The following is a 57,169-nucleotide window of genomic DNA, read 5'->3' on the forward strand; positions in this document are numbered from 1 at the left end:
CCAGGGCCCGGGATTTTTTATTCCACCCCGTGGAAATATCCGCGGCCCGGAAATTTTAATAATTTTTTTTTTGGAGATTATGCTGTTCAGTTTATTTGGAATTTAGATTAGTTTGAATTGTTAAGTTGGAGTTTTGTATGAATTTTATTTGTATGAATTGTTAAGTCAGAGTGCTTCTTAATTCAATTTTGCACCTCTAGTTAATATAGCAAAATATTTTCAAAAATCATGAAAATTGACCGACATGCAGTCTTGACATCGTAGAACAAAACTGTGAAGTTTCATACAAAATCTCAAAACAGATCACGAGATATTATCTCTCAAAAATTGCCCGAACTGCTGAAGGAGTGCTTCTGAGCCCAACTTTGCACCTCTGGTTAACATACGAAAGCATCTTCCAAAATCATGAAAATTGACCGACATGCAATCTTGACATCGTAGAACATGACTGTGAAGTTTCACAAAAAATCTCAAAACAGATCGCGAGATATTATTTCTCAAAAATTGTCCGAACTGCTGAAAGAGTGCTTCTGAGCCCAACTTTGCACATCTGGCTTAACAATTCATACAAATAAAATTCATACAAAACTCCAACTTAATAATTCAAACTAATCTAAATTTCGAATAAACTAAACAGCATAATCTCCAAAAAAAAATTCTTAAAATTTCCGGGCCGCGGATATTTTCCACGGGGCGGAATAAAAAATCCCGGGCCGCGGATTTTTTCCGCGAGTTGGGTATTTTTAAAAATTTCGCCGAACCGTGGTTATTTTTAATAAAAAATATATTTTTTTGGGTAAATATAAAATCTCGGCTGTATTTTTAGAGAAAATTCAGTAACTAAATTCAATTTACCGGATCAAATAAGGAAAAGTGAAAAAAAAAATGGTTTTTTAAGATTTATTTCTAATTTTAGTTGGAAATTATTCACTGAATAAATATAAATTATAACAACAAGAGGAGGGATCCAATTACACTCTATATTTTCAAAGTCCAAACAATCGATATAAACCGTTCAACATGATGGATATGTTAAAATGTGTTTGCCGATCAAATTTTTACAATTTTTTTTTGAAATTTTTTTTTACTATTTATTAAGATGGTTACAAAAATTCAATGGTCTGAATATAGCAATTTTGTTAAATACTTAATAAATAGTAAAAAATTCCAAAACATGTAAAATTTGATCCGCCATCACATTTTAATATATCCATTATATTGAATGGTTTGAATCAACTATTTTAACTTTGAAAACTTTGAAAATCAAAAATGTAATTCAGTGTCACAAAAAAAGGTGTAATTCTCCTCAACAAACTATTTCTATATGATTATCATTCAAATTTATAAAATCTCAATATATAGTATAATTATTGGAACAAAAGGAATATGAACCATTCAATATAAATTTAATGTAATGAAGCAATTTTTTAAGTTAATTTAATGTAATCTTATTTTTACTGTTCTTCACGAGATAATTGTTGTCTGATTATTATCAACCCTTTTGATTAGTTCTTGCTAAAAAATTAATCAAGCAACGTTGACATGTTAGCTGCCACTAATAAGAAATTTCATGCATACATGTACCAGTTCATCATTCCCCAGGTGAGACATTTGCTTAATTAATCCTTTCACTCTAGCTTCCACTAACCACTAATATATAGAAACTTAATTTCATGGATGTACCAGTACCAGTTCATCGTTCCCCAGGTAAGACATTTGCCTAAAACTTTAATTGCACGTCTGATACAAAAAGGTTAGTAAAAAAATGTCAATTCAATCAAGGCTCTTGTCTTGTCCAGCTAATTCTAATTGTCACTATTGGCATGTCTGCATGCCCAAAAAGTAAAAGAAATTGAGAAAGGTTCAATAGATATCAAATTAAATTTGATCTAGGATTCAATCAAATTAGGCTGATTTGTATCGGATTTGCTCTGACAATTTGAAAGTTTGTGAGAATCTAAGTGCTATCAAAATAAGAAAGAATCGGTTTTTGATCTAATGGCAAAGAACACTTATATCTGTGTGAGAGGTGCTGAATTTTTTTTTTTAAATATCACAATAAAAAATAAATTAATTAAAACACCTTAGATTTAAGGGATTTTCATATTTATCCGGGCAGCACAGCCAATCTGCGGCTCATTTATAGGGAGAGGGGTGCACATTGGCTTAGAATTCCTCAAAACTTAAATATATTCAATATTACAGTGCATTTTTTGTGCTTTTGGGGGAACCTCTAATTCAATCTGCGCCTTCCATAAATGGACCGCAGATTGGCTGTATGGCCCGGGTAAATGTGAAAATATCTCAAATCTAAAGTGTTATGATTTATTTATTTTTTTTATGCTACAAATAAAATTTTTGGTGAGAGGTGAGTCTAAAATCCGACGGATCGAGTGTATTTTATAAACATTAAATAGAAGTCAAAAAATTGGATCATCTTTTTTATATAAAAAGGAAACAGATATGAATTTTAATACGGATCAAACATATCTGATCAAAATTGACCTGACGTGCATCTCACTGCCCGACTCTTAAAAAAAAAAAAAAAAAAAAAAAAAACTAATTATCATACCTAATACGATTCTACAAAAAGGCAATATAGTTAGACTTCGAATCCTTTGCCCCCTGGGTGCAGGAATTTCCTATCCCTACAGTCTCTGTGTGTGAGGCCGATCACTGTTAAAGGGGGTCGATCACTTTTAATTTTTGAACTGAGGATCCACGTCGGACCCACACACAGTGACTCTGGGGGCAGAAAATTCCTGCCGGGGTGCAGAGGATTCGGTTCCATATATTTACATTTAGGATTGGCAAAAAAACTTGTGGCTCGTGGCCCGCTTGGTATTCGCCCGTGACTTGATCGGTAACAGCTCGTTCGTTAGTGGATCGAGTTAAAATTATCTTGCTCGCTATAGACTTGAGCAAGAATTAATGAGTTTGAGTTTGGCCTGGCTCGGCACGAGCTAGCTCGGTCGTTAACGAGCTATTTAATATACATGGTTTAATAGTTTAATCGGATCCGTTCACTTCGAATTGGGAATATTATGGTCTATGGATGTTATAGCCAATGTTATGGTAATTACACTTTGGACTATGTTTAAGTTGATTGGTAATTTTGTATGGAATATATGTGAATTAATTATACTCAACTAAGTTAATTTGTATGAATTTGTTTGATTTGCTATGCATGAATTTATTCTGTGAATATGTTTGTATAAATTTAGAATTTTGATATATATTTGTATTGTGTATGTATGAGTTTAACTATAAACTTAATTTATAGTATTTTGTATATTGTATAAACTTAATTTGCTTAATTACAATTGAATTAAGAGTATTCCTCAGTAATTAGTCATATAAATGTTATTTTGTTTTAGCCATAATTGATAAGATGTGTTATGAAAATTTAAGATATAGCAGAAAATAAAATATACAAATTTTTAAATTTGTCAAGTTAGTAACAAGCTAGCTCGGCTCGCTCAAACAAGCCACGAATTAGTCTTGAACAGTAATTTCAACTCAGAACCTAAAATTTAAACTCACTCGCTCAGCTTGATTCATAAATAAGCTAATTACGAGTGAGATCTAACTCGCTCATTAGCAGCTCGTTGCCACCCCTAATTACATTCACTGTAGGCCAACGGACTGTTGTAACTTGTAAGAAAAAAAAAAAAAAACATTCACTCTAACATACGCACTCTTAAACGGTGCCCCTTTACTGTAACGAGTCGAAACTTCATGAAATGTGCTGTTATTTGAGTCCCAGTACACATTCGCCTGCATGGCTCTGCCACACCGCCTGCAGATCCCACGAATTGTAGCCCATGGCCCACTTCTTGGCTTCTTGCACTGTCACCATTGACCATTGTATTGACTATTGACTATTGAGTGTGGAGTGGGGAGTGCATAGATTATATTATTATTATATTGAGGAGGGTTCAAATGTCTCCATGTTTTTGTGTCTCCATCATGCCTCCATCTCTCCATAATTTTCAAAGTTCAAACAGTCAATCCGAACCGCTCAACCTAACCTCCATACTAAAATATGTTTGGAGACCAAATTTTATATTTTTAGGAATTTTTTTACTATTTTTTTAGATAGGTACAAAATCAGTAAATCTGAACCATCTAAAAACAGTATTTTTGTACCTATCTAAAAAAATAGTAAAAAAATTTCTAAAAATATTAAATTTGGTCTCCAAACATATTTTAGTATGGAGGTTAGGTTGAGCGGTTCGGATCGACTGTTTAAACTTTGAAAATAATGAAGAGAGATGGAGGCATGATGGAGGCACAAAAACATGGAGACATTTGAACCCTCTATTATATTAGTTACATCTTTACTTCTTTTCTTCTTTTCTGAAATCAAGAGCGCTTATGGGGAGGGAACAGAGAAGAGAGAACTATTAACTATTATTATTTTAGTAGGAAATAAGAGTTTAGTCTTTATTCATAATTTAAAATTATTGGCGAAGCTTATTTTACAGCTTTTGATTTAGAAAATTATATATATGACAAGAAATACAAAGTTTAGGAGGACTCAACAGTATTGAGTTTGTTGAAAGAATAAAATTAAGTACAAAAAATAATCTCAGTAATATGATATTTTTCTTTGTTAATAAATTTTTATTGTGGATATATTCTCTACCAATTCTCATGCATTTTTCCCTTCAAATTATGAATTGTGCAGAGAACTTTTATTTATACCTAGACAATTGTTAATCATATTTATAATTCAAAAAATATATATTTGTATCCTTTGGAAGACAATTTTGGTTCCAGATGCAACTAGGTATATAACTGCAATTAATTAGCAAAAGGAAAAAAAATATACATCATGTGATTAATTTAATCAATTGGATCATTATTTTTACCAGATTAGAATGATGCATAAGCTACTGTGTCGACTATTTTGCAAATCTTTATTAGTTTTATGTTAATTAAAAAAGCAATTATATGTTTCCCTGACTTTGAAGTCACATATATTATTTAATTTACTGGTGAGTCCAAGCTTTTAAAAATGTGATTAAACTTGTCTTTAAATTGCTTAAAATGGTATTTAATCTGACATTAATTCTTGTGTTATAATTTTCTAAATAAATCTTACCATCAATTTATAAAAATCAATTAGACGATCAAATAATCCAAACTCCAAACTAATGACATACTCTAATATTAAATTTAGGAAGCAACTAACAGTCCCCCAACTCCAGTCCCCCAAAAATCCCCGGAGATTTTCAACTAATTCTGTAAACATTAATACTAAATCCTGTAAACTAATTCAACAAATCCTGTAAACATAAAAACGCGTGAAAGCTGTTAAAAACGCGTGAAAGTTGTTGAAAACGCGTGACAACTGTTGAAAAAACGTGACAGCTGTTAGGGACCACCTTCTGTGAACATACACATAATATCCTGTAAACATACACATATTATCCTGTAAACATACACATGTTATCCTATAAACATACACATATAATTCTGTAAACATTACCTTTTATTTCTGTGAACATACACATAATATCCTGTAAACATACATATATTATCCTGTAAACATACACATATTATCATATAAACATACACATATAATTCTGTAAACATACATAGTGTACTTGAAATTATAGCAGTTGAAATTATGGCAGTTGTGGCAGTCAAAAACGCGTCAGAACTAAGCTAAAAAAGGAAGACTTTTATACACGGAGATTTTTGGGGGACTGTAGCCCGGGGGACATTACATTTTCTCTTAAATTTATAACCGACAAGGATCTTTCCTTTTCTTTCGTCTGGAGCACACCCTAAAGAAAATGAAAGAGAGTAAAGAAAAATGACATTGTGATTTAACGTGATAAAAAAATTTACTTGCATTAGAATCAAAAAAATTAAGTGGTGAGAAAAAGAGAAAGTGAAAAAGAGTGAAGGTGAAGGCTCTGTACAAACGTTTCTATGTTTCTCACTTTCAAATCAAAAGTAGACAAAATAAAATTTAACAAGTTTCTTAAATTAAAGAATGCACTTCTACTTATTTTTTTTCCTTCCCTTCTTTCTCTCTCTCTCTCTCTTTCTTGATACAGACAGCTCTGGAGGAGTCTTAGAAAAATTGATAAGTATTGACAACTAAACAGATTTTGTTTTGAAACCTTTAGACAAACTTGGACTAGAGTTTGAAAGCTAGACTCAGTAGGCTGGCACTAGACTAGACTAGATTAGATTCTTTGTCGTGATATATATCTGATATGGGATGTAATATGCATAATTTTTGGATTTATTTGGTAACTGTTGGAGTAAGACTATTCACGAAATAATGTGTTAACAGTTATTTTGGCTGAAGATATTTCTTAAACACAAATTAGAAAGTTCTAATTTTAGTAGGCAGAGGCAGATCCACCTTGAGCCGGGTGGCAACCGTCTTCTCTGAATTTTACAATTCAGTAGAAAAATATGAGTTTGGTACTACTTTTTTCTTTTCTGAAACTGGAAAGTCCGTCAAGTTACTTCAAAAACATTGTTAATGAATTTTTTTGTTATTTTTATAGAAATTTTAGAGAAATTTACAAGTTTGAACCAACTTTATTATTTTTTAATATGTAAAATAATATTATTTTGTTATTTTTATTATGTAAGAGTATATTATTTGTATTGTTTTTTATCTAGTACCTGATTTGTTAATGTATTTGAATCCGATTCTTGCTCCTCCCTCATAGAAATTCTACGTTCACCTCTGTCAGTAGGGATGGATCCGTGTAAGAATTCATATTAAATGACTAAATGAAGAGAAGGAGAGCCAAAGATGGGATTAATGCATGAGAAAAAAAATAGGTGAAGGGTGGATGATAATCGCTCCAAACGCGCATGGAGGATAAAATAAGGAGGAACTATAACTCTCTTTAATTAATTAACTGTTGCATCGTGCATGCATGTATATATTTTAAATCTCGATAATCCATCCAATGATGAAAAATCTAGTGTAAATGCATGCATCCATAATCCATCTATTTTTCTCCAAACATCTGACAGCATGCATGATCGATGCATTTAAAATATCATGTGCGCATGCATTCAATTCGTTATTCACATTATTTATTTCTCTACACGCATGCATCTAGATCACTATGTCTAGATGGAATTAACTTATAAATTGTGTATGTTCAAAAGAAAAACATGAAGTTTGTAAATATTTTAAAATGAACACTTTTAATATCAATTCATTTAAAAGGCTGGAATAGGAAAAAGAAAAAAAAAAAAAAGATTCCAACTTGGAGAAGACCTGACTGTGGACAAGCCAAATTGGGTCCATACTAATCATTTTGGTGTGTTCGCACGCACGCGTGACCCCTCTCTCACCAACCGTATGGGTCTTCACCAGCTGTTGCCTGGCCTTTAATTGTTCTATCATTTTCCTTTTGCATTTCTGGCTAATAATTTGAGATGGCAGGATGCAAACGAGGATATGATTGGGTACACTATGCAACATATATATATTAATGGGTTATGATTCAACTGCCCGGTTGTTGATACCAAAAGATAATCGAATCATTGTAGCTTTTAATAAGCATGCTTTATTGCTCAGAATCTTGTATACCAAACAAGATTCTAAAATAGTTAAAATTGTAGCGTAAATTATTGATAAATGTCATACAACTGTTTTACAAATAATTAAAATATGTAAGAGCCTACTTGGTCCTATACTGGGCCTTGTAGTATCTTAAAACCAGTACATAAATGTGAGGCCTCTTTTCCATGAATGGCAAGTATTCTTTGAATCCTTATTTTTTGGGGTTTGCATGATGGGTTTGGAACTTATCCGAAGCCATTTGGATTGAATTTTGTTCAAAGTCATTCTTTGTCATACGATTAAATTTTAGGAAGCGTCTAATTGTCCACAGCCTTTTGTCCACCATTTGTCCACAACTTTGACTTACGCGAATACCGTAAAATTACTTTTACATGCTGTATAATTATACAATATATCACATAAAATATATCAGTTAATCACAAAACATCAAACAACTATTTAAAGTGGTCCCATGATAGTTAGAAAAAGATTGCAACTTGCACAACAGGACAAAATAAATGTACTTTCTAACTGTACTTTCGGAAATTACAGTTATAGGAAGTTATTGGCAGTTAGAGTTAATTATTAGCGTTCGCACTGGGTTGAAACTTGTATACTGTAAAATTGAATATTGTATACTGTAAAATTGAATCTTGTATACAGTAAAATTTTCAATTGAATCTTGTATACTGTAAAATTGAATCTTCTACACAGTAAAATTTACAATTGAATCTTGTATATTGTAAAATTGAATCAGCAGAACTGTAAAATTGAATATTGTATACAGTAGAATTTTCAATTATATCTTGTATACTGTAAAATTGAATCTTGTATACTGTAAAATTTTCAAATAATACTGTAAATTTTCAATTGAATCTTGTATACTGTAAAATTTTCACATAATACTGTAAATTTTCAATTGAATCTTATATACTGTAAAATTTTCACATAATACTGTAAATTTTCAATTGAATCTTGTATACTGTAAAATTTCTAAAACTAAACCATAAAATAATACCATCTATACTGTAAGATAAAAATGTAACAAATGCTACATTTTAGTTTAAACTACAACCTACAAAGAATCATGTATATTGTAAAATTTCAAAATATAAACCATAAAATAATACCATGTATACTCTAAAATTGCTAAATCTATACATACATCCATCATCACAAAAAAAATCTGTTCATCACAAAACAACATATGTTCACCACAAACAACATCTGTTCAACACAAGATAAAAATATTCACCGCAACATTCAGAATAGCATAATAGCAACAAAAAAACTACGGACAAATAACTTTCATATTAGAAACCTCTTGTGTTCATTGTTCGGATGAGTAAGAAGTCTCTCTATCATCTCTTTCTTTCAGATTTTCACAAGATGAATACTGTAAAATCGTCACCAAGTGTAGGAGGGCTTACTACAGAACTGTCTGACAAATCAGATACTCCTGATACATTATCTACAAAATCAAGAACTTCATCTATTGGTGCATTCAAATCCAGTACACCAATCTCTGACTCTGCATTTAAATCGAATTCTACAAAATCAAGAACTTCATCTATTGCTGATTCCTGAATTCCTACATCTCCCACAACATCAGGTTCTGCATTTAAATCGAATTCTACAACCCTAATTTCTGCCAAATCTTCATTTAAATTAAAATCCATTAGGGCATAACTGTAAAAAAAAAAAATATAAAATGTTAGTCACAAACAAAAAAAAAATATAATAATGTACACCAAAATATATTCATAAACTGTATTATTATAACTTATATACTGCACATTACTTAATATAAAATGTAACATATACATCTCATAAAAAAAATACAAACTGCATATGATCATTACATATATACTGTAAAAGCTGTCACCTATACCGTAACCAAAACACATATATAATATAAAATGATATACATAACATTCTAAAAATAACAACATATATCAAGTAACACTGACTTGTGCCAATAATGTAAAATGTCTGATTTAAAACTGTAACTTATGTGAAAAAATCTCATAAAAAACTAACGACAATCTTCACAAACAAAGAAAAAGTTTCGTTTGACTTGCACCAATCCTGTAAAAGTCATCAATCAATGCTGTAACTCAAATAACAAATATTATAAAAAACGTCATAAAAAGTTTCAAATCCCAGAAATTTTCATAACAGATTGCAAAATGCACAAATTCGCAAAATTAACAGTGCAATATGAAAAAATTTCAATCTACACCAATGCTATATAATTCATCATTCAATGCTTTAACTTAATTAACAAATCTTATGAAAAACATACTTCCCAATTTCAAACATCCAAAATCAACGAAATCATAGCATTATTCGCTCAAAATGACAAATCAATGAAAATAACAATGAAAATAACAAATTCAAACAGAGAAACTTACTAGATCTGAAAATATCGTCTTCTAGCCGGTCGAAATACACTCTTCCGTCGCGATATCTAGCCAGTAAGCTAAAAAAAAGAAAATTCCTCATTGCGAACGAAAGACAGAAGCAAAATACAACAAAAAACGCATAAATTACAATTTCGTTTGAATAAAAGTCCGTACCGATCAAATCACGACCTGCTTGACTGAACTCGCGGAGAAATAGGGATGAGAATCACGCCTGAAATTAGTTTCGAACTAGGAATGAGAACTCGTCAATGGTTTGAATGAAATTCACGGTTGAATATTGCGTCGCAAAAAAAGAAGAAAGAAATCGCCAAATGCGGAGCTAATCTGATCGGTTTTGGAAATATTGAAATTCAAAAAAGGAAGGATACGCTCGCCCGCCGACCTTTTTAAATACGAAGACGAGAGACGGTTACGAAGTGGGACCGGAAGACAGTTAACGGGAGTTGGATAAGGGGCTGTGGACAAATGGTGGACAAATGTGAGTGGACAAGAACCTTTTCTCTAAATTTTATAATTTAATCAATACTAACATTGTTAATTCTTTCTATTAGACAAAATAAGAAACTGTCCCAATTCTCTCTCTATTCTATTATGAGAACAAATCAGAGAGAATACCAATAGAGAAAGTTTCTTCCTCTCGTTTTATCTTTGTCAATGTTATCTTTTTTTTGCTGACATTTTACCTTGTTTTATTTAACTATTTTAATTAAAAATCAAAATATTCTCCAATATTTTATAGAGTTTCATGCTACAAATAACTGTATATCATGAAAGTACTAAAAAACTAAATACGGTATAGGCATACAATTTCAAATTTTATACAAGTAAAAACTCATCATCGTACTTCGTAAAATATTTTGAGTTAAGCTTTTAATTTTTGTCAATGAATATTTCTTCTGCGCACACATTAAGCAATTGTGATTAACAAGGGAATAGCCATGGAGAATTGCACCAATGAAGTGCTTCAGGTTGCCATTACAGGGAACAAACTTGAGTAAAATTCCATGTAATTCTGAACGAGAAAGAAAGTTGTGAGAGATGGATCACCTCTATACTTTCCTTTTGCTCTACAATTTCATTCCAAAATAAGCTAAAGATAGAAGAACATGCATATTTTGTCTAACAGAGATATTAAAGGGTGCTATTAATCAATCTTGATAAATTTCATCACACGGATTATATAAGCTTTGGATAAATCTCTGTCCAAAGCCATTTGGACAAGTTTCGGACCCTTGCAGGATATGAAAAATGCTAAATTAAAAGACACTATGTTTCTGTAGTATAACCAATACCAGTTATTGTGCTTTTGTTTTGTTGTGTGGTTTGCACCTGCCAAAACCTAGTTGCTGTAAATATTTCAATGATTTCTAATTAAAATTGGTGTCAAAACAAAAGAAAAAATATCTCTGTAAATTTACAAGACCAGATAACACAGCTCAAAAGTGCCAACCATTAGACCGCCAAAAACTCCGAGAATTGGCCACGACACGCATGCTCTTTACCTTCAGAAATAATTTATACGCTGTCTCGACCTTATTCATCTCCAATAACTTGTTATTCAATTTGCTATAAACCACCTTATCGACGCAAAATCCCTTTCCAAGCGACTCTTGTACCACTGATACCGCAATATCAACCTTTCCTACATTACAAAGCCCGTTAACAATAAACCCGTAAACCTCTTTGTCAGAATCATAACCACTCTCCTGCATCTCCTCCCAAATCTTCAACACCATATTGCTTTTACCGAATCTAGAAAGCCTCCAAAGTAAAAGTTTGTATGCTTTAAAAGAGATTACACACCCTGCTTTCTTGCTCTTTTTGTAAACAAGCATAGCCGCATGAGGAGGTCCAAAATTGCACAGTGGCTCAAGAAAAGAAGTGATCATGCCAGTACTAGGCAAAATCCCTCTATCAAGCATTTCATCAAACACCTCTAGTGCTTCTGCTACCCTCCTAGCCTTTAAGAAGGAACTAATCAATTTATGATGTGTATCAATATCTGGCAAACAGTTACTTGTCAACATATCTTTGTAATACTCTATGCACTTCTCCAAATTACCAATTGAAATGAAGTTTGAAATCAAAGCATTATAAACCATGGTATTTCTCACGCACCCATTTGCCTCCAATTCTTCAAAAACTTTAACAGAATCATCTACCCGATCAGCTCTACCTAAGGCCTCAATTATATGATAATATGTAACATTGTCAGGTTTGAATCCATCATTTACCATCATCTGCATACAACTCTCCACCTTATCTACCATTCCATATTTAGCCCATCCACCTATAATCACATGATAAGTATCCTTATCGAATTCAATTTTACCTCTCATAGAATTGAAAGTCATATATGCGGGACGAACATGCGACCTATTGCACAAGCATTTTAGAAGTACATTAAGCGAACCAGTATCACACCTTGACCCAATTTCTTCTAACTTTTTAAACAAATCGACTGCTTTAGAAACCTTTCGATCAGCCACAAAACTATCAATTAATATCTCCACAGTTCTCAAATCGGGCCTCAATCCATCTATCCTCATCCTCTCCAAAATCTGATTAAAAAATGAGAAGAATTTCCTTCTACCGAGTGCTCTAAGAATGACATTATACAAATCAACATCAATTTTGATGTTAGGCTGTTTAATTGACCAATCATAGAAGGTCACCATCGACTCACCACTGAGGTTACCGTTATTGACCACATCAGAGAAGATCTCCACTGTAAGATCAACTCCGGTGGATGAAAGAGCCGATTCGACAGCTGATCTGCCTCGAAGCTTCTGGAGGAAGACTCCGCGCAATTGATCCTCAAGCGAGAGAAGGCGACTGGAAAATGGTTTCGTAGGGGGTGTGGTCTGAAGGGGCTTGCTTTGAGAAAAAGGAATGGGGCTAACCGGTTTACCAGTAGTTGGTAGGAGTTCCGACAGCTGTTGAAGGATGGATTGTTCGTCTAGTGAGGTGGAAAGAAGGCGGACAAAGAAGGGAGGGTAAATGCGTAAATTCATGCATCGGAGAATTCGAATCGCCATTGCACACTTGCTGAGAAGGGATTATGAGGATGACACTGATAGTCTGTCAGACTATGGGCCAGGCCACTGAAAGGGACGGTAAATTGGTAATTTCTTGCTCGTCGCGTATATTGGTCTTGAGGCCGAGATGTCGGCCTGGTATGTTCACTTTTGAGGAAATAAATCTTCTGTTATTCTAATTAAATAACATAAATCTGTTAGTCCGATCTCAACCGTTCAAATTTTTCTCAACCAAGATCAACGGTTTAGATTTGATAACAGGTTTCTGTTATATTATGAAATAACAGAAGATTTTTTTCCCACTTTTGAAGAGGATCACGCAAAGTGCGAAGGCCGATCATAAATTGATTATTTTTATTTCCACGTCAGCAAAGACACTGCCACATGGGTCCCCCTGGGTCTCTTTCCAGCATACTACCGAATCCCCAGAAAAATACTCTCTCCAGAGACCCCCTGGTTTCTTACAAAATTGCCTAGCGTAGACAAGAAGTTGAGCTTAAACACACCTCTTTCTTTTATTTTTTATGGGCAAAACCCTTGCTCTCACTTCAACAATCGAACGCTACGCCCGCCTCGCCACCGCCAAGATTCGCTCCTGGACCCGTTTCCTTAGACCCCGTAGAGACTCCGCCTCAAGTTCCGTATCTGTGCCGAGTAGCTCCAGAGAGGGAAGCGTGATGGAACGCGGAGGGGGGAACGAGCAGGAGGTTCGGGTCCCACTGTCAGAGGTCGTGGCGGATTGCGTGAGACGATGGTTCAACGAAGCGCTCAAGGAGGCGAGAGCTGGTGACACTGCTATGCAAGTTTTGGTCGGCCAGATGTATCACAGTGGCTATGGTGTGCCCAAAAATGACCAAAAGGTATAGTTATATGATTCCTCTTAATTGTTTATTGATAGATTTTGTGGATTCTATTCTGAATCTTGTGATTTTGTTAATGAATTACTGGATGGCAGAATTGGATTTAGTTTCAGGAGGTCGTTTGTGAAAATTTCCCATCTTGATGTATTTATCTATAACTGAAGTTGTAAATATTGATATTGTACCTGGTTTGTGCAATAATCTTGAAGTTCAATACTTATCATACACCTAACTGAAGTTTTGATGACTCACAGTTTTTCCATGTTTAAGGAGTAGCAAATTCTGATGTTTCCGGGCAAATGATAATTTCTGTTTTTGGTAAAGAACAGTTAATGAAGTATATGTTTGTATTTGGGTAAATTGATAACTAACTTAATAGCAGTGGCATCATATTTGAATAATATAATTTTAATCATATAGTTTAAGGTTTCTGTCTTGATAAAATATATGATTGTGTTAGGCAAGGGTGTGGATTGAAAAAGCATCGCGCTATAGATCGTCGGTTTGGAAGGTCAGCGACAAAAGGCCAGGTCTGTTTTCAGTGTAACCCCAAAATTTCTTGTGTATCACTTCATATTTTGTTAAATTAGTGAATTGGTGTAAACTAATTTAGCTTTTCTGTTTTGCATCTAATTCCTGTGTTGCCACTCATCTTTCAACCATCTGAGTGTTTCTTCTGGTTTCTCTAGCTTCTCCATCAATCTGTGTAGACATATGATTTATATAACTATTTTTATACATTCCTTTTTGAATGGTTGTACTGTCTGATATCTTCGCTGTACTTCTATCTATTTTTGGAAAATTATATGCATTTAGTTTCTTTCTACTTTTTGTGTTGATATTTTCTGAGCTTCAGACTAAATCCTTTTTCAGGATATAATGCAAGTGATTCTGATAGTGATGAGGAGCAAGCTAAAAAGTGACCAACTGACGGTAATGATTTGATTTTTTTTCTCTAATTTTTTTAACAAACATTTGCGTTAACAACTTATAAGTATCAATCCATCTTCTTTGTGCATCTCAAGCCAATATTTGTGTTTCCATGGTCTAACATTTAGCTACGTATGGCGGTGCATGTAATTTCTAGGGTAAATTCAGGTCTTGGTCCTTGAAAGAACAAACTGGTCCCAGGACTTTCAGTTGCACCAAATGGGCATTGAACTTTCAAAAAAAGGAGCTCAGGTATGGCTTCCAACAGTTAAAATTGACTGGCATTATTACTTTGGCTGATGTGGTTCTCTAGTTTGCGGCATTAGCTTGCTCCATGGACCTTCTCTCTTTGGTTCAGCTGAGAAGTAAAGATGATTTAGTGGGGAAACCGATGATTTTACTTTTTGTTAGCTTATAGAGGGACTCAGTTTGATGAGCATGCTGATGTGGCAAGCAAAAGAGGTCACATTAGCAAAAGTGTATGTGTTAGTAAATTAAGCTGAGAGGCCGACTGAATGAATTCTTTTTAGGGAACAATTTGATTTTTTTTGTGAAAGTTCAAGATAATGCTTGAATTTTCCTTAAATTCAGTGGAATTTGACAACTTCGCACATGAGCACATGAGTTGCTAAGCTCTTTCTTCACTAGTGCCAAATTGAATTAAAATCAAAGAAAATTTAATTCAATGGAGAAGAAACTTCGATATTGTAATGATTACATAGTTGTGTATTACTCATTAGATATAATATAGCCATTTTTGGCTTTTCTTATGGTACCTTATAATGACTCAAATGTTACTCACAAATAACACCCATGGTGGTCAGTGCCAGAAATGCAAACAGGTGAAAATAATGGGGCTCTATTTACACAGGTGTAGTACACATGGGATGTTCTTTGCAACAAAAATTCATTTTTTTTTTCTCCTAACCTATTATCCTATGCAACATTTTTGTTTTGCAGTGTCTTCCGGGACAAACAGCTAATTCATCTAGTAAAAAACATGGGGCAAATCCTTTTAAAACATGAAATCGTTGTATTTTTCTGATGTTTGTATGGATAATTCAAATATGTTGACATTTTCATGTTAGCTCGGCGTTCATGTTTTTGTCCAAGCGTTGTGCTGTTTGTTCACATAGGAAGTTTTGTCATCCAATTTGACAATTTTGTAGGTACCAATTTGCGGTATTATAATTTTTATTTAAGTTTTATGGGTGTTTTTTTTTTCCAGAAGCTTAACAGTTGTACTCATGCCCCCATGGATTTTAAGTTGGTCTAGAGATTTTTCATTTCAAATTTAAATGGGTGTGGCTATTTGAAACCAAATATCCTATATATACAATATATATAGCTCTTGAGGAATAACTACCATCCATCAAATAATCAAAATCAAATTCTATTCACTCCACAAAGTTTGGTATCTTCGCTCTTGTAGTTCAAATGATGTCGTCAACTCTTGTACCACGCCAACTGCACTTGTTGGCTTGTTGCTGATTCTCTTGTTTGACAATGCATTATAACACAATAAGATCTTAATTAAAAATCTTCTTTGTGATCTTTTGAGAATTTGTTTGTTTATATTTAGTTAGGTTCCTGCTATGTGGTATGACGCCTCCACCCACGGATCCATATATAGATTGGGGTAGGCAATTGCCTACCTCTGAATTTATAATTTTTATTTAGTAAAAATTGTTCAATGTGCCTACTCTTGGTTCAATATAATGTCTATCATTGGTTCGAGTTAGTCTAATTCTTGAACCGATTTCTTTTGAGTTTTGATTGATTCTGCATATTCTATTTTTTTTTCAGATTTGCGATACTCTATTTTGTAAATAAAATGAAAGAGAATAAGAAAACAAGAAATATCTGGCGGTGGATTTTATTATTACAATTTTAAGAAAATAGGTTGGTCGAACTTTTTTTGTCTTTTATTATTCAATACTTATATTCAGTTAAATTTTGTATCTAAGTTTTGACTCCAAATTGCTAATTGGCTAAGAACAGTCCCAATCTGAGTTGTGTCAAACAAATTTTTAATTAGCTTAATATTTTTATGCTATGTCAATCGATTTTATAATTATAACAATTTTTATAATAAACATAGTTATAGGGATTGAATTGCAATTGTGTACCTGATAAGTTAATGAATTTGAATCTAATTAGTTATTTGAACCCGATAAATTCCTATCCTGACTCAAATGTTAGGATATGGAACTAACTAAGAATGTTAGGTTATGATCGGAAACAAGAAGCACATGATTTCAGTTCAATTCAATTTGGGCTACTTCAATAAAAATGAATTAGAATTGAATTTTCCAGATTGGAAAGAATGCTTCCATTGATAAATTTATATTTAGTGACACTAAAAAATAGTCAGCTACTTATCTTAATTTACCACCAGCAATTAATTAGGGATTAAAATTGCAGCAGAAATAAAATTTACCTTTGTAAAGCTAGGCCATCAAACTTTTACAGAAATGCAATGTAAAATAAACTAAATAATATTTATTATATTACAAGGAGAAAAGTGGTAAAATTAAAGCATTCATTTAAAAGAAGCCAATGTACGGGTGCAAACGGGTAGAATATTATCCGACTGTATTCGGATCTTTATCTAAAAATTAAACACAAATATCCCTGCGAATATGAATACGGATATGGTTTTGAGTTTTAATTATATGTATCCGAATAATAGATATATATATAATATATCATATAATATAGTATATATCATGAGAAGGGTTCAAATGCCTCCATTTTTTAAAACTTTAATAATTCAAAATTTAAAACTTAAAAGTCAAAATAAAACCGTTGAATATGATCTACATCATTTTATCTATGCACGTGTAAAAAATTATGACATTTCAATTTTTTTTTTGTTGTCATCAAGAGCTTGTTAAAAACTTACTAATGTGGATCATTTATAGACGTTGATTTTTGAACTTATTGATTCACATAAAAATAAAATTAAAATGTCATAATTTTTTATGAGCACATAGAGAAAATAACATAGATCACATTTAACGGTTTTATTTTAACTTTTAAGTTTTAAATTTTGAGTTATTAATATTTTAAAAAATAGAGATATGGTGGAGGCACAAAAAATAGAGATATTTGAACCCTCCTCGTGTATCATATAGTTTAAGAGGGCTCTAATACCCCCCAATGATTATGCTCTAATTCTCTCCCAAAATCTGAACAACACATCTCATTTTAGATTAGAGGTTCAGATTATCTGTTCGTGACTTCTCATTTCCAAATAAGACGCGCGCTTCGAGGTATCTCTGGTTCTCTCTGTTGACCGTCAATCTCCAGTTCTTGCTACAAATGACTGATAGCGTCTCTTGACTCTCTTCGTCTCTTTTGACTGACACAGTCGCTATCTCTCTCCCTCTCTCCTCTCGCCAGCAAATATAAGCAATCTGTGTTTTTTCACTCAACACCAGCAATTTGTGCTTTTCCAGTTACTTAATAGTCTGCCTACGGGCTTTTCCTCAAAAAAAAAAAAAACAGGTACTTAATAGCCCCGACCTTAAAAAGATAATTTTCAGTTTGGTAAATTTTGAAACAAAACAATAGAAACAGAAATACAATCTGATGAACAAAAAGAAATAACTTGATTATGGATTGATTTCAATCATAAAAGGAAATAATTTCAGATATATGCCCCTCCAATTACGTATAAATTTGGTATACACGTGCGGCGTTAAGATTGGGGTCGGGGTCGGGGTATTTGAGCCCTCCTCATAGTTTAATAATTATTACGAAAATATTTAAGTACCAATGATATGAATGAAAAAATATATCAATGAAAAATAATAATTATTCAAAAATTAAGACACATGTTAATAGAAAATTTATATGATTATATATTTTTAATTAACTTTAGTCTTTAATCGTAATCTCTGATGACAATTTGATGATGTGATGATTCTTTATTTTTTTTAAGTACCAATGATATCAAATAATAGCTCTATTCGAATGTAATATCAAATATCTTACAACAATTCAATATTGACATATAATATGATATCAAAAAACATAAATAAAAAGTGTTATCGTGTATATGTATAGGATATATATACACAAACACATATTATAAGAGAAATATATATTCACACACACGTTCCAATTTATATTCTTCTTCTTCTTTGTTTTCAATTTAGAATACACACACACATTGATATATTCTATAGAATAATTATTTCAATCCCCACACTCCAGTACCCTCATTGTACCCAGGGGCGGATCCAGGATTTCTGTCAGAGGGGGGCAGAAATCGGATTCAAATAGCTTATCGGGTTCAAACCGTATACCGTAAACCTTAAATCCGAATTTTTTTGCTTGAAGCTTATTTTGTTATAAAAAAATGAAAAAATAATAAAAATTAATTAAAAAAATTAAATTAAGACAATGTTACACTCAAATAATATAGTAATATAATACACATTAAAACCTATATACACATTTTTAATGCTAGATATTATGTTGAAATTGCTGGATTATCTCGTTCTCGTCCCAAAAAAAAAAAATAGATTGTAGAGACAAACCAAAATATTATTAACATTTTTAAATAATATACTTCTTTTGCTAGCAAAATTAGTTATTAATTTTTAAATTTCAAAATATATTTCTGAAAAATAATTAAATATAAATATATATGTCCTAAGAGAAATAAAAAATTACTTCACACGAATAGGTAAAAATTGAAGACATCCATTTTATTAATAACAAGATCTTAACATAAACAGAGCCACAGAGGACTATAATGTTGATCTCTAAAAATATTTTATATATAGAAGAAATATAAAGAATCAAAAAATAAACAAAAAAGAAGTAGAAAATATGGAAAAACAATTCAAAAGCAAATACAAAAATGCAAAAAAATGTGAAAATGGATAGTTCCATTAGCACTAAAATTGAGAGAGAAGAAACAATTAGAGCCGTTGCTCTTATTAAATTTGAGTAGCTCATATCTTCAATATAATTTTAATTGAAGCTGGCCCACAAAAGCCTCTTTGTATCTTTCTTTAATAATATGTACACCAAGTCTATCTAAGCAAATGAAGCTTTCTTCTCCAACACAACTCAACCAAAAAACTAAAACAGAAACAGAAATGGCAGAACGCCCAAACACAACTCAACAAAAAAAATCAAATATAAATGACTGAGACAGAAGAGAGTCACAAAATTGGTTTATTAGTTCCAGGGAGGGGCAATCTAATTTTCAGGGGGGGCCAAAACCGAAATCAACTCATTTTTTCCGCTATTTTCGAAAATCCAGGGGGGGGCAGCTGCCCCCCCCCTGGACTACACTGGGTCCGCCCCTGATTGTACCCCCATTGTACCCCCATCTCTTAAACAGATTTTAACTTCCCATAAACTAACTTAACTAACTAATTTATTCAAAACACTAGTATAAATACTTGGAAGATAATAAATTAATACTTGCAAATTAAGATATTAATACTTGCAAATTAAGATATTAATACTTGCATGTCTAACTTGATATAACTATATGGAGGGACCACTCAAACTACATGGAGAGAAGAATCATACACATTTTTAGAGGTGGGTTTTTTTTTTTTTCTTTTTTTCAATATCTTCCACATTTCTCACGTTCTATGAGGAATTTTGCGAATCTAAAACCACGAATGTATTCTACGTAATTTTATCTTTCAAATGAGATCCATGATGACGTACTTTCGGATTCATCGTCACTCAAGTATTTATACCTCATTGTGCAAGTATTTATACCGCATCATACAAGTATTTATACCTATACTTGTAAGTATTTATCCCCAATCGTGGACCCCGCATCTCCGCATCACATTTCCCTAATCGTCCCTGCGTCAACTTTTCTCTAACAAAAATAGTTGACCACATAGGTATAAATACTTCAGTGCATAGATATAAATACTTGTAATACTTGATATTAATACTTTTAAATGTCAGCAGTGTCATATGTGAAAAATACTAGGTATAAATACTTAAATGACGAGGTATAAATACTTGTATGATGACGAACCCGAAAGTATGTCATCATGGATCTCATTTGAAAGATAAAATTGTGTAGAAGACATTCGTGGTTTTAGATTCGCAAAATTTCTTATAGATCATGAGAAATATGGACAAGATTGAACAAATAAAATTGGGGGTACAATGGGGGGATGAGAGTGCGGATACTCATATCATCTCCCTATTCTATATTGGATATATATTCTAAATTGTCCACAACAATATGTATAGAAACAAAGAAAGATAAATAAGGAAATAAAAAAAAATTGATTTCTATTGTGATCCGTATAGAAATGAAGAAGAAGTAAGGAAACAAAGAAATAAGAAAAATGGAAAGTAAAGTTTTCTCAATTGAAGATGAGAAATATGGAAACAAAGAAATAAGAAAACGAAGAAATATATCGCTAAATTTCAGAATTTGTTTAATTTTAATTGTAACGTATCGTGTGGCAGCACATATAGTGAGTATGTTTTTAACTAAATTTAGACTTATATATATAAAATAGATGCATATCAAAAGAAGACAAATTATGTAATTGGAGAGCTGAGATCAAATCCGAAGTTTCATCTTTCAATCGTAGCCGTTAGTGGATCAGACACCCGACGTGCTTAATAATAGAATGGAGATCTACAGATTTTCGATATCCAATCCATATCCGAAAAATAAAAGCGGATACGGATATGATTTTTACCCCTATCTGATCCGTTTGCACCCTTAAGCCAACGTGTGTATTGCAGGAGATCGGATCAGAAAGGGCTAAAGGAGAACCCGACCCGATAAAAGAAGCGAAGCTTTGACTATTTATTGGGCTGGGCCCAGCTGAACATGTATACAGAATCTTAGTTAAAGAAGCGGTTGAATTTGTCCAGTTTGAATTTAATATAGGCTTGGTGGGCCCTGACTGACACCTTAATTAGTCTTGGTTTCAATTTTTTAAGACCAATTTAATAAATTTTATCAAGCTTGATCCATGCATCACGCTTCATGCTGCTTGGCTTCCCTGGTTTTCAACTCTTTGAGAGGTGATCAGGTGGTGACTAGGTCTCAACCTACATAAATCAATCTTAATTACATGATTGCTCTCTACCATATCCTTTAGTAAATTACTGAGTAGCAAGTGCCAACTGAGGAAATTTCTATTTTCTCCATTTTTTTTAGGGTAGAGAGAGATAAGAGGAGAAGATTTTTGTGTGATTTGTATGTAAAATGGAGGAGGCAATAAGAGAATCTCTGCTTCCAGAAAGCTCTAAGCATGAAATCGAACCATCGCTGATTAGACGGATGTATGCTGGTCACTTCCTTGCCAGATGGGGTGCAAGGTATTTTTGTAATTTTTCTCTAATTGGGTTTTAGATTTTTTTCAAATTATCTCCTAATTTTCTGTAGCACAGAATGGAAAGGTTAATTGAAAGCACCCAGCCAATATAATAAAAATAGCTCATCTCAGCAGAAATCAAACCAAAAGATTAAAGATTTAATAAAAAAACTCAAAAAATTCCTTATTTTATGTGCAGTTTATGTGTGGTTTATTTCAGTAACACGATAGAATATTCTGTGTTTGCAGGATGTGGGAGTTTTCAGTTGCACTTTACATGATAAACAGTTGGCCTGATTCTTTACTTTTCACAGCAATATATGGTGTGGTAGAGTCGGCCTCTATTGCAATATTCGGTCCCTTGATCGGGTCACTGGTCGATAGATTAACATATCTTCAGGTCAATTTTCTATTAATATCCGATACCCATGAAATTGTTGTTATAGCCGTTCTTCTTGATACCAGCAGATACGTAACAGTTTACTGCAACAGACAGGCTGTGCCTTTATGCATAGAAGTGTAGCACAAGATGTGCCTTTATGCATCTGAGCCGTACGATCATAATCAGATGGTTCAGATCAAATCTATAAAAATCTTCACCTAAACAATAAGGTGTGGTGATGTATATATAGTCTAAACATTTCAATTTTGATCTAGCAGTTTGGGTCAGGTAATGGTAACTCACTGCTATCACAGTAATGGCAGCCAATGTGAATTCTGAAGAGGATAGTCTTTTGTGATTTAAATACTAGATTTGAGACTTAGTTGCCTCTAAACAAATTAATTATCCGAAAAATATTAAAAGTGACTTCATGCGAGTAATGATTTTTCTGCACCTTTTGCATGGTACATCTCTTACCCTTTCGATTATAATTAGGCATATATAATTATTGAAAATTCCTAAGATTTTGCAGAAGGGGGCGTTGTACTAATTTGGTGTTCGATAATTTCAATAAAAGTTAATGTAATTGGAAGATGCCTGAAGTTTGTTTATCACCTTGTATATAATATGCATTGCAATTTTTCCTATAAGCAGGTTCTTCGTGTTTGGCTCTTAACCCGAAGTTTTTCTTTTGTGGTTGCTGGTGGTTCAGTAACTGCTCTACTTATTTATGACGACCTCAAGACAACAAATTTTCAGATATTTATGGTGTTAATTGTGGTGATTAATTTATTTGGTGCTGTTGGGGTTCTCTCAACTCTTGCTGGAACCATCTTAATTGAAAGAGAATGGTAATATTTCATCCTATTGCTAATACATATTTTTGCATACCATCATTTTGTTCTTTGTTTATTTTGTGGTGGGCCTATTGGAAAAAAAAAAAGAATTCAAGATATTTTAGCACATTTTCATTTGTCCTTTCACTCAAAATAATAGGCCTAAATATTCTACTTTCATGCCAATATTTTTTACAGGGTGGTGGTTATGTCTAATGGTGAACCTCCTGAGCTATTGACAAAAATGAACTCAGTCATTAGAAGGATTGACCTATCATGCAAACTTCTAGCACCAGTTTTCACTGGTTTTATCATCAGCTTCATCTCTTTACAGGCCTCGGCAATTATCTTTTCTGTATGGAACATAGTTTCTGTTCTCTTGGAATATTGGCTTTTTGCTTCTGTGTATAACAATACGCCGTCTCTTAGCGAAAGTGATCAGAGAAGAAATGCAAGAGTCGGTGGTGGCAACATTGCTGAGAGCTCATCTATCTTAGAGGAGAGTGAGAGTTTAATTGGTGACGAGACTGACAATTGGAGGATACAAACAATGGAGAGGTTGTCAGTGATTCCTTGTTTTGATTCTTGGATTGTGTATCTCAAGCAAGAGGTGGCTCTTCCTGGAATTTCTCTGGCTATCCTCTATTTCACTGTTTTAAGGTGAGTTAATGACTCAGAAACCAGCACTATTTTTGGAGTCTCAGAGTTATCATTTTGGTTTGACATTGCAAGCTGTATAATTTTGGTTGACACAATCACTTTTTAATCAAAGGCATCGAAAAACAGCTAGGTGAATGCCGGCTTGGAGTAACTTAGTTGGTCAATGACCTTTAGTAAAAAAAAAAAAAAAAAGGAGATAGATACTGAATCTGCAAAAACATTACTTGACTGGAAGATGACAACAACACAAAAACTGTAGAAATCAGAAAATTAAGATCATAATTGCAAATTTTGAACATAAAAGGACCAAAAGGAGCAACAGATAGTCACTTTTTGTGTAGTACTAGAATTGAAAAACCGTTAGGATTCGGTACCATCTTGCTGTGTTTTCCCTTTTCAATATGTTCTGTTATTCCTATAATTTTTTTTTTTACACTGGCTTGATGGGTGTGACTCATTGCACAATGATTGGAAATGAGACAGAATTGCAAAATTCACAATTGAATGAGACATAAAAATAGCTAAACTGAGGCTTTAATGAAAAATTTAGGGTCTAATGCTGAAGCAAAATTTAAAGCTTTCTATTACTTTGAACAGCTTTGGGACACTAATGACAGCAACGTTAGATTGGAAAGGCATCCCGGTATATGTTATTAGTATAGCACGAGGGGTTAGTGCACTTATTGGTATTGGGGCAACTGTATTGTACCCGGTTGTGCATTCACGCATTTTTGCAGTTCGTACTGGACTCTGGTCCATCTGGATGCAGGTAAAAATCACTGAATGATAATTACATGTTTTTATTCAGAAATAGTTGCTGAATAATTAATACACTTTCAATTCTTGCCTGTACATTGTTTCTTTGTTTACTTTGGGTACAGTGGTCCTGTTTGTTGGTTTGTGTGGCATCGATTTGGGTTAGCAGCAATTTTAATTCGGCATGGATGTTAATGGGAGGAGTTGCAGTATCGCGTCTCGGTTTATGGATGTTTGATTTGGCTGTTATGCAACTCATGCAGGTATTATTAATTAGTGGATTAGTTTCATAATCCTAGTAAAATAACTATTAACAAGTATATATATATGTTAATAACCTATGTTTTCCAGGATCTTGTACCAGAATCTGATCGGTGCATTGTGGGTGGGGTCCAGAACTCACTGCAGTCCATGTTTGATTTGCTAACATACATGATGGGTATAATTATTTCAGATCCCAAGGTAATTGATTCATCTTTTCTAATAGTAATGTACATTATGCATGTTCTCAATATATATTAAACAAAACACCTCACCTTATTTATTAAGTAAAAAAGATACACTTATCTACTGAGTACAACTTTCTCTGACTTTGCTCTTTAGAAATATTGTACTGATTTCCATTGTTAAATTGTATTTTGGCATGCAGGATTTTGGTCAATTGATTATTCTGTCATTTTTCTTGGTGACAATAGCCGCGTTAATGTATACATTTTATGTGTACCGGGTCAGGAAGCACCTTTTCCACTTTGACAAACTATTTTCCAAGATTCTTTGGTAAGTGCTCTCATGTTTGATCCTTTTTTTTTAATTTAATGTAGATGATTCAAGTAGCAATTAGATGATGGGCAATTTTTTTTTTTATTAAATTGAGAAGTTTTATCCTGCAATACATCATGTTTTGGAGGTCATACTAATACCTTGAGTAGAACTAGGGTGTTCTTAAGCTTACCAAGTTCTTGGTGAGTTTTTAATTTCAAAATCTATCAAATTGGATTCGAACAGTTGAAATCGATCTACTTCATGAGTGATCATGTAATTCTACAAGTAAAATTTATAATTTTTTCAAATTAATTTAGTATAAAGTTAAGAAGTAAAAAAAAGAATTTTATGTTAATTTTATACATTAATTGTGCATTATTTTTTTACCGCTTGACTTTATACTAATTTAATTAGAAAATTATAAATTCTACATATAAACACATCATTCACGAAGTAGATCGGTTTTAATGGAGTTTAGATTCGTTGTTTGAAGTCAATCAATAGATTTTTGAGTTATGAACATATATCCTAGCTCTACTCCTAATACCTCGTCACTTGAGCATAGATTATTGGCAATAATTGGTATTAATAGGTTTCAAAATCGGTTTATTTTAATTTCTCTTTTTCTCTAATATTTATTTCGTTGGTTTTAATAAACTCTACTTATATTTTGATGCTATTGAGGTAATTTTGTATTTCTATGTGATATTGTAGATAAGGTTGCCAACAAAAAGGATGGGAATGATTGCCAGCCTCTAAATATTCCGAGAGTTGCAAAATAACGCCCATATATATATATTAGTATAGTGCCCGTGCGTTGCAACGGAGACATTATAAGAGAACAAAGCTTATAGCATGAAGTAAGCAGCTCAAAGGAAAATATATATATCATAGTTTTGTCACAGTGAGTAAGAACAACAAAAACATGCACCGGTACACCATTAAGTGTGCAAAAAATAAATGTCAAACTGGAAAGGTGAATCCTGAAGCTAGTGTATGAAAGTATAAAGACAGAAGAAAAAGTATCCTGAAGCTAGTGTGTGAGACACAAGACTTGCCACATAAGAAAATTACTATGTCAACATGTATCACAATTCTTTTCAAACATTCCATGTTAATATTAGAATTGTTATTTTTGCTTGCAGTTCCATATAAAAATTGCATAAGTGATTGGAGGTACTGGTTCATTCATGTTCCAATGAATTGATTGGCATATTCTGAAAATTAATAAGAAAGAACAACAAATAAAAAAAAATCAAATATAACATGAAAAAAATCTTGAAATATCATTGCCAGTATGATTCTCTTCGATGTACTCCAAGTCTCCAATATTTCTGAAAATGAACCATAAAAATATGAAAAATAGATTATAATTTCTCCAATTGAAAAAATAATAAAATTTAAAATATTAAAATAATATGATTCATACCTTATTCCTTGTTTAAGACTTCCCGATAAACTATATTTTTTGTATACACTCCGGAGGCATCAATTTCCTCCTTCCGTTTCACCATGACTTTTGTTGTAGCACGTGATGTACCTCTTGACAATGCGACATATAACTGGCCATGCGAGAAAACATGCTCGGGTAAATAGATGCCGACGCTAGGAATTGTTTATACTTATGCTTTATTGATTGTCATGGCAAAACTCAGACGAATAGAAAATTGCTTTCGTGTAAACTTGAAAGGGAACATCTCATCATCAGATGGACACATCGGAATTCTCGGTAGAAAATTCGTTTGCCATCATGTTCTTCAACAACAATCTCTGCATCTATTGCATTATTTTGAAATTTTTAGCATATAAGCCTTGTACCATTACATAGGCCATTTGATGGATCAAGGTTTCGTATTCAAAGATGTACATACAAATAAAAAATATATATAAAAATTTGTCTTAAAATTTATATTACCGTGCAACAACTTAGTAGCATCATGCGGAGTTGATGAAGCTACATCTATTTTCAATGGAGTCTCTGAAACTAATAAAATATTTGGCCTCGCAAGAGCATTTGATTTTGGATTATTGTTACTATCTCTTGTTTTGAGTTGCTTAGTTGCACGGTTTTTTTATCAGGAGAGCTTGCTTCTTTTCCCAACTCATTTCTTGATATGTAGCCCTTTTCTTGTAACTTCTTGTTTCATTCAGTCTTATTTCTATTATTACAAATAAAATAATAATATAAGTTTGCTTCCTTGAGAAATGTACATCAATTAGTGATAGAGAAAAAAATAGGAATAAATAAATTTTTGTAAAAACCTGATGTTCTTGGAGTGGTTGAATAAGAATCCTCATTTCCATTAGTTATACTTTCTTGAACTTGCTTTCCTGTAAAATGTCTCGACATGAAACAGAGGTAAGATGATTGAATAATGAGTGGTTCTCGTCTAAGGCATAAGCAAAAAAAAAATTGATACAAGAGTTTCAAAATTATTTTGTGTTCCAATACAAAAAAGGAGTAAAATGGAAATTACAGGGGGTCATTTTTTTATTTACCGCCATTTTCTTAATGTTCATAGACTTACAGAAAATGAAATTGATAAATTGGATAAGTGCACATGGCGCCATTGATGTTACCTAAAATAAGAGATTTTTAAATCATGTCATATGGATGTAAAAAAGTCCAAAAGTACATATAGATATGGATGTAATAAAGTCCAAAACAAAAATATCTCAATAATATAGATATGGTCGTAATTGATTATTCAATCTTATCATATAAGTATATTGATTTATTTTATTCCTTATTTGATTTTTTTTAAAAGTGAAATCTGTAGGTATAGTAAATTAAAAATTGAAAGATTTTACAATGTTATAAAAAAAAAAGCTACATATGGCCATAATTGATTGTTCAATCTTATATAGTATACTTATTTCTTATCTGCGTCTATTTTATATAGTATCTATAGAAAGAAAAAAATAGAAATAAGGAAGTGAAATAGAGAATGACCATCGGAAAGAAAGAAATAGGAAAAGTGTTTTGATTTTCATTGTCATCGGAAGAAATGGAAACAAAGAAATAAATTATACAGATGGAGTCGTATCTAATTAGAAAGAGATAAAAAAAGGGAAAGAAGTAAATAAGGAAACAATACAGTATAGTACGTTTCAATTAAAATTGAATTTGAGAATATAATTTTTTGAGTGGCGGTACGTGTGGCGGGTATGTTTTGAGTTAAATTTAGACTTCTACACATTATTCAGATGCATTTAATCAAAAGAAGACAGATTATGTGATTGGAGGGCTGAGATTGAATCTGAAATTTGAACTTTCAATCGTAGCCGTTGGCGGATCGGACACCCAACGTGCTTAATAATAGGATGGAGAAATGGAGATATGAGGAAGGTTCAAATGCCTCCATTTTTTGTGCCTCTACCATGCCTTCATTTTTAAAATCTTTAATAACTCAAAATTTAAAACTTAAAAGTCAAAATAAAGCCGTTAGATGTAATCTATATTATTTTCTCTATGTGCTCATAAAAAATTATTACATTTCAATTTTGTTTTTATATGAATCAATAAGTTAAAAAACCAACGTCTAGAAATTATCCACATTAGTACGTTTTTTACAAGTTCTTGATGACAATCAAAATAAATTTGAAATGCCATAATGTTTTACACATGCATAGATAAAATGATGTAGATCATATCCAACGGTTTTATTTTAACTTCTAAGTTTTAAATTTTGAGTTATTAAAGTTATTAAAAATGGAAGCATGGTGGAGATAAAAAAATGGAGGCATTTGAACTCTCCTATATATATATATAAAGGAAGGTTAAAATGCACCTCCTAAAGTACACTCTCCCCTCATATCTTCATTTTTAAAGTTCAAATAGTCGATTCGAACCTTAATTCCAACGTGTTCTTCATATTAAAATGTACTTGGAGACCAAATTTTACATTTTTTTGTAAATTTTTTACTATAATAAAAAATTCTAAAAAAATAGTAAAAAATTTCCAAAAAATGTAAAAAGCACATTTTAATATGAAGAACACGTTGGAAGGTTCGAATCAATTATTTAAACTTTGAAAATGAAAATACAAGGAGAGGGTGCACGTTAGGAGCACAAAAAGAGGGTGCATTTTAATCCTCCTCATATATACATTAACAATTTAAATGAAGCCCATATTTCTTCATGAAGTTTGTTTCGTGTTGTAATAAACTTTGCAAATTATGTTGTACATATTGATTTCGATCTTGACTTACTACAAACAAAACCAACGCAAAAAAAAATGCTTTTAAGTTTACAACCTTTTGAAATACACGGATGCAGAAATAAAAACAGATAAATAATTTCAAGCAAAACAAGTACGTAATCAAAATAGAAATTGATTATGAGGCAAATATATAAATTTATTTGTGGTTGATTTTTTGCAAAAAAATATATTAATATTTAAATAGCATATATTGAATATTATCAACCAGTTTTGGTGATCAAAGGATTATCAATGTGACAAAAAATGATTAAAAACATCAACAAACACTCACAATGTAAATGTATTTTAAAAAACTTTTTGGGTAACATTTGATATATTCGTTTGGTTTTGCATGTGTTGTAACAGTGCTAAAGAACCGATTAAATTTAGTTGGTGGCAGTGGTCAAACAAACCATTATAAATAGAATTGATGGAGAGGTATATTTGTGGAATTTTTGTAATTAATCACTCGATTATTTCTAATTATTTCCATTTAATTATTTTCTGGTGATTAATTATAAGACACATAGGTCTTTTAGTCGGTCATTTATTGGACCATGATCTATTATATATTAGATCGTTTAGTCCGTCAAATCGATTGATTTGTCCAATTAATCCGTTACATGATTTATCTCGTCTTATTTAGATTTTCTCTAAATGACAATTTTATAAAACTTTATTTATTAACAAGAAAATTAAGTTAAAATAAGTTTATTGATAAATTTGATGAGTTAAATTAATTATTTTTAATGAATTACGAATATGTGTATATAATTTTAATCGACTGAATATTAACCGCTTAACGGTAATCCCTTTACATACCATACTGTTATTTACAACACTTGTTGACACGTCCGGTCTATAATCCTCGGGTTTGAAATTTTCGGAGCGGATTTATTTATGATTTTTCAAATCCATAACGCGCTTAGATGAAAATTTATATATGTGCCCGTACCAAATAAAGGGTTCGTGTGCGACTCGTTATTATCTCTGCCCCCGTAACGACTAACGAGTAACGAGCATAGTGATAAATAAATTATTCGGGTTCGGTTCAGCGAGATCAAAAATTCATGATTCGAGTATAATTCGGGAATGATTCGGAATTATTCGGATCATAAATCTCAGTCCTGCAAGGGAGCAAAAAAATAAAAAACAAAAAAAAATAATTGTTCTTGGAAAAATTCAGGACGGGTATAATTCGGATATCTTGTCACTATGCAGTCAACCGAATAATTCGGTGTTCGGTTCGGCATCACCCAAAAAAGAATTAAACGGATATAATTCGTATATAATTCAGGTATCTTATCACTATGCTAACGAGTAACGAGGAGGAAGATGTTTGGATCATTCCATGCCTCAACAGATCCTAAAACCCTAATTTTTCTCCTACAAAAGGACACCTTTTCCTCCGCCGCATAGGTTCGCTTTCTTTTGTCCGACTGTTTTCTCATCTCAAAGTTGCGAATTCCAAGCAACAACTAGGGTCGTGAATTCAATCTCTAGCACCTCGTGTCGTCGCTCTCGATCGACTGAGAGTCCAGGTAATCGCTCCTCGCTCTATCCTCCATGATTCAATTAATTAGTTTTCTTTTTTAATCACGTGTATGCATCAGTCTCAGGATCGGTCGTACTCGTAGAACAGAGCTACCTTTTCCATTTCACTATATTTATTTTTTCAAAATTTCGCAACAAATTATCGTTGCAAATCAGAAATCATCACCTTAGATTTAGAATCTCGGTGCTGGATATTCTCCCAAATTACATGACAAAAGTATTCGCTTTTCAATTTAGAAACCATCACGGAAATCCAAAAGTAGATCCAGTTATAATGGTCGTAAATTATGATGTAATTGAGATTTGGTCTTTATAACACAATTTTTACACAAACTAGTCATGCACAACAAATGTGGTTTAGATGTGCCTTTGAATCCACAATCTATACCAAGAAGGTAAAAATATATTTTTAGTGTTTGATCTTTTTTCTAACATACTTGGATAGTTTTCCAGGAACAAATAATTGTTTCCTGTGCCTACGGGCTATAATAATAATAATTTAAAAAAAAGTGTATCCTTTCGCAAAAGTTATTTGCGGTATGTTGTAGAACTGTATCCTTTCGCAAACAACATTGCTAATTTGTTGTACTCATTGCATGCTTTATTTGGTAAAGTGGTGAATCCAAGTATTTTCATTCATGTTTTATTTGGCACTGCATAATTTTGAAGTTGACTCAATTGAACTTATTTAAAGATGTAAGTCACAAAAAGTAATTTACTAATTTACTTATTTTTAGACCAACCCATCTCGCAATCTAAGTCTGCGGATTCTTTATATTTAATCTTTGGCTTTAGTGCTTGCTGGTATCAGCTCGGTTATCTATTTCACAGTTTGCATGGTGCTTTGCTTGTTAAAAAAGCAATTAAGTAAATAGTATGTCATTTTTGTAGCAGTTTGTGGCATGTTTACTCTATTGGACAACATAATGTTCAAAATTGTGAGTTAACTTGGATGGTGTATCTTTTTCAGACCTAAGTAAAAGGATGTTGTGTACATTATCATCACTGTTTGCTCATCATTCACTATCGTAAATTGAATCAATGACCAAATACTATTACCATCCCCGGTATTTCTTCTCCTAAATTGATGAATGATCAATATGTCCCTCTTTAAGTTACTAATGCTATTCCTTTTTTACTATTTGTTCAGATATAAGAAAATGAGAACATTCCATGAGTAGCTACCAGAAGAATTGCTATGCTTCAATTTAGCATGAGTGGTCTAGGAAAAGGTATGAATGCAGCTCAATATTGGCGATTATTTAACGAATAGATTGGTGCATCACTTGCGTAAATAAACTACTACAAAAAATTTATTTGATAAACACCAAATTGATTGTTTTAGTTAAATTAATTTTGTATATATGCTTTTATGCTAATATATATCATAAACAATGAATTAGATGTGCTTAGGAAGGAAAAATATTAGTATCAAGCTTGACATTGGCATTTAAAAAAAAAACAGATTCGGAAAAAGAAGCAGCAGTTGAAGCCCCCTGCTAAAGAGGACTCTCTGCTTAAGCAAATAGTACAAGATGATCAACACGCCTAGGCCCCAAGCAGGCACAAACTGCAGTGCATACATGTTATTGTTAACATCTAGACCTAGTAACTCGGTGAATGATCCCACCGTATTCACCGCATCAGTGTTGAGAGCGAGAAGTTGGTTGAGATTAAGATTCAACTTGAGCCGCCTTAGGTCTGGATAAAGTGCACCAAGCCCTGATCCCACAAAGCGACAAGTGGTTCAACTGCCTGTGCATGTGAAATGGAGGCAGAAATCATTTCTTTGGCAACAGAAACACATCTGTCACGAGGTTTAAACGCTCTAATTTTGAGCAGTGGTACAAGGAAATCTTACAAAGGATTGTCACAAAGAGAAGGAACAGAATGTAATTTTGAAAAAGGTCCCTCTCAGCTTTGAATCAGAAACTCAGTACCTAGAGATATTTAGGCCACTTGTTTTGGAGGAGTTCAAGGCACAGTTGTGTGCAGCATATGTAATGTGGAGAGCTTGATTGAATGAGAGTATGACAACAGCCATGTGCAAGCGGTACAACATGAAGGTCATGATGCAGGGCAACAACAATAACAACAAAATGTAGAGGTAGAGAGGCAGCTACAATAGTATCAGGAGGCACGAGCAACTTGTAGAGGTAGAAGTTCTTGTGGAAGCAGTATTTTTTAGTATTATTGATGTAATATTTGTAAATGTTCCTATGCTTTGGATTTAATTGTTGGTCACACGCATACTGTGTTTCTGATATGACATTGTATCAGTATATGTAACTGTCACTGGATGTACATTAATTCCTTTTGGATTTAGTCTCTAATCATTTTTTCTTATATGTCTGTTTTTTTTTTAGAATTTACTAGTAGTTCGTACTAATTTTTTATCTGATTTTTAATGAAGAAGTTTTATAATAAAAGAAAGAAGGATATTTCATTTTGTAAATTTTGGAAAAGTGTTAGCATCTGGTAGATAAATTCAAGCAGAAAATTAAGGAGTTGTCTGATGGGTTTAAGGATGTTTGTGGAACTATTTTTGTTCCCTTATTCCATTGGAGTAATTAACATGACAAACATTGTCAGTTTACAGAAAAGCCCATACCTCCGAAATATTACATTTTTGAGGAATTTGGTACATCAATCCTTGTATTGTCACCCTATCAAGGTTTTAATAAAAATGCAATTGAACTTGGTCATTAAACCGTTAACTATTTTATTGACCACTAACTGGCATTTAAATAGTGTTTAAACTGATTAAACCCTTTCATATGAAATCAAGTTGTACACTTGTACTTATGTGACAATGATTTCAGTAAACTAATTATATATGCTCCTATATTGGGTTGGGATATCAGGTCACATTGGTAATGCAGAAAAAATAAACCTTAGGAAACCAGTTTACTAGTTAAAAAGCCGAAAAGAGGGCAAAAAATAAGAAGGAAAAATAATCAAATACTGTCAAAAGATTATTTGTATATTTCATGACCTCCTTCCTTGAATTCACATGTTGAGTTTTGTGATTAAGGGCTTGTTTGGCTATCAGGCGGGAACGAGAATGGACTTGGGTTCGGGTCCAATTTGAATGACCGAAACACTGTGTGCGTAGAAAAAAAATTCACTCTAAGTGAATTTTTTTTTCCCACGGACACAGTGACAGCCGAACAGGTCTTAAGTTTGCCCAAATGCCAAAGAATGATGCGAGCAAAATTTGAAGTTGACAGAAAAAAATAAAACTTATAATGTTAAAGTGATAAAAAACTTATTTAGTAGTTTAACCCTATGTGTGCTGTAATAATACTTTTGTACAAATAAATTTATGAGCATATAAAATATATAGATAAGATATGGATATTATTCATCAGTTTTGGAGATCTTAAGTTTATAAATATAACTAAAATTTATTATAAAATTGAACAGACGCACAAACCGTACTGTATATCAACTATTTTCAAGATCTTAATGCTAATGGTTTTTGTTTTTTTATTTTGTTATAAATAATACTTAAAATAAGTCAATTATAGCTTAGTTATTTCTTTGGTACCCTGTGATGAACAAAATGAGGTCTATGACTTGATTATGGCTAAAACTTCTTGCTGATTGAATAAGAAATAGTGTTTAGATAAGACATTAAAGATGAACGTGTGAAACTAGTTCATAATTATTAGAACTTCACATCGGTGTTGCACCGTGGAAAACAGAGTATAGCATGTCGTTGATTCAATTGTGCAAGAAATTAAGTGTACGCACCTATCTAATTTATGACAAGAAATTCTCGGTTTAACGCGTAGAATATTATTATTCAATAAATCCGAATCTCCTTTTTGTGAATTTAAAAAAAAAAAATTTTAAGGCATTGAATCGACTAATATTCTAAGAAATTAATTGGATAAAATCTGTGAAGCTAATGGGTTTGAACCCGATAAGCTATTTGAATCTGATTTATGCCCCTCCCTGACAAAAATCATGCGTCTGCCCCTGCTTGTAGATGGGATAGTCATGACAAATTTATTGTTAAATTTTTATACAAATTCTTAAATTTTATGGGACTCCATAATCATAGGTAAAATATTACAGTTGCTTATGGGACAATAGCTTCAAATGGGAAAGATGGGACATATGAAAAAGATGAGACAATGCAGTTACTTACGCTACATAGATGAAACAATGCTTATTTGGTTATTTCATCTCATCTTTGTACTTTTTTCTCCTTTTATTAATATTTTTTTTCTGAAATTTGAACTAACTATTCCATTTCACATTCATTACAATATTGTCGCCTTTTTTAAGTCTATTCCAAGTTTTAAAAAAAAAAAAAAATTTCATCAACATGTACCAGCTGAGATACTGATGCTGGTTCGCTTATAACAAAGAGAAAATGTCCTTCTTGAAAACTAGCATTATTAAATACATGTACCTAGCTAGTTAACCAAAACTGAAGGAGTCATGTTATATTTATTCTCCACTCTTTTTATGGAGATGATGATGTATTGTTATAATTTTTGAAGTGACGCGTGTTAATACCCATAACAATATATATATCATCATCTCCATAAATTCTCCACTCTTTTTATTTCAAAAAAAATAATCATTACTTCAAAAACTAAAAATAAGAAATTCTTAGTTAAAATTATGTTCATACCATCTATGGAATATAAAAACGAAGGTATTCTTTCTGTTTCTTTTGATTACCTAATAATAATTTCTATAAATAAAAATCCCATAAGAAGATTCATTACTCTCTATCTCCCTCCCTTGAGTGCGTATCCTCTGAGATACCTCATATGTTGCGTAACAGTATTATTTGAGCTTTATCATTCGCGCAGAACGTCTTTGCACGGTTGAGATTTGTCAAAAACTCACGCAAAATATGAGATATCTCAGAGGATGCGAATCCCCTCGCTCACGGACTCGCGAAAACAAGAGAGACTCCTCCCAAGTACCTGACCGAGTACACTTAGTTCTCATTAACACTCAGCCGAGCGATTGGAGTTGCACTCAGTTTATTTTGATATAGCAGTTCGTTATGATTCGTGCAGATTAAAACTGACGACTCAGATCTAATTATACTCAGTTTATTTTGGTATTGCACTGGATCTGAATTCGAGGAATCACCCCAATACCCCATCGATTTCTGATTTCCAATTTCCCTTTCGCTTTCTCCACCTAACCCTGCCACCCAGGCGCCACCGCGCGCGGCGGCGCGCCCGGGTAGTCGCCGTCGCCATCGCTATTCTCTCGCATCCCACCGGCGACCTGCGCAGCCCAGGGCCGTTTCTCTCACACAATGCCCAACACTAACCCTAACTGTTGAATCCAGCTCAACTGTTGCTATCTTACTATTCCGACCGTTGGTTCTTCAGAGTTGAAATCCTCCTCTTCATTCAACAGAAAAGTCGAGGTTAAACACACATGGTTAGTACTTCGGATCTATTTTTTTTTTCTTAATTATGTTTTTTTCAAACAAGTTCGAATATTGACCTTACGTTGCTGGAGTTATTACTATATTTATTTTTGTGTGTGATTATGTATTATACAAACAATCGACAAAAAAAAAAAAAAAAAAAATTAAGATGGCTGTGGTTTTTTTTTATAGGTGAAATTCCAGTGAGGCCCTTTTAAATGTGATGACTGTGACAGGCTAAATGAATGTGACAGGGAAAAGAGACTGTAAAATATATAATTATTGGGTTCGAAAAGAGCGAACTCTTTTACAGTTTAGTCCACTTGATAGTTTTTTCTCTCTGTATTTCAGAATAGCTTTGCAAAGTTTTGTCATATAAAAATTATGTGACTGATGTAGAGGCCTAGATGTTGGGTACTTAGGTTATCACTACTTTGAATTGGATTTATATGATTAATGAAAATATATTTATTGTTGTGTGTTTTATCCTGATATGTAAAAAACAGAAAGTGGTATTTTATCCTACTAATCTATTTGTAATTTCTGTTGCATGTGTTATTGTAGAATGTCTTCACCTATAGAATCTCATCCTGCAACAAATGATGTAGATGAGCCGGTCTAGAAGGTAACTAAAGTGTTGATTTAAGTGACGAACTAAGAGATATGGTAGACGAAGCAGCTGTAGAGGAGCCTAGTTTTGGAGGCGCTTCCAAGCGCAAATGGAAAAAAAGGTCCGAAGTTTGGCAGTATTTTGTGCAAACGGAAGTGAAGGGAAAAGGGAAGATGGTGCAAGTGAGTGTTTCTATTGCAAACGGAGGTACAAAGCCATGATGGGAGGCCCCACAACATCTCTCAAGCGACACATCAAAAGTTGTGCTTCTATAAATGTATGAGTAGTATATCTTTGTTTGATCCTGAGTGTGGGTTATGATCAATTGAACTGTTAGAAAAAAAATTGCTAAGATTATCATAACCCATGAGTTACCTTTCACTTGTCGAATGTCAATGCTTCAACATTTTAATGAAGTACATCAATCCTCTTTATCAAAGAGTGATTAGATCAACCATTAAAAATGAGTGCATAAAAGTGTTTGAATTAGAAAAAGAGAAGATAATTAAAGAAAGGTCTTTAAAAATATTGATAGGATCTCACTAACAAGTGATTGTTGGATCTCAAACCAAACCATTGGTACATGTGCTTGACAGTGCATTATATAGATTTCAATTGGAAATTACAAAAGCATATTATTAGTTTCAATGAGCTTGCACCATCCAATACTTATGAGGTAACGTCGGATGCTATCTTAGTCTCTTATGAAGTGGGGTATTCAAAATAAAATTGGGACAATCACTCTTAGATAATACATCCAATAATGACGTCTGCCCTATCATTATTGGATGTATTATCTAAAGTGATTGCCCCAAATTTATCATGAATACCATATTTATAAGAGACACTAAGATAGTCGCTTATGAAGTGTGGTGTATTCAAGATAAAATTGCGGCAATCACTCTTAGATAATACATTCAATAATGACGATTGCCCTATCATTATTGGATGTATTATCTAGAGTGATTGCCCCAATTTTATCTTGAATACCCCATTTAATAAGAGACTCTAAGATAACATCCAAAATTATCTCAACATTATGGGGGTGGTGCAAGCTCATTGAAACTAACAATACGCTTTTGCAATTTCCAATCGGAATCTATATAATGTCATCAAGCACATGTACTCAATCACTTGTGAGTGAGATCCTATCAATACCTTTAAAGATCTTTTTTTATCTTCTCCTTTTCCAATTCGAACACTTTTATGTACTCATTTGTAATGGTTGATCTACTCACTCTTTGATAAGGCGCATTGTATGTACTTAATGTCATAAAAATGTTGAACCATTAATACTCGAAAAATGTGAACCCTGATCATAACCCTCACTCGTGTTCAAACGAGGCATACTACTCTCACATGATTCAAGGTTAAGAAGACCTTGAGTTTTATCGTGTGTTGGCTCGCTCATATATGGACACTGTGTCTTTGTAGCATACCGGTATGAAATCCCAACTTTTTGTAGACTTAGTTTCAAAGCTATCTAGAAGAGTTGGGATTTCTCATGTAATGAATATTAAGGTTGTAAATGAGCTGAGTCAAGTTAGGCAAAGTTTGAATGCGGAGCTTGAATTTAGTTGAGTCAATCATGAGTTGAGCCATCATGTTAACAGTTCATTAGTATAGTGAGTTGTGCATTGATTAAAGATTTTCGTTGATTTGACATTATAAGTCATGTATAAACCAAGAGTTAGAAAATATCTTTTTATTGCAATGAGCCGATCGAGCCAGCATGGGCCGAGGTAAGCTTGCATTCGCTCCTAATGAACTGAACCATAAGCCGACAAGGTAAGAATGACAATATTTTTTGTATTTAAAAGTGATTTTTTAATCGGGATTAATAACTCAACATTCAAGTATTCTTTTTTTTTTCAATAACACATAAAGAAATGTATTAATTTTTCTTACTATCGCAAAAAATCCGACCTGAAAAATATTAATCCGGTTATTTATCGCAGCCTTTCTAATAAGTCAAATTATATTGTATTTCATCTATTTTCAAAGAAATATATTAAACGTTTATAATATTTCAATACAAAAAATTTAAAACAGAATGTTTTGTAAAAAAAAGAAGAGGAATTACATCTCACCGGTTTTTTTTTTCTTGAAACTGATTAAAATCTCACTAGCCCCAATTTGAGAAACTGGTGAGATTTTAACCGGTTTGGACAATTTTAGAAATCCTACACAAAGTGGGTAGAATTTGAATTTTTTTTTTTTTTTTTTGGATAATACTCTTATATTTAACTAAAAAAAATTGATCGATATCTACGAGGATAAAAAGTGACTATTCACAATGGTACACCGACAGAAAAAAAAAAGTATTTATGAATGTATCGGTATTATCAATAGAAGTATCGGTGACAATACTATCGACAAAACCACTTTCACTCTCTAGATAATGACACATTGTTGTAGTGTTTGTTGATAAGCTACCTACCTGCCCAAATTATACGCATGTATCACATTTTTTTATTGAAAAATGACACCTAATTGTCAGAAATTGCTGAGACTAGAGTTAGATTGAGTAGGTGGTAGAGTCCCCTACCAAACCAAAATTGTTCTCATCTCCTTGAGTTGCGTCTGGATCTTGAACAAAATTTAAAGTATATGGGGTTATCTCAACTACCAAAACATTAATTAGGTGCATCTTAAGAGGAGGTATGTCTGGCAAGCAAACCACCTCCAACTATTTATGATAATGATGAGTAGAATAGAATTAATTAATTAATTAATGGTCTTAAGCTCATCAAACTTTTATATACTATTAATATGTGATTTATATGACAAATATACACAACATATATATATCATCTACCAATAACCTGATTTAGGTAAAAAAAAGAAATCAATCTTGTAGATTATATTTATAATACTACCAATATTTTTGCAAATTTATAATAAAATAAATTCGAAGAAAATTTTATTTATACCTAAAAATAGCATATTATCTTGTATTATATTGTATTAGCTTGCTAATTAATACTCTAAATTCAACTACACAATTGTGTATATATTGAGGTATTTCGAGTCAAGTTTGAGGAGGTCAATTATTTTGAGTAAAGAGAAGTAGCACAGTTGATAAGGAAGAAAGTTCTAGAATTAATTATTGATTATTTAAAAATTGAGATTTCAATTTCTACTCACAATTTCGCAGTTTCTGCAAAGAGTTAGCATTTAAGCAATCCGCGAGCTACAAGTTTTTCCTACATTGACATTAATGATAGTCAGGTAAAACATTAATTACCACATGGCATGCTTAATAACATGATTAATGACATGTCACATGTCTTTCATTGCTCAAACATGTCACATGCTGAAATTGACAAATTAAATAAAAAAAGTTGTCAATTAACAAAATGAAAACAGCATGTTTAGTCTCTTATTTGTTACTAAAAAAAGACACTTGTTTAGTTTAGCTTTTATATATAAAGTTGGGTATATTCAAATGAGTAATATATAGGATTAGATATTAAATATAGAGTGAGTCTATCGTACTATGCATATTATGATTTGGCACCGTGCTACGGCTCTATATTCGAGTTTTCAAATCCTAATGGTCGATCTGAACCGTTCATCTTGTTCCCCATATTAATATGTATTTGAAGACCAAATTTTACATTTTTTGAAATGTTTTTACTATTTTTTTAGATTTATTGAAAATTACTGTTTTTGGATGGTCCAGAATTTTCAGATCAAGTGATTTTCTAAATAACTAAAAAAATAGTAAAAAAATTTCAAAAAATGTAAAATTTGGTCTCCAAACACATATTAATATGGAGAACAAGATGAACGGTTCGGATCGACCGTTAGGATTTGAAAACTCGAATATAGAGCCGTAGCACGGTAACAACCCGTGATATGCATAGTACCATAGACTCACTCTTAAATATATATCACATGCTTAGCATAATGTATGTATATACATCACTTGTAAAATGGCATTTAATTGATGCCTAACAGAGGATTTCAAATCGATCATCATCTTTTTTTTTTTTAAATTACTAATACGTAAATAAAATTGCAATACTAAAAAGATTGTGACTTCAAAATGATCGAATCTTAGAAATTAAATAGGTTCGAAATTAAAATAAGAATTTTTTTTTTTGAAAAAAAAATTATTTTGAATATTAAATAGTTGAGTAACTTAACCTCTAATTTTTAAAAAATAAAAATAATCATAAAAAATTGTATAAGCCTCAACTAACTTTGGCTTTTACTTGCAATTTTCATTGGGTGTGTCATTCTAAAACATTTTATACTCCAAATTTCACAAAAACATCAATTATGTCAACTAATTAATTCCTTCAAGTAGTACTACCCAGTGTTTTAAAATGCGGTCGGCAGCCGTGCTCAGAACGGCCATGCAGTCATCCCCTGCGGTTTTGAGCATGCGGCCGCATATGCGGTCCGAATATGCGGCCATGCGGAATAAAAAAATGCATATGCGGATTAAAATGCGGCCATGCGGTCCGAATATGCGGCCATGCAGTCCTCCCATGCGGATCAGCAGCCACCGTTGGATCAGCAATTTTCAAAGTGGCTTAATAAATAGTAAAAAAATTCAGAAAAATATAAAATTTGGTCTCCAAGCACATATTAATATGGAGAACAAGATGAACGGTTTGGATCGACATTTTGGATTTTGAAATTTTAAATTTGGACCGTATGCATACAAATGCACATTAGTCACACACTCTCTCTCTCTATATATATACGTGGATTTTTATTTTAAAATCCACATGAAAATCCGCATATGCGTCCGCATACCGCATATGCGGTATGCAGTGGCCTTCCGCATGCATGAACAAAACCGCATTTTAAAACACTGGTACTACCTGCGAAATTTGAAAATTCGAATTAATTTAATTGAATTGCAAAGAAAAGGAGGAGAAAATCCTTCACGAAACAAATTTTCATATTTTATGCACGAACTTTCACTGTAAAAAGTAGATAATTAATAAATGGTGTGTCGCAATTTACTAGCAATAATTTAAGTTGAACAATCTTTAAAACCCTTCATAAATAAATTAAAGCTTTAAAATTCAACTTTTGTGATATATACACAATTATACTATGAGTATTGTACACATGAAAAAATGATAGAACTTGATATAAATATAAATATTATTGTTTATTAAATAATTTAAAATTTGTAAAATTTCTTATTGAACATTTTATTTATGGAATATTGATTTTACTCAAATTGTATAGTTAAATTGTAACGCACAATTAATTCACGAGACTAATAGTATTTTAAAGTTTTAAAAAATATTTTAATTAAATATTATCACAATTATTAAAATTATCTGTTAAGTTGTCAACAAATTTATATCCTCAATATATATCTGAAGAACACCTGAAATGGCTGAAAATTTAAAATAATATTGAAAAAAAGTCAACAATCAAATTCCGCGTAAATTAATTGATATTATTCTTTTTTTTTATTGCCGCTATCTTCAAAAAGATATTCAAATATTAATAAAAAAAATTACAAAGTATTCTTGAGACGTCACATGACCAGTCATCCATGATTTAAATTGCACGAATACATACCCAATGGGAAGGCTGCACATGTAGGGGTGTAATTAATCAGAGCGGATTCCGAGCGGATAATGCTAATATCATATCTGTACTCATCTTTTAATGAGCGGATACGGATACGAATATAGATACAGATAGTAAATAAATATCAAAATTTAAAACTAAATCTGCTTTAAATGGATACGGATACATAGCGAATAATTTACAAATACGGATACGAAACGAATAATTATCGGATAATTGATTTATACGCTTTAAGATACAAATGAGTGTCTTATTTGTCTTCAAACAATGGCTAAAACTAATTTAACAGAAACTTAAAACATACTACATTCTCAGGGGCGGAACTAGAAAATCTTGATAGGGGGACTAAAAATTAAAATACAAAAATTGTAGCTAGTAGGAATTGAACTCAACCTCTTTTCAATACTACATAAATTCTTACCACTAGACTAAAGTGAACATGTGATCATTTATGAAGGGGCTATAAAAAGTGTTTCAAAAAAATAAAATTTAATTAAATCTTAGTGTATATAACTAATATTTTAAAATCATAGGGGTGACTTAGCTACCTTTTAATTGGTTTTAGATCCGCCTATGTTCTATCCGGAGCAGCAAGTAGGAGCCGTTTAGAAGTAATTTTGAATCCGAATAATTGTAGATACGGATATTTATTTTGATAAAATTATCTATATTCAAAAAATATATATCATTATATGTATTCGTTTAATCTTAATTTAAATAATAATCTCCGAATAGAAAGCGAATATCCATAACCGTTTACACCGACAGCACCATGCAGCACATTCCTCCAAATTGAAATTGAAATCGAAATCGAAATCATAATCGTTCGTTGACATGTTAAATTCCAAAAGTTTGTTAATCAACAATTATATACAAGTCAACAATCAATACCTCATTAACTCGTGTTTGTCGCGTTGCATACTTGCATGTCTCCTGCCTTGCAACGCAAGGCATCCAAACTGGAAAAGACACAAGCGCCCTTGGAAGCTTCTACACGACTGTTTATATTAAGGTGATCCTTCTCATCCAAGAATCATAGTTTAGGATTTTATGTGACATATTCCATACAGCAAAGAATATTGTTATTGATCTTCAGTGATGATTGGGCCCACAATAAGTGATTTATGACATGGTTTTATTGAGAAAATCTTAACAGAATATTTTGATACATCGCCGGAGAAATGAGGTAAGATCGAGTGTCACATCGTTTAGCGACGGGATAGCAATAATTATTACAAACAATACCTATGGGTTTAGGCTGCTATGTCACTCCTATTTGCACCTAGCCAGATAAACTGACGACGCACGAGAACACTAGAAAGAGTAGTAGAACTAGAGTGTTCTGAAGTTCACATGTTTTTTGGAGAAATCAAAGCTTAAAATTCATCGAATCAGTTTCAAATGAATAATTCGAACAGTTGAAACCCGTCTACCTTACGAGTGATCCGTCTGCATATGAAAAATTTAAACATTCAAATTAATTTAGTATAAAGTCAAGCGGTCAAAATTAGAATGTTAATAAATTAATTTTAATGCATTCATTTTTTGAACTTTTTTTACCACTTCACTCTATGCAAAATTAATTTTAAAATTAAATATTTTCACATGTAGACGCATCACTCGTAAGATATGCCGGTTTCAATGGTTCATATTTGTCGTTTGAAACTAATTTGATGGGTTTTAGATTTTGAGTTTACCAAGATGCTTTGTGAACTTAAGAACACCCAGTTTTACTCCACTAGAAAAATAATATGAAAGGTGAGAAATAAATTGAGAGAGGAAATATTTTTTGCTAATTTTAGAGAATATTTTTTTGTCTTTTATAATTATAATGGACGAGATTGTTTTTTTTTTTTTAAATTGAATATGGTTTATTTTTAAAATCCAATCAAGGTCCATTTTTGTTGTTTAAATTTTAATTCACGTGGAAAACATTTCCACTCATCATCTAAATAGTTATTGATTGTTACTCCTGAATAATAAACATGTTAATTAAATTTGATGAAATTGATTTGTTATCATACTTTAATAAATTACAACACAATTTTTAGATTTTAGTAAGAATAACATCAATTTATCATTTAACTAAGGAACAAATTGAACAAAAGATATTATCAAAAAGAGAAAGAAGAGAAAATTTTATTCTAACTTATTCCATTGAAAGCTACTATGATTTGGAGATATATCAAGTGGTTCAATCATTTTGGATGCTTCAATTTGTTTGCTACCCAAGTTCGTTGTACCTATCATTTTAAGAAAAAAACTTACAGATGGTACAACAATTAAAAAAAATTTAATTTGAAATGCTTAAATAGTCGAAATTATTAGTTGATGTTAATCAAGTGATGCTCCGTAAAAACAAGTATAGCATTTACAATTTTGAATTTATTATTTTATTTGCTAACAAAAGAAAGTTTATTGATCAAATACCTAATTAATAATAAATATTTTTTTTAATCTTTTTAGCTGCAACGGTGAACACAATTATTTTTTTGTCTACTTCTTACTTCATAAATCTTTTATTAAAATAAATGTGAACTTACTATCATAATAAATGAAACTTGTTAAACTTACAAAACTATTTATTATTCAGGTTATTAACCTTTACAAAAATCGGTCCTGCAATATTCAATATCATTTTTAATATATTGTAATTTATGCTCCTAAGGCAGTGTGTAATTTTTTATAAGAGTAGGGTTAAAATGTACTATTAGTTTTGTGTTTTAATCATGCTCCACATTCTTATCTACGTTTTTAAAATCAAAATAATTAATCGAAACTGCTCAATATGATCTCCATATTACAATGTGCTTGGAGACCAAAATTTATATATATATATATATATATAGGATTTGGCTAATATGCTATGGGTAGCTAAGAGGCCTCCCGTGCTACGGCTCAATATTTGACTTTTCAAAATTCTAACGGTCGATCCGAACCGTTCATCTTGTTCTCCATATTAATATGTGTTTGGAGACCAAATTTTACATTTTTTGGAAAATTTTTACTATTTTTTTAGATTTATTGAATATCGCTGTTTTTTAGGGTCCAGATTTGTCTGAAAAACAGCGATTTTCAATAAATCTAAAAAAATAGTAAAAAATTTCCAAAAAATGTAAAATTTGGTCTCCAAGTACATATTAATATGGAGAACAAGATGAACGGTTCGGATCAACTGTTAGAATTTTAAAAAGTCGAATATTGAGCCGTAGCACGGGAGGCCTCTTAGCTACCCATAGCACCGTAGCCAAGTCCTATATATATATATATATATATATATATATATATATATATATATATTTAGGTTGGTATAAAATCACTATTGTGGATGGTTTATAATCATCTAAAAACAACAATTTTGTATATATTTAAAAATTAGAAAAAGGTTCCAAAAAATAAATTTGGTCTCCAAATACATTTCAATATAAATACTATATTGAGTGATTCAGATAGATTGTTCAGACTTTAAAAATAAAGATTAAAATATGAAGCATAATTAAAATATAAAATTAATGTTGCTTTTTTATATAATTTCCTCCTTTTCTCCTCTTTTGGTGCCAAAGTGTAAATTGGAGTTCAAAGTAGGGGGTACGCGTAGCTTATTCTCCTCTCCCGCGCTGTTATCAGCCGCCCTGACGCACTCCCACCAGTCAAACACAAGGTGTCAGTAATCCTCTCCTCAATCAAAAAAATAAAAATAATCCTCACCCATACTTCTCTGGCCTTCTGTGGCTTAAATAGTATAATTATTGGTGTATCATGCAATGTCACATAAATCTAGAATAAGTTAACCACTACAATTAGGGGTTTTCAAACGGTTCGGTTTATTTGATTTTTAACCGAACCGGAAAATTACGGTTTAAATGGATAGGTTGTTTGACCGGTTCGGTTGAATTTGTAAATTATTTTGGTTTAAATGGATCGGTTCGATTTAGATTTCTTAAAACAGATGAAACCGAACCGACTGATTTATAATGATTCAACTTTGAAAATGAATCGGTTCGGTTTTGATATGTGTATTTATAAAATGAATATTATTCATTAATAATGATATCAACAGTGGTTCTATCTTTTGTATTTTATCAATCTTGAAATGATTTTCGAGATCATGGGCCGTACTTCAGTTTGAACTGAACAAACCGAAATTTAGTTCGGTTCATTATGTTCGGTTCTTAATCGGTTGATAGGTTTGATTGGTTTGGTTTTACTTAAAAAAACCAAAATAAAATTCGATTTGACTATTTTACTTCGTTTTCAACCGAACCAACCATTTGAACACCTGTCACTACAATTCTACTTTTCTCCAAAATGTCAGAGATGTCACACAAAATCAAGCATCTGAACCGCCACAAAAAAACACAAAATATTTTTTAACTCGAAATATCTATCACTTGGCCACTTGTCCGAACTTCCCTAGCTCTCCTTCTTCCCTACCTCCCTTGCTCTGTTTTTTTTCTTTCTCCAATCCAAATCTCTCTCTAATGGCCAATTCGAGAGGAAACACAGAAGAAAACCATCAACCAAACTTCTTCTCCTCCTCCTCTTTCGCCACGTCATTCTCTGAACTCCTCGCCGGAGTTAGCTCAGATGACTTTCAAGCTGACAACCAACCGAAATCTCTGCTTAGTCGCCGAGGTGGCGTGCCGAAATTCAAGTCCATTTCTCCTCCTTCTCTGCCTCTCTCTCCTTCTCCTTTCTCTCCTTCTTCCTTCCTTGCCATCTCGGGTGGCCTCACCCCAACTGAGTTGTTAGACTCCCCTGTTTTGCTCTCTTCTTCTCATGTAAGTTCATCCCCTTTTGATTGATTTTCTAGCTTTGCTTCTTTTTTTTCTTTTTTTTGTGGGTATACCAAATTATGAGTTTAGCACTTCACCTGTCATGTGTGATAACTATTTAAGAACTTTTTTTTTTAATCATAATATATAAATAGATACTGCCATCTCCAACAACTGGTGCTTTTCCAGGGAAGGCTTTCAACTGGGGACAGAGTTCTAATAATTCTACACAAGGAGTAAAACAGGAAAACAGAGCCTCTTCTGATTTCTCATTCCCAGGCAACACAAATCCCCAAATCTCCCAAGTAATTACTTCAATAACTTTTTATTTGATGTAATATTTCACATAATATCTTAATTTTTATCTGAATTTTATGTTGCAATAAAAACAATATTCTCTGTATTTATACAGGGAGAAGAAGCGGCGAAGAGCAACTCAACTGAGATCTCTGCTGAGGTAAAATCAAATCCAATCGAAACCAATCAAGAATCAAATGACCTAATAAAAGAACAGAAGAAATCAGAAGATGGATACAGTTGGAGAAAATATGGCCAGAAACATGTAAAGGGAAGTGAGAACCCGAGGAGTTACTACAAGTGCACTTACAAGAACTGCCCAACAAAGAAGAAGGTTGAAAAAAATGAACAAGGAGAGACCACTAAAATAGTATATAAAGGAAGCCACAATCATCCATTGCCGGTGGCCACGAGAAGAAACTCTAATTCAACATCTCAGTATCTATTAAATGAATCAAAAACACTCGATTTGGTTGCAACACCTGAGAATTCATCAGTAACTTTCGGAGATGATGATGCCGACACGGGCTCTCAGAGGAATACTGCATGTCAGGAGGATGAACTTGAGGAGGAACCCCACGCAAAGCGCTGGTAATTATTTTAATTATATTATTCGGTACCAATTAACCAGCTTCAACTGCATGCTGGTTTTTCAATAGGTACTTGTGGCAAGAAATTACTAGCTGGTAAAAAAATGTAACAATTGAATAATACAAGAACCAACAAAATGAAATAATTATACTAAACCCAGTTCTGCTTTCTTTGTTCTTTGTTTCCCCTTTCTCTTTTGTGGTTATCTGTGTTAAGATGGAATAGAGACTTATTTAATTTGCTATGCCATTAGGAAAGAAGAAGGTGAAAACGAAGGAAGCTCTGGTTCGGGGAGACAACCAGTGAAGGAACCGAGAGTTGTGGTTCAAACATTGAGCGAGATTGATATACTCGATGATGGTTACCGGTGGAGAAAATACGGGCAGAAGGTTGTAAAGGGCAATTCCAATCCTAGGTAAATGCATATCTAAAATTCTTGATTTTTCAATTTGTACAATTTTATGAGGTAGAAGTAGAACTTATTATTTTTTTCTGCCCAATGGCAATTAATTTAAAGGTATAGCTCAATTGTTAATCTTGAGCTCTGATTACTGACAATTTTCTTGGCATTCCTCTAATTCTGATTTAACTATTTAAGGCATTTTTTTTCTCTGTTGCTTGTGTTTGTACAATTTTATTAGTTCCAAGTAAATGCTGTGTAATATTTTGATTTAACACTTATTTTTGTACCTGTTTTGTTGCAACTCAGGAGCTACTACAAGTGCACAACTGTAGGGTGTCCCGTCAGAAAACACGTCGAAAGGTCGTCACAAGATCCAAGGGCTGTGATCACTACATACGAAGGGAAACACAATCACGAAGTCCCTACCGGTCGTGGTAACGGGTCCCAAAACATAAACAGACCTGTACCAAACAATTTAAACAATACAATGGCTATCAGATCAGCTGCTATAAGCGGGTTCACTAATCACCTCATGGCCAACCCGGTTTTTAATGCAAGACCAAATGTACAAGGAAATCAAGCACCTGTTACACTGGAGATGTTGCAGGGCCCGACAGGTTATTTTCCGGGGTATGATTCTTCGATGAACTCGAGTTACCAGAATCTTGTTGCAAGAGCTAAAAATGAACCTAGAGAAGACATGCTCATGGAGCATTTTCTTGATTGAACTGGTTAGAATGTGATCAGGAAGATTGCATATATTTATCCAGAAAGGAGGGATTTCTTTATTTATTTTTTTCTTTTCTTTTTTCTTCTTATTACTAGGATTTGTTGTAAATATATACGAGCACAAGTACACATAGTGTGATTTTTTCGTTTATTTCTTATGCCTTGTCGACATTGCAAACCCTGTATTTTTGTAACCAATGTTTTATAGTGTAAAAAATAGAATATAAAATAGAATAAATACTTGTAAATTTTATCATATCAGGATCAGACAAAAGGGTATTTCAAATTCGCAAGGAACTCTGACCAATGTAATATCTAGGGTGTAAATAGTGCTTAAACTGTAAGCTTATTCGTTATAATTTTTAAATACGGATACGAATAAGGATAGTCTCGGATACAGATATGAATACGGATCGGATATTAAACATTACAGATACGGATCGGATATCGAACAGATACGGATACTTTTCATAATTAGTTTATTGATCACAAAACATCTATTATATTATTAAAATATTAGTTACTAATAATGTTATGAGTTAGGCTGGGGTGCTATGGATAGCATAGTGGCCTCCCGTGCTACGGCTCAATAATTAAGTTTTCAAAATCCAAACGGTCGATCCGAACCGTTCATCTTATTCTCCATATTAATATCTGCTTGGAGACCAAATTTTATAATTTTCTGAATTTTTTTACTATTTATTAAGCCACTTTGAAAATCGCTAATCCAACGGTTTTACTGTTTTGTGCAGCCACCGTTGGATCAACAATTTTGTAAAATACTTAATAAATAGTAAAAAAATTCAGAAAAATGTAAAATTTGGTCTCCAAGCAGATATTAATATGGAGAATAAGATGAACGGTTCGGATCGACCGTTTGGATTTTGAAAACTCGAATATTGAGCCGTAGCATAGAGGCCTCTATGTTATCCATAGCACCCCAGCCTAACTCTAATGTTATAGTGTTATATTGTTCATTAAAATATATAACTATATGCAATTTAATAACACATAGTACATTGGTTGTGATTTAAGAGCGTAAATAGTTGAATACGAATAGTTGTAAACAGTCAAATACAAATAGTTAAAAAGTCTTTCCGTATACTTATCCATTATAATTTTCAAGATACAAATACGGAGTCTCAGATACAGATCAGATAATTTAATTTAGATAATTTTTCAAATACAGATCCGGACAAAATCGGATAATATCCGATCCGTTTACACCCTAGTAATATCCCATATCTAGCAAGGCATAAAGATTGTTTCCATCTCTCCGTTTAGTTTTGATTCCAAGACCTGAGCAGTTGTATTTGCTCTCCTTGCATCCAACAAATATAAAAGAACAAGGACCTAAATACAAAGTTTCTATTGGCATTTATTTGGAGATTTAAATATTAATTGACACCTCATACTGGGAAATTCTATTTTCTCCCATTTTCATTTTCATGGCATTTTTTCTTTCTTGAGAGTTGAGACCCAACCAATTGTAAAAATGTTAAAAAAGAAAAAAGGACATACTCACATAAAGGCTAAAGCAATATAATAGTTTACCTAGTCTCTTACTTTATTTGAAATTTTACAAAAATTTACATGCTCCGAAACAAACTACATCTAACATTCTTTCAAACAGAATTAGAAAATAGCAAATTACATGTAAGAAATTAGAAGCTACACTGAAAGGGTTTCTTTCTTTCTCTTCACTTGGGCTGATTGATCGTCCTTGGGCTAATCCTATGGTTCACAAATTTCGGCGCTTTCTCTAGGTATCTCGGCACCTCGGCCAAGCCGCGTGATTGCCTCCATTTCTCCAGTCCCCACAACACCATCTCCTCTCCAGTCTTATCTTTCTTTTCCCTGCTCTCTTTCTCCTCTTCTACATCCAAACCAAAACAAGAAATTTCTCTAAAAATTGTGAATAAATAAAAGAAAAAAAAAAGTGAAATAGGGGTGGAAGAGAGGCTAACGGTGCGAAGGGTAGAACAAGGAATCGATGTCGTCAGGAAGGGTATTTTCGTAATTATCTACAATTTCAGGATCGATGAAACACTCGCTGAACCAGTAATCGCGAAACCAGGGAGTAGTCTCCATCAGCTGCCACCACTCCGGCGAGTAATCCTCCACGGCCCGGTACGCAACCGGTACGAACGGCGCAGCGTATGGATTCAGACCAGACACTCTTCTCCCAGAAATTACCTCCATTGGCACTGGATCAAATTGCTTGTTGACACTGTGATACTTGGTTGAGCTTGAATTGGATGGTGAGCTAGATATGCTGATGCTTATCTATAGAATTAAGAGTTCTGACAATACCCTTCGGTTAAGATAAATATGACGGAGATTGAGGTTGAAAAGCCAGTTAATTTAAGGGGTAGAGTAGGGGTAATTTAGGAAAGTCAAAATATTCAGTTTCGTTCTTATCCGGTTCGGTTTAGCAAATGGTTTTTTCATGTAATTCCTGTGAAAAAGTCGGCCCCTAGGAAAAGGAGAGAAAGTATTTTAAGAAAGAGATAGTGCTTGTGGGTCCCACATCAATCAATCCGTTGAAAAAGTGCATATTGAAAGGTACAGGCCTAAAAGGTAAGCTAATATAATATCTTCTTGGCTCTCATTCTCTTCCTCCATATTTGATGGGCCACTATCTATTAAAGAGATCTCAACACCATCCTCTTCTGTCAATTTACTGGGCCAAAGCCCATATAAGGGAAGGTGCTTGTCTTTGTTATTATTTCTTTTGGGCCTTCTAGCTAGAATAAAATAGACAAGAACTCTGGAACTGTGTTTCACCAAAGAACATAACTTTTTTCCAAAAAGAGCAATCAAAATAGCTTAACTGATTGCTCACATTCCTATTTTATTTCATTTATAATACAAAAATCTTCACTAGATGTACAATTTCCTTCCAACCCAACTGCACAACACAAACTAAATGCAAAAAAAAAGAAATCACTATCAAACAATCGTAAAATGAAATAATAGTTGATTACGGGAAACAAACATGAGCGCTCATATGTATTGTTGTTTACACAGCTTAAAACCAGATATTAGTGATGACAAGGCAAGCGCAACAAATGCAAAGAAGGCCAAGCTTATAGAAGCAGACGAGGAGTCGGTAAACATGTTGTCTACTCCCTCGCGCATTCGATTTGTAATTGGAATTGCGGCCGACAATGAAGACATCAGCAGGTATGCCGTTACCTGAGAAATTCATCTGTTAGTTTGATGTTTGTATAACTTCTAACCAAAAGAAAAAACATAAATATATGTGTATACAAGTTTTGTATAGAAAAGTGATAATAATAATGTTAAGGCATGAAAAGGGGCATGCACACTATCCAGTGGCGGATCTAAAGCCATTCAAAAGGTAGCTAAGCCGCTCTATGATTTTAAAATTTTAGTTATGTGTATTAAGATTTAATTGAATTTTATTTGTTTAGAACATTTTCTAAAAGCAAATATGACCTGATCACCGGCAAAGTCGACAATTCCACCATAACGAACTGGAATCAGGTCATGGCCGCCACTAAGGCAGTGTACATGCCTCACCACTTGTGCCATTGAGTAAAGAAATGCCAACACTCCAATAGCAACTATATACCTACAAAACAATTTTCCAAGATGAATTGAAAAGATAAAATCATCAATGTCAATTCCCAAGAAAAAGAGGTCAATTTATTTGAAATGTACAATATTTGATTTGTCTAATCAACAATAAACCCACCTATACTCTTCGTAGTTGCCAAATTCCATCCAATCACCATGCTTATTGGAAGCCATGACCATAAACGATATCACAGAGAACAGCCACGTGGCAGCTCGGAGCAGCAGTGTGGCCTTGTCTAACATATCCTCCCTTCTCCACCGCCTCACAACGGCCGTCACCGCCGCATCTCCACTGCCTTCTCCAGTGGCAGTGTTTGTCGGCGTGGCGTCGGATCCCTTCTCTAGGTCCGACGGTGCTGACGACTCGGGCAAGTTTTCTGAGGTGGGGTTGTCAGAAACTGCCGCCATTGGAATCGAATTGAAAGGGAACGAGAGGAGAGAATTGGGTATAACGACAAAAGGGAATAATTTTTTATTCCGATGAATTTGGCGAATTGGTCGGAAGACGAGTGAAGGAATGAATGAATGAAGAAAGAAGTTTACTGTATTTTGGGTAAACCTGGCGTATTTTCAGGAGTTCAGCACACCTTTCTTTAGCTAAAAAAGAGGCTTTATTTTGATAATAACTAGGTAATCCAGGATCATTCAAAACTTTTTGCAAATGGAATCGGATACCGGAGACGCCAAGCTATTTTTCCATTATTAGAATGGCATGTGGGCCCCGGGTGTAGTAAAGGGTTCTAGTTGTTACATTGTCCACGTCACCAAGCTGGCATGGGCAGTGTTATATTATTTAGGGGGAATTTCACGTATACCCCTCAGAAACTTCAAAATTATATATTTCCCCTCTAAAGTTTCAAATTACATATTTACCCCTCTAAACTTCAAAAACTCACAATTTATCCATTTTATTGTCTTTTATATTAAAACTCATTCTAAATTTATAAAATACCCATTTTACCCTTTATTAAAAGCATATAAAGCCCATCAAACTCAAATTTGAATCTGAACAGTTCCTCTACCGTCCAAACTGCTTTTAGATATGCGCACGCAAGATCAGCACGAATCTGTGAACATGCATGCATATTGAAGTGACGTGCACAGATCTTAATGTGATGAACGAGTATCGGGATTGCTTTAAGATCCGTGAAAGCTAGATCATTACGAATATTGAAGCACTACGCACAAATCTTAATGCGAAGCACGCGGATCGAACGGTAGGGAACCCTTTAGATTTAAATTTGAGTTTGATGGGCTTGATATGCTTTTAATAAAGGGTAAATTGGGTATTTTAAAAATTTAGAATGAGTTTGAATATAAAAGACAATAAAATGGGTAAATTTGTGAGTTTTTGAAGTTTAAAGGGGAAATACATAATTTTAAAATTTAGAGGGGAAAATACGTAATTTTGAAGTTTTTGAGGGGTATATATGAAATTCTCCCTATAATTTATATATTAAAACAATTTTATTTTGTTCGCAGTGAAGAGCAAAGGATATAATTTTAGTGAAAAGATTGAAAATTGATGAGAGAATGTTGTTCGCCATGAGCAACTCACGACTATTGTTTTTTATTCAATTTTTTTTAGTTCTATCAAATATTCTGACCTATTATACTTAGTACAGTTGGCTCCATCTGTTATTGCGTTGTCAATATAACAATTAAGTCTGCTAACATGGTATAATAAACAAACAATATCTGGCCCGTACAATGAAAACCTGTCCAATAAACACACAAAGAAATAATACTTGCAAAATGCTTAAGCTGTCGAATACTGAAATTTTTATTCATAATATAAAAGAAACATTAAAAAAAATTCTAAATATATCCTCACATTCATGAAAATTCCAATAAATGTCATTTGTGCTGGATAATCCAGTGAAATTGCATAAACCTAATTTCGCTGGATTATTCACATATTTGCTTCCTAGTTATATATATTCTCTATAAATGGGTTGAATTAACTGTTGAAAAAAAAAAAAAACTATTTCTGTTAGATTATTCAGCGGAAGTGGGTTGCAGTTCCGCTGAATAATTCTGCAGAAATGTCATTTTTTTCAAATTTGTATCAATGTAATGACATATTTTGAAATTTTATTTGTTTTAATGTTATGAATTAAGATTTCAGGGTCAAAGAGGTACTGAGATCAAATAGCATTTCGTGTTTTTCAAATCTCCCAACATATTGTTACATAGCAAAAAATGGTTTTATGAACTTTTACTCTTCAACTCCTTAATAGCTGAAGATATTTCAAATTATCATAATTTGTGTCAAAAAATTTCACACGATCTTTTTAATTTAAAGCTTTGCAAAGGCTACGAAGTCATGAGAGGGATTCGAACTCTTGACTTTCGAGTATCTACCAGTCTCAGAAACTTTTTTCTAGCTTATTGTGTTTCGGTCCCATTCTCTCAAGAATTTCATTTGAATGCACTTAAATGAATTTATTTTTTTAGAAGAGTGTGGGGATCAGTATACATAAAGTATTATTTTTTAATACTAGATCAAAGACTGATTTTTAAATTTATTGAATTTAGTGCTAATTTTAGTTAAAAAAAAATGAAGACGATTTAGTTTGAAATTGAGCTAACTTCAAACTAGTATGTCCAAAATTAAACATAAATCATTCCATGAATTTAAAAAAGATGGCTCTAATTTAACAGATAGTACAAATCTGTGCTTTTATCGTATGGGTGCAGATCTATGTACTGGTAAGCAATCGCAGTTGTCAAGTGTGAGAACTATTGTGAGGCTTGGTAGTTGGTATCATAATGATTAATGAATTATTCGAGTTCGATTCGGCGAAATTAAAAATCCGTGATTCGGAAATAAATTGAATATAATTCGGGAATGATTCGAAATTATCCGGATCAAAGATCTCAGTTCTGCAAGAGAGCAAAAAAAAACCAACAAAAAAATGTTCTAGCAAAAATTCGGAAAAAGTTCGCGAATAATTCGTAAAATTTGGGAAAAAATCATAAAATTCAAGAATTATTCGGATTTAATTCGATCAAAGTTCGGTCAACTGAATAATTCGGCGTTTGGTTCGGCATACCAAAAAAACAAATTATTCGGATTTAATTCGTGAATCTTGTGATTGGTATGATGAAATGGATGTTCATGTGATGTAAGAAAATCTGAAGCATCTTGAAAGAGAAGTTCCTTTTTAACTAATATAATATACTTTATAAAGGTATTTGAAGTTTAATTTCAATGACATGTCAAGTCATTAAGTATTTTTATTTGTTTTGTTAACTAATAATTTTTGTAAAATTTAATCTTGTGTTTGAAAAGTATTTAAACTTTTTACTAAATGAACATTTGTAAACTGTACATGCATATTTTAAATTATATTCTAAATTATCTCAATTACATGCATATTTTAGCTTCATTTCGATAGATCAAGTGAGAAGTAAATTCACCAAATTTTATATGTTGATTTTGTTAGCTCTTGATGGAATTTTTTTAGAAACCATAAATAAAAAATAGATTTTAGCAAACCAACTTGATTGCTTTGGTTTTTATAAAAACTATAAGAATTGAGATGCCATTTCGGTCCGATTTTTTTTTGGACCGAATTGTCATTTCGGTCCGAGCCATTTTCACAGATTTAAAAAAAATGATTTTGTAAAACTTGTGAAAATATCTCGGACTGAATTGTCATTTCAGTCCCCAAAAAATAAAAATGTTTAAACTGAAATGGTATTTCAGATCTTATGATTTTTGTAAAAAAAAAGTAATCATGTTGATTTCACAAAAAAAAATTATAGTTTATTAAAAAAATTCCTCTTAATGCATCTCGAAAACAAAATTAAACATGTAAGTATGGGGTCAACTTTCTCTACTTTTTTCTATAGAGTTTTTACATGTAAGGATTCCATTACTGGACTTTA

General features: G+C 32.6%; 6 protein-coding genes and 1 long non-coding RNA gene across 10 annotated transcripts; 4 read left to right on the forward strand and 3 right to left on the reverse strand.

Moving 5' to 3' along the window:
- Positions 1–11,126: 11,126 nt before the first annotated feature.
- LOC144573577 (Pentatricopeptide repeat (PPR) superfamily protein) lies at positions 11,127–13,046 on the reverse strand. The gene has a single exon (XM_078323358.1). The coding sequence runs from the start codon at positions 13,014–13,016 to the stop codon at positions 11,415–11,417; it is 1,602 nt and encodes a 533-aa protein (XP_078179484.1). The 5' UTR covers positions 13,017–13,046; the 3' UTR covers positions 11,127–11,414.
- A 422-nt stretch (positions 13,047–13,468) lies between these two features.
- LOC144573417 (Sel1 repeat protein) lies at positions 13,469–16,006 on the forward strand. Of its 4 annotated transcripts, XR_013517959.1 has the most exons (5): positions 13,470–13,876; positions 14,337–14,406; positions 14,750–14,809; positions 15,218–15,285; positions 15,767–16,006. XR_013517959.1 is itself a non-coding variant. In XM_078323207.1 (4 exons), exons 1-3 carry the CDS (start codon positions 13,541–13,543, stop codon positions 14,797–14,799), a joined length of 456 nt encoding a protein of 151 aa, XP_078179333.1. In that variant the 5' UTR covers positions 13,470–13,540; the 3' UTR covers positions 14,800–14,809; positions 14,964–15,211. The 4 variants fall into 4 exon arrangements, 3 of the variants coding, with proteins under 3 accessions (XP_078179334.1, XP_078179333.1, XP_078179332.1); XM_078323207.1 differs by lacking the exons at positions 15,218–15,285; positions 15,767–16,006 and adding an exon at positions 14,964–15,211; XM_078323206.1 differs by lacking the exon at positions 15,218–15,285 and having other exon boundaries at positions 13,471–13,876.
- A 5,872-nt stretch (positions 16,007–21,878) lies between these two features.
- Positions 21,879–26,670, forward strand: LOC144573416 (solute carrier family 40 member 1-like). The gene is made up of 9 exons (XM_078323205.1): positions 21,879–22,141; positions 22,387–22,537; positions 23,174–23,370; positions 23,554–24,015; positions 24,613–24,784; positions 24,897–25,034; positions 25,123–25,233; positions 25,421–25,548; positions 26,248–26,670. Coding segments are annotated over exons 1-9 (1,473 nt in total). The 5' UTR covers positions 21,879–22,028; the 3' UTR covers positions 26,249–26,670.
- Positions 26,671–31,114: 4,444 nt separating this feature from the next.
- Positions 31,115–33,622, forward strand: LOC144573419 (uncharacterized). The gene is made up of 3 exons (XR_013517961.1): positions 31,115–31,276; positions 32,440–32,521; positions 32,755–33,622. It is a non-coding gene; the product is annotated as an uncharacterized LOC144573419 (long non-coding RNA).
- A 13,617-nt stretch (positions 33,623–47,239) lies between these two features.
- LOC144573146 (putative WRKY transcription factor 26) lies at positions 47,240–49,828 on the forward strand. The gene is made up of 5 exons (XM_078322845.1): positions 47,240–47,658; positions 47,808–47,957; positions 48,065–48,540; positions 48,794–48,955; positions 49,250–49,828. Exons 1-5 carry the CDS (start codon positions 47,359–47,361, stop codon positions 49,668–49,670), a joined length of 1,509 nt encoding a protein of 502 aa, XP_078178971.1. The 5' UTR covers positions 47,240–47,358; the 3' UTR covers positions 49,671–49,828.
- Positions 49,829–51,215: 1,387 nt separating this feature from the next.
- On the reverse strand, positions 51,216–52,127 carry LOC144573418 (protein EARLY RESPONSIVE TO DEHYDRATION 15-like). Its single transcript, XM_078323209.1, has 2 exons — positions 51,640–52,127; positions 51,216–51,548 (listed from the first exon to the last, which is right to left on the reverse strand). The coding sequence occupies exons 1-2, from the start codon at positions 51,872–51,874 to the stop codon at positions 51,373–51,375; spliced, it is 411 nt and encodes a 136-aa protein (XP_078179335.1). The 5' UTR covers positions 51,875–52,127; the 3' UTR covers positions 51,216–51,372.
- Positions 52,128–52,509: 382 nt separating this feature from the next.
- Positions 52,510–53,796, reverse strand: LOC144573203 (CASP-like protein 4B4). The gene is made up of 3 exons (XM_078322915.1): positions 53,394–53,796; positions 53,135–53,270; positions 52,510–52,870 (listed from the first exon to the last, which is right to left on the reverse strand). The coding sequence occupies exons 1-3, from the start codon at positions 53,681–53,683 to the stop codon at positions 52,679–52,681; spliced, it is 618 nt and encodes a 205-aa protein (XP_078179041.1). The 5' UTR covers positions 53,684–53,796; the 3' UTR covers positions 52,510–52,678.
- Positions 53,797–57,169: the final 3,373 nt, after the last annotated feature.

The sequence above is a fragment of the Carex rostrata genome, chromosome 21, assembly GCF_964058835.1.
Source record: "Carex rostrata chromosome 21, lpCarRost1.2, whole genome shotgun sequence".
NCBI lineage: Eukaryota > Viridiplantae > Streptophyta > Magnoliopsida > Poales > Cyperaceae > Carex > Carex rostrata.

Bases quoted from the DNA above. Each gene is read 5' to 3' on its own strand.
- LOC144573146 (XM_078322845.1), top strand. From the start codon at position 47,359: ATGGCCAATTCGAGAGGAAACACAGAAGAAAACCATCAACCAAACTTC. The intron at 48,541-48,793 runs GTAATTATTTTA...CTATGCCATTAG, and splicing joins GAACCCCACGCAAAGCGCTG to GAAAGAAGAAGGTGAAAACG. The intron at 48,956-49,249 runs GTAAATGCATAT...GTTGCAACTCAG, and splicing joins AAGGGCAATTCCAATCCTAG to GAGCTACTACAAGTGCACAA.
- LOC144573418 (XM_078323209.1), bottom strand. From the start codon at position 51,874: ATGGAGGTAATTTCTGGGAGAAGAGTGTCTGGTCTGAATCCATACGCT. The intron at 51,549-51,639 runs GTTAGCCTCTCT...GTTTGGATGTAG, and splicing joins CTTGTTCTACCCTTCGCACC to AAGAGGAGAAAGAGAGCAGG.
- LOC144573577 (XM_078323358.1), bottom strand. From the start codon at position 13,016: ATGGCGATTCGAATTCTCCGATGCATGAATTTACGCATTTACCCTCCC.
- LOC144573203 (XM_078322915.1), bottom strand. From the start codon at position 53,683: ATGGCGGCAGTTTCTGACAACCCCACCTCAGAAAACTTGCCCGAGTCG. The intron at 53,271-53,393 runs GTGGGTTTATTG...ATTGTTTTGTAG, and splicing joins GGCAACTACGAAGAGTATAG to GTATATAGTTGCTATTGGAG. The intron at 52,871-53,134 runs GTCATATTTGCT...TGAATTTCTCAG, and splicing joins TCGACTTTGCCGGTGATCAG to GTAACGGCATACCTGCTGAT.
- LOC144573417 (XM_078323208.1), top strand. From the start codon at position 13,541: ATGGGCAAAACCCTTGCTCTCACTTCAACAATCGAACGCTACGCCCGC. The intron at 13,877-14,336 runs GTATAGTTATAT...TGATTGTGTTAG, and splicing joins TGCCCAAAAATGACCAAAAG to GCAAGGGTGTGGATTGAAAA. The intron at 14,407-14,544 runs GTCTGTTTTCAG...CAACCATCTGAG, and splicing joins GGTCAGCGACAAAAGGCCAG to TGTTTCTTCTGGTTTCTCTA.
- LOC144573416 (XM_078323205.1), top strand. From the start codon at position 22,029: ATGGAGGAGGCAATAAGAGAATCTCTGCTTCCAGAAAGCTCTAAGCAT. The intron at 24,016-24,612 runs GTGAGTTAATGA...TACTTTGAACAG, and splicing joins CTCTATTTCACTGTTTTAAG to CTTTGGGACACTAATGACAG. The intron at 25,035-25,122 runs GTATTATTAATT...TATGTTTTCCAG, and splicing joins CTGTTATGCAACTCATGCAG to GATCTTGTACCAGAATCTGA.